This window comes from Cricetulus griseus, chromosome 2 (assembly GCF_003668045.3).
Source record: "Cricetulus griseus strain 17A/GY chromosome 2, alternate assembly CriGri-PICRH-1.0, whole genome shotgun sequence".
NCBI classification, from domain to species: domain Eukaryota; kingdom Metazoa; phylum Chordata; class Mammalia; order Rodentia; family Cricetidae; genus Cricetulus; species Cricetulus griseus.
The window spans coordinates 29837569-29908471 of NC_048595.1; the positions used below are offsets into that span (position 1 = coordinate 29837569).

At 46.3% G+C, this 70903-nt stretch overlaps 3 protein-coding genes across 3 annotated transcripts; 1 reads left to right on the top strand and 2 right to left on the bottom strand.

The window, feature by feature from the left end:
* Positions 1 to 18369: 18369 nt before the first annotated feature.
* Ppie (peptidylprolyl isomerase E) lies at positions 18370 to 31465 on the top strand. The gene is made up of 10 exons (XM_027399180.2): positions 18370 to 18470; positions 19375 to 19473; positions 21283 to 21326; positions 21957 to 21983; positions 22854 to 22935; positions 23551 to 23651; positions 24757 to 24880; positions 27813 to 27998; positions 30825 to 30967; positions 31118 to 31465. The coding sequence occupies exons 1-10, from the start codon at positions 18440 to 18442 to the stop codon at positions 31184 to 31186; spliced, it is 906 nt and encodes a 301-aa protein (XP_027254981.1). The 5' UTR covers positions 18370 to 18439; the 3' UTR covers positions 31187 to 31465.
* Positions 31466 to 33900: 2435 nt separating this feature from the next.
* On the bottom strand, positions 33901 to 50411 carry LOC100773147 (bone morphogenetic protein 8B). Its single transcript, XM_035439646.1, has 7 exons — positions 49911 to 50411; positions 42182 to 42371; positions 41624 to 41772; positions 36707 to 36904; positions 36241 to 36320; positions 35771 to 35881; positions 33901 to 34130 (listed from the first exon to the last, which is right to left on the bottom strand). Exons 1-7 carry the CDS (start codon positions 50233 to 50235, stop codon positions 33981 to 33983), a joined length of 1203 nt encoding a protein of 400 aa, XP_035295537.1. The 5' UTR covers positions 50236 to 50411; the 3' UTR covers positions 33901 to 33980.
* LOC113833845 (succinyl-CoA:3-ketoacid coenzyme A transferase 2A, mitochondrial-like) lies at positions 36936 to 41161 on the bottom strand. The gene has a single exon (XM_027399178.2). The coding sequence runs from the start codon at positions 40555 to 40557 to the stop codon at positions 38983 to 38985; it is 1575 nt and encodes a 524-aa protein (XP_027254979.1). The 5' UTR covers positions 40558 to 41161; the 3' UTR covers positions 36936 to 38982.
* Positions 50412 to 70903: the final 20492 nt, after the last annotated feature.

The window sequence follows — 70903 nt, forward strand, 5'->3', positions numbered from 1 at the left end:
TGTGGTAGCACACACCTTTAATCCTAGCACTCAGGAGGCAGAGGCAGGCAGATGTCCTATGTTCAAAGCCAACCTGATCCATATAGTGAGTTCCAGGCCAGTGATGGCTTCATAGTGAGAACCTGACTCAGAGAGAGAGGTGGGGATGGGGGTGGGGGTTTCACGTCTCTGGTGACAGCCGCTGTCACCTGCCTGGAGAGCCCAAACAGCCTTGGAAGTGTGGTTTGCCTTCCAACTGTCCTCTAAACAGACACTGTTATTTCAAAAGCAAAACCTGCAGCCTTCCCTCTGACCACACCTGGGCCATTTCATATATCTCACAGGACTACATGAATATACTCCAGAGAAACAGAACTGATGGGATGTGTTTGACGTGCGTGGACACACAGCCTTAGGGGAATTGGCTCATGTGATCAGGAGTCAGGAGAGTCTGTGAGACAGCTGGCTGGCAGTTCAGGCAAGAGGAGTTGGTTTGCATTCTTGTGGAGTGGGAAGGCTGGAGAAACAAGTAGGATTTCTGAACTGGGGTCTGGAGGTAGAATTCTTCTTTCCTTGGGAAACCGTAATCTTTGGGTCATCAACTGAATGAGACCAGCCCATGTTATGGAGGGCAATGTGCTTTACTCCAAGTTCACCGCTTTAAATATCCACCAGATCCCAAGTAATACAATAGCAAGAGCTATTGTTGGACCAAACAATAAAACAATAAAATCAACATCACACAGCCTCTTAGCATTCTTGAAGGTTGATAACAAGTCTTATCTCAGGGTATTGCCTTCTCTACCCTAATGCTCTCTGCTTCCTAATATCCACATAGCTGTAAGCTACGAGAAGTTGCTAGATGTCTACATGGCAGCCCTCTCTAACAGCCCCATTGCCAACCTCTTCTAGCCTCCCTACTCCTTGCCTGTCTCTGCTAGCCTTCCTATATACACGATATTCCCAGGTATGGCATGTCTCAGAGATGCATTTTCTGCTCTGCTACATTTGAGTCATAAACAGTTTGCCCCGAACTGTAAGCTCCTTAGTAGTTTGGGTCTTATCTAACTTGAGCACTGTGCCGGTGATTAAGCTGCCATCCCTCTGCTCCATCCCGTCCCCCATAATCTGCTTTTTGAGTCTGGAGTTGAGCTCTGGAAGCCACATTTGTGCTCTGCTAAATGGCTTTGTGTTCGGCTCTGTCAATGGAAGACGCTGCGTGGGACTGTTTAAATCCGGGGTGGTGAGGAAACACAGAAATGACTGTGAGGAAGGGAGAAGTGCCTCACGGGTGCCTGAAACTGGGAGGCACGGGAGGCACGGGAGGCACAGTACTGCAAAGCAGGGGTGGGAACACGTAGAGACGCACGCACGAGATCGGTTGGGGGCAGAGGAGAGCCCGGTAAACATGGGCATGACTCTTGGTTGTGTTTTTCACTAGAAGAACCGAGCAAGGCAGAGTTAGCAGCCTTGAGTTCGGTTGGTTTGAATAATTTCAGCAGGCTTTGGGGTGCGGGGGCTCTCCTTAGGTGTCTGGAATTTTGATCTTCATGGTTAGGGCAGGTAGAGAAGCCTCCACCTCGGGAGTCTAATAGAGCTGGTGGTTAAAGATTACAGACACTGCTTCCTTTCGCTTATTTGCACGTGAAAGGTATGATCTAGGGTGAGTTATCATCTAGGTGGGTACATTAGGGTTCTCTAAAGAAATAGAACCAGCCAGCATGGTGGCCCACGACTTTATTCCCAGCACTTGGGAGGCAGAGGCAGGCAGATCTCTGAGTTTGAGGCCAGCCTGGTCTATGTAGTGAGTTCCAGGACAACCAGTGCTACACAGAGAAACCCTGTCTCAAAAAAAAAAAAAAAAAAAAAAAAAAAAAAAAAAAAAAAAAAAAAAAGAAAAAAAGAAAAAAGAAAAGAAAACACAAAAAACCAGAGTCAGCTTTGATCAGAGAAGCTTCATCTCCCTCTAGGTGGTAACTGCAGACTCAAGCCTGATCCAAGAGCTGAAAATAGAGACTGCACGTGCTGAGCCATAAATGGAGCATCTGTATCAGTCCCTCCAAGGTTCAAGAAACATCCTGAGGCAGGGAGGGAGGGAGGGAAGGAGGGAGGGAGAGAGAGAGAGAGAGAGAGAGAGAGAGAGAGAGAGAGAGAGAGAGAGAGAGAGAGAGAACAGAAGCCTGGAGGAGGAGATGGAGTGTCAAGTAACACTAACTCCTGACATGACGTGGCTGCACAAGATGGAACCCGTCAGTATCCTGTGTGCTGTGAGCATCTCATGAGGCCCCACACCTCCTTGAGGATTTATAGGCATTTGATGGTTACTGGGGAAGGGAGAGGCAATTTCTTCAGTGTTGTAGCCACTACTAAGGTGCCCATGCTCCTGTAAATAACTTCTCACCCATACTGCTGTAAGCAACCCTAGTGAAACTCACTGGGTTCACTGGGTCACTAAATATATACATACATACTGTTAAATTAGGAAGCCATCTGGGAGAGGAAGGGGACCTGTGGGAAGGGGAGAGGGTTAAGAGAGTCAATGTAGGGCTGGAGAGATGGCTCAGAGGTTAAGAGCATTGACTGCTCTTCCAGAGTTCTGCTCTTCCAGAGTTCCTGAGTTCAATTCCCAGCAACCACATGGTGGCTCACAACCATCTATAATGAGATCTGGTGCCCTCTTCTAGTGAACAGGGATACATGCAGACAGAACGCTGTATACATAATAAATAAATCTTAACAAAAAAAGAGTCAATATGATCAAAATACAATATATACTTGTATGAAAATGTCATAATGGAACTCTGCATTAAATATAATTAATGAATGCTAATGAAATGTAAGGCATAAAGTTATACCTATAACAGAGCTATATTAGATTGGCTCACATCACTGGAGCTGGATAGTCGAAATACTGCCTTCTGAAGTTTAGGGACTCTGAGAAGTTGTAGCTGCCCCAAGCTGGAGGTACCAGAGCATAAGCATGGGTGAATCAGCTCTAGTGTGGGGCAGACAACCTGGACCCTAACCCTGAAGAGTTGCTGGTGTGTGCCCACATTGAATGACTGGAGAAGCGGGCATCTGCTGTCTGCCGGCATCGGCACCAGCCAAAAGAGCACTGCTTGGCTGTGTTGGCCTCCTTCCTCTACTAGGTGTGTGCTAACGAATCTTCAAGGTGGCTCTCAGTCTGAGCAGACAGACGATATAGCCCATGATAGTCAGTATGGCCCCAAGAACATCGAACAAGGAAATGAAAAGATAAACATCTCTAGCGTGGTGTAATAGCATACAATGACGGGGGTGGGTTGGCTCACAGGTTAGGAAACAGACCCCTGAACAGCTGCGAGGAGCCCCATGGGTCTGAGCACAAGACCCTGCAGTCTCTTTCCCCTTGGAAGGTCTCTCAAGAGCCAATCCCATCCCCTCTCTCCCTCTTGGGATCCAAACAGACAGAGCTGTCTATTTACATACTAACTAGGCTCCTGATCCAGGAATGCCTTTGGGACCTTTGAAATACCTGCTTCTGCCAGAAAGTGTCATGTCTGTAAGTCAGGGGAGGTCACCCTACCTTAGGGCCATTTCCTGAGAATCCAACACCTTCCCCCTCCCTAACTCCCATAATTAGCTGCTCTCCCTGAGTGGGTGGAAGCCTTCGCTTTGCTTGTGGCTTTGATAGGCTGTTTTTTTTTGTTTGTTTGTTTGTTTGTTTTCTCGAGACAGGGTTTCTCCGTGGTTTTGAAGGCTGTCCTGGAACTAGCTCTTGTAGACCAGGTTGGTCTTGAACTCACAGAGATCCACCTGCCTCTGCCTCCCGAGTGCTGGGACTAAAGGCGTGCACCACCACCACCCGGCCAGGCTGTTCTTCTATTAAGTCCTTTGCCTGAAGGCTGATGTAATTCTGTGATTTTTCTCTTAGACCCCATTCTTCTCCCAGATGAAACACTCCCTCTGCTGTCTCTGTGACCCTCCCATGGGTTCCCTAACAGCTTACAACTTCTTTCCTCTCTCCTCCCAGCTCCCCACAGTTTAAATGGGAATGTTCCTCATAGGCTCTAACATTTAACTACTTGCTCCCCAGTTGGTGGTGCTTTTTGGGGAGGCTTAGGAGGTATGATCCTCCTGGACAAAGTATACTGTAGGGAGATTTTTCTTTGGGCTGGCAGCTCACAAAAAACAACACGGGATTTACTGTTAATTATGAAAGCTTGGCCTATAGCTTAGGCTTGTCCCAGTAGCTCTTGTAATTTAAATTAACCCATTTATATTAATCTATGTTCTATCATGTGACGTTACCTGTCTTCCATCTTGCACCTCCTGTTTCCTCTTTAGGCCCTCTGGCATCTCTTCCATGCCTAAATTCATTTCCCCTTCCTCACTCTCTGCCTGGAAGTCCTGCCTAACCTCTTCCTGCTTAGCTATTGGCCATTCAGCTCTTTATTACGCCAATCTGAAGGCGCCTTGGCAAAGACACATCCTCACGGTGGACATAAGATCATTCCACAACAGTACACCATTCCCAGTTTGCTCCCTCTGCTTCCTGCTTGAATTTCAAGATGTGAGCTCTCAACTGTTCTGCTTATGCCTGATCCCAAGGTGATGGCAATGGACTCCTATCCCTCTGGAACTGTGAGCCCAAATAAACCCTTCCTTCTATAAGTTGCTTTGGTCATGACTTTTTATCACAGCAGCAGAAAGCTGATGAAATCATCTCTTTTTTCTATTTGAGACCGGTTTGTTCTGCAGCCCAAGCCAACCTGGAACTCACTGTGTATCCTAGGCTGGCTTGAAACTCATGGAATCCTGCTGCCTCAGCCTGCTGAAGAACAGGATTACAGGTATAATCCAGCAGGCCCAGCCATGCTCATGGTTCCCATGGTCACCTCTCAAAGTGCTTCCAAATCACTCTGTGACATCAAAGTGTCTTCCTTCAGCAGCAACTGAAGCCAGTTTGCCATTCCCCCCACACGTGCTAAGACAAGCCCATCACAGTTTTTTCAGAGACACCATCATTACCGGTGTCATTCTTCCTCCCCAGCAATCTCAGTCCCATGCAACCCAAACCTTTTGGGGGTTCTGCAATATAATTAATAATTATTTATGTTGAATTCTCACTGTTCAAGATGAAGAAAACAGACGCTGGAAGAGGGGACTTGAGGGAGGGGACATTGATTTGATTTTATTCTTGCCTGAGACTCAGTGATGAGCTCCTTGCACATAGAAAATTGGATGCTAGCAATCTGTAACATCCCAATCAAATGATCACCTGTGGTTGACTGGATGATGTGACTAATCAAAGTTTTCTGGAGACAAAGTGTTGTCCCACTGAATCATTATAATAGTAATAATTACTGTGGTGTGGAACATATTCTTTTGAATGGGATAGAGTGCTTGTAGGAAGAAAAAAGAAGGCTGGGAGTGTAGCTTCACTGACAGAGTGGTTGCCTGCTATGAAATGCTGGGTTCAATCCCTAACATCAAATAAACTGGACACAGTGGCCCAAGTCTGTAATCCTAGCACTGGGGAATTGGCGATAGAAGCAAGATCAGAAGTCCAAGGTCATTTGGGGCTATATATGAAAGTTGCCTGGTATACAGGAGCCTTGCCAGAGAGTGGGGAGGGGCTGTTTTTTGGGATTATGACCACATTTGATAGATAATTGTCTTATCTAGGGTTCCTATTGCTGTGAGAAGACACCATGACCAAAAAGCAAGTTGGGGAGGAAAGGGTTTATTGGGCTTCTACTTCCACATTGTCGTCTATCACCCAAGAAAGCCAGGACAGGAACTCAAGCAGGGCAGGAACCTGATGCAGGAGCTGATGCAGAGGACATGGAGGGTGCTGCTTACTGGATTGATCCCCATGGATTGCTCAGCCTGCTTTCTTACAGAGCCCAGGGCCACAAGCCCAGGGATGGCACCACCCACAATGGTCTGAGCTCTCCATCAATAGCTAATTAAGAAAATGCCTTACAGCCAGATCTTATAGAGGCATTTTCTCAATTATCTTTTCAGATAACTCGAGTGTGTCAAGTGTACATAGACTAGCCAGCACAATTAACATGCCAGAGAAGAGGGTGATATGAATGTCTCCCAAAGGTAGATATTAAAATGAGTGTTAAAACTTTGTATCTCCACATTTAAGGTGAGGATTCAATGCTCTTCTTTGAAGGAGTGAATGATAGTTCTTTTTCATTAGGCAGATAGCAAGATAGATGGCAAGATACCCTAAGAGATCCTAAAATATCCCAAAGATAGCAAGAACATCCAAGAACATTCTGAAAACAAGAACAAATCACTGTGGTCTGGGAGAATGCTGGTGTTGAAGGCTTGGTCCCCAACACAACCGCACTCAAAAATGAGGCCTTTGGGAGGCGACTGGACCTTGCATGGCTTCATCCCATGACTAGAGTGATGTGTTTATGGACTCTTGGTTAATGGGTTTGAGAGGAGGGGCTTTTTCTACTTCCTGGCCTGCATAATGTAAGCTGTTTCTTTCGACCATGTGTTCCCTGCCACCATGTTCCGCCTCACCGTAGACCTGAGTTGGTGAGGCCAGGTGACCATGGACTGAAACCCCTGATGCTGTGAGTCAAATATTTTCTCTTTAAATTGGTTTTCTCAGGTCTTTTGTAACAGCAGCAAAAAGCAGCCCGGTATCTTAGTTCTTTTTTTTTTTTTTTTTTTCCAGAATCATCTTGGATATTCCTGGACATGTCTTAGTCTTCCTTATGAATTTTAGATTCTCTGAGTTGCATATTAAATCTTAGTAAATTTAGGGTATTTTTTTGGTTTTGCTTTTTGGGGTTTTTTGGGGGGAGTTGTTTTCGAGACAGGGTTTCTCTATGACTTTGGAGGCTGTCCTGAAACTAGCTCTTGTAGACCAGGCTGGTCTCGAACTCACAGAGATCCACCTGCCTCTGCCTCCCAAGTGCTGGGATTAAAGGCGTGAGCCACCACCGCCTGGCTAAGTTTAGGTTTCTTAAATTAACGTTTATTTTTCTTTTATGTGTATGGGTGTTCTGCATGCATGTATGTCTGCACCATTTGCATGTAGTGCCTGCAGAGACCAGAAGAGGACGTCAGATCCTTCAGAATTGGAGTTACAGATGGTTTCTGAGCTGCTCTGTGGGTTCTGGGAATGAACCTGGGTCCTCTGGAAGAGCAACCACTGCTCTTAACTAGCCAATCCTAGTAAATTTTTATTGCAATGAATTTAATTTCAGCCTGGGGTAGTGGCACACACCTTTAATCCCAGCACTGGCAAGTTGGAAGCAGGCAAATCCCTGTGAATCTGAGGCCAGCCTGGTCTACAGAGTGAGCTCCAGGACATCCAGGGCTATGTAGAGAGAGCCTGTCTCAAAAAAAAAAAAAACAAAAAAAAAACAAAAACAAAAAAACAAAAAAAAACTTGAATTTGAAGGTTTATCTGGGGGGGGGGAATGACAAGTGACAACATTAGTTTTTATTTACTTTAGGACTTTAAATAAGTGAAGAGAAGTGTAAGTGGACACTTGAGTATCTAAAGCCACAGGCTGTGTTAATAATTATTTAGCTGCCACCTATCAGCTTCAAACCACCCTTTTCTACTCTGCAGAGGTAGGGACTCTGCAAGTCACACTCCTGCTTTGCCAAAGCAGGCTCCCCATTAGTGAGCAGGTAGGCAGGGACTGGAGAGGAGGAGGGAGCCGTCTCTTTTCTTTGAGTCTTCTGAGCTTGTGAACATCACCGGCAATTCTTCTTCACCCTGACCACAGCAGTTGCTTCCTGTGGGCTGTCTGAAGGCAGGTGGCAGCCCTCCCACTCTTGAAGACCAATCCCATCCTGCTTTAGTTAAAAATGACAGTAACAGCTAGCTGAGGAACAACTCTCCTTGGAGATTTGAGCTTCACTCTGCAGGGCCCTTCAGCTAAGCTTGAGTTTTGTTTTGTTTTGTTTTTGTTTTTGTGGCTTTGGAGGCTGTCCTGAAACTAGCTCTTGTAGACCATGTTGGTCTCAAACTCACAGAGATCCGCCTGCCTCTGCCTTCTGAGTGCTGGGTAAGCTTGAGTTTTGATCATTTAAACACCTCCCCTTGGTTCTCCCATCCCAAGGGGTGGCTGGGTGCTCCTGGAATCTGTTTCCAAGATAATCTGATATCCTTTTCATGCCTGCATTTTATCACCTACCCAGGCTCAAAGCCAGGCAAGTGTTAATTACATCTGTCTGCATATGCTCAAGGCTTAGCCAACATCTCTGTCATTTCATTGAGACAGATGAGGAACCAGGCACACAGAACAATTAAGTCACATTCCTTTGGTTTCATAACTGGCAATAGTCAGACTTTGGTAGGTATAATAGGCAATCTATTCCTCATATGATTCAATTTCCTGTTGTAGTCATACCCTGCAGATACCTGTATGGAGCCTTTAGTCAAACAGGTCATGTCAGAGGCAGTGCATCCAACATTGTGGTAGCCTGCTTCTGGAAGAAAGGAAGAAAGGAAGGAGGAACAGAGTGGAAAAGAGGGAGAGATTTGTATATTGTTAAAGACAGTGGACTCTGGTGGCAAATAGATCTTGGTTAATATCTCAGAATTAACTTTACTACTTAAAACTTATATCAATCAAGTAGATCACTCAGCTTTTGTTAGACTCCATTTATTCACCTGATACAAGAGATTAAAAAAAAAAAAGTACATCAACTTATGGTCTATGACTGCCCCCTAGAGGTAAAATTTAAACACTGCCTCCATAACTACATTAAATATAACCTCAGAACTGTCAGGCTCCAAAGTCAGTAGTTTCTGCAAGTCAAACAGCCCGTTGATAATTATCAGTGACTTGAAACTCTTTGAATTGTAAATCCATGCTTCTTCATGGGAATTAAGAAACCATGCTTAAACCGGATGTTGGTGGTGCATGCCTTTAGTCCCAGCACTCGGGAGGCAGAGGCAGGTAGATGTCTGTGAGTTAGAGGCCAGCCTGGTCTACAGAGTGAGTGCCAGGACAGGGTCCAAAGCAATACAGAGAAATGCTGTCTCAAAAAGCAAAAACAAACAAACAAAAAAGAAACCATGCTTAACAAAAACAACAGGTATGCCTTTAATCCCAGCACTTGGGAGGCAGAGGCAGGTGGATCTCTGAGTTTGAGGCTAGCCTGGTTTACAGAGTGAGTACCAGGAGAGACTCCAGAGCTATACAGAGAAACCCTGTCTCAAAAACCCAAAAGCAAATAAATAAATAAGATAAAATAAATGGATAAATAGAATAAAATACCCATACAAATTTTATAGCTGGGTGGTGGTGGTGGTGGTGGTGCATTCCTTTAATGCCAGCAATTGTGGGGCAGAGGCAGGGAAATCTCTGAGTTCAAGACCAGCCTGGTCTACAGAGGGAGTTCCAGGACAGCCAGGGCTACAGAGACAAACCCTATCTCAAAGGCCAGCTAGCCCAGCTGAGTCAGCCAGCTCCAGGTTCAGTGACAGACCTGCCATCAACCTCTGGCTTCTACATGCATGTGAGCATGTGTGCATTTACACCCACACACATGTACTCATAGATAGATCATGTACACACAGACAAATATACAAAAATCCCCACATGCGCCCACACACATTCTGATTGTTGGAATGGGTGTGCAATGCCACACTGTCATCACAGCTTCAAATTGACCACAGGCCCCATGAGACATGGGAGACAATGCACTGTCTCACCGACAGGCCTAGTAGCTGTCCAGCACCCAAGTCCTGCTGTCACTCATCCACAGGGAACATGCAGCGGCCATGGAACGCAAGGCATGGGGGGATCGCTCATAGTGTTAGCATGTGTTTCTCTCTAATGTTTCCTATAGTTCTAGTTGTAAGAGCAGATGGCATGCACGCCCACAAGTGACACATCCAAACCCACACAACAAAGGCTGCATACACGGCACCCCATTTATCTTTAGCTCTGCAGTTTCCAAGAAAAGAGTAGAGTTGAAGGCCAATGCCAGTGCCATTCTGGCTTGCATGGGCCTCAGACTGATATTAATTTTTCCCTTTACTCACAAATGGACAATTTAATGTCTGGAAATCGGAAATTTGGCATTCTGGATGTCAGTTAAATGGGAAAGGTGGGAAAATGACATGAGCTTTTCAAAGATCAGAAATAGCATTAAGAAAAACTAAACTGTTTGACTGTTGGCAGGGGTGGGAGAAATGGCTCAATGCTTAAGAGTATTTGCTACTCTTGCAGAGGACCTGGGTTTGGTTCCCAGCACTGGTATGGCTTACAACCACTTGTAACTGCAGGTTTGGTGCCCACTTCTGGCCTCCATGAGCACTGTATGCACACAGTATAATTACATGCACTCAAACAAACATACTTATGCTCATAAAATATGAATAAATAAATATATTTTAAATTTGATGGCAAATAAAAAATGGAAGGGAGGGGCCAGATGTGTTAGCACATCCTTTAATCCCAGCAGATCTCTGTGAGTTTAAGGGCAGCGTGGTCTAAATAGTGAGTTCCAAGGGCTACACAGTGAAACTCTGTATAAAAAAGAAGCTGCTAAGAGTAGAAGAGAGTGTTTTCAATCTATTAAAGGGTATCTACCCCAAACCTAAACTTTACGCTTAAGATGAAAATTTAGAGTTGAAAGCCGGGCGTTGGTGGCGCACGCCTTTAATCCCAGCACTCGGGAGGCAGAGGCAGGCGGATCTCTGTGAGTTCGAGGCCAGCCTGGTCTCCAGAGTGAATGCCGGGATAGGCTCACTTGCTCACAACCATACGTTATGAGAGCTGGTGCCCTCTTCTGGTGTACAGATATACATGGAAGCAGAAAGTTGTATACATAATAAATAAAATCTTTTTAAAAAATGAGAATGATCCAGGTGTGGTGGCACATGACTTTAATTCAAGCAGTTGGGAGGCAGAAGCAAGTGGATACCTGTGATTTCAAGGCCAGCCTGGTCTACATAGTGAGATCCAGGACAGCCAGAGCTGCATGGTGAGACCCTATCTCAAAACAAAACAAGAATGAGAATGACTGGCTGGGCATTGGTGGCACACACCTTTATTTAATTCCAGTCCTTGGGAGGCAGAGGCAGGCAGATCTCTGTGAGCTCGAGGCCAGCATGGTCTACAGAGTGAGTTCCAGGACAGCCTCCAAAACATTACAGAGAAACCCTGTCTCGAAAACAAAACAAAACAAAACAAAACAAAAAAACCAAAAACCAAAAAAGAATGAGAATGACTCAGCACTATCCCTACATGCAGGTGATACTCCTGTCAACTCAGAAAATCCAGAGAAAAACTATTTGAATTATTATGAGAGTTCAGCAGAACTGCTAGATATGGGATCACCAACAGTCAAACCCAGTATATTCTGCTTAAAGGAATAAGAAACTAGGTTACTGGAGAGATGGCTCAGTGGTTAAGAACATTGACTGTTCTTCCAGAGGACAAGGTTCAATTCCCAGCCCCCACATGCACAAGTACAGCTTACAGCTGTCTGTAACTCCAATTCCAGGGGATCTGACACCTTCAAACAGACATACATGCAGGTAGACCAATGCATATAAAATGAAAATAAGTTATTAATAAAGAAGAAACTAGGGCTGGAGAGATGGCTCAGAGGTTAAGAGCACTGACTGCTCTTTTAAGGGTCCTGAGTTCAATTCCCAGCAACCACATGGTGGCTCACAACCATCTGTAATGAGATCCGGTGCCCTCTTCTGGTGTGCAGATATACATGGAAGCAGAATGTTGTATCCATAATAAATAAATAAAATCTTTTAAAAAAATAAGAAACTAGAAAGTGTGATGGGTGAAAGGATTCTGGCCCAGAACTCACCAACTGGACTAGTCTGGTGGTCCAGCCTGCCCCAGCGATCCACCTCTGTCACTTCCCAGTGCTGGGACTGCAAGTGTGCACCACATGCCTAGCATTTTTCACAGCCTCAGTCCTCATGTGCATGTGCCATGACTTACCTCATGCTTTGCTGCCTGAGCTGCCCCAGGCAGGCCCGACAGGTTTCTTAACATTGCTTTATTTATTTGAGTGTGCACACATGCACAAGACAACACACATGTGAAAGTCAGAGAACACCTTCTGGGACTTGGTTCTCTCCTTCCACCATGATCGTGGGTACCAGGGATCCAACTCATGTTGTCAGGCTTGGAGGTAATTGCCCTTACCCACTGAGTCATCCTGATTTTGTATGTGGGAGGGGGTGTAAAATTCATATTTTATTTTTTAAAATATTTTATTTATTTATTATGGATACAACATTCTGCTTCCATGTATATCTGCACACCAGGAGAGGGCACCAGATCTCATAACGGATGGTTGTGAGCCACAATGTGGTTGCTGGGAATTGAACTCAGGACCTCTGGAAGAGCAGTCGGTGCTCTTAACCTCTGAGCCATCTCTCCAGCCCCCATATTTTATTTTTATGGTGGTTAACAATCAGTCTTACATGTTTCCTATCCCAGAACTTCCATCTAGCTGCATGCAACCAAGATACCTGCTAGCACTGCTGTCTGAGGCTATGGGACCTTCCACATATGGCCATAGAAGCCTAGGGTATCAGTGAACCCAGTGCAGTGAGATGGCTGTGTAAGCCAGACCATTGCAGACTTGAACATTACTTCCTCCTGCTCATACAGTAATGTGTTCCTGGCTCACAGATACATTGTTTTAGCTTCTAGTCCCTCAAATAGTCTCCAGGCTACAAACACTGATTCAGTCAAAGGACTCCTGGTAACTGTGGCTGCCAAGAGCAGTGAGCTTTGATTCGGTTTGTTGTTTCCTTTTTCTCTCCTGCGCTGAAGATGGACCCCACAGCCTTGCACATGCTAGGCAGATGGTCTACACTTGCGTTACATCCCCAGCCTCAGGTTCATTCTTCTCTCTAGGAGCCTGCTGCAGTGTGGCCCTTAGGACCCGGTCCACTACATTCATGTTTGCTGCTCCTGCTAAGGCTGTTGCTCCACATAAATACACCTCCAGTGCTGGCAACCCATTGCCTGTGATTCAGCCTCTGTGGGAGAGACCCAGACACCCAGTGCACTAAGAATAAACTTTTCTATTTCAACTTTATTGAAAAGACACTTTTCTCTGCTTCATTCATCTTCTACTAAAACCCGACTAAATGCCAAAGAATTGTGCAACGGGCCGGGGCTGCAGTGGTAAAAAAAAATACTGATAAGATCATTGCAGCCAGAGTGCACTTTCTCCGGCAGGAGACACAGGGATGGAGAGAACAAACACAATACAACTCCAGCCAAGTGTGATTGTGACACACAGCCTCCCCTTTGTAACCTAGAAAGGGATGCTTCCCACTCTTCCACTCACTTCCTGACCCAGAGTGCTATAAAGATGGTTAACTTTAAAATGCAACACCGTGTGAAAAGCTTAGTCGTCTCTACTGTCGTCAGATCTTGTGCTCGTCACTGACATCACAGGCTAATGTTTCCAGAACATTTAATGAGAGAAACAGGTATGGTTCTCTTGGGTGGTCAGAGTGGAGCAGGGGGGCTTGCTGTTGGTGCTCTTCACTCCTGGGCGGAACAACTGCACAAAGGCAGCTGGATCAGCAGTGGCATCTAACCTCTTCTGTATTAGTGAGTGTTTACCCCTATTTTATACCTAAATAAGTTCTTCAGACCTTTTAACAGACTCATGGGTTCACACTACAGATCTCTGTGAGTTTGAGGCCAACCTGGTCTGCAGGGTGAGTTCCGGGAACAGCTAGGACTGTTACACAGAGAAACCCTGTCTCAAAAACCAAACAAACAAAAAGATCCAGCTGTAGGCATTTTCTTAATTAGGGAGTTGGGATTAAAGGTGTGTGCCACTATTTCCTGGCATTTCTCAGTTGAGGCTCCCTCCTCTCTGATGACTCTAGCTTGTGTCAAGTTGACATAAACTAGCCAGAACATGGTCTTTAGCAAAAAAGAGAGAGAGAGAGAGAGAGAGAGAGAGAGAGAGAGAGAGAGAAAGAAAAAGAAAGAAAGAAAAAAGAAAAAGCAAAAAAAGAAAAAAGAAAACCCCAGCTGTCTTGTTAAAAATGGTTACTGTGGTACTACACATTCCATAAACAAACTGAATGGTTATTTTGCTAATGTGAGCAAATTGGTTGAGCTTACTGAGTGTCTAGGTAAATAAGATGATCTGGACCTCAGAGGCTTGTGTGGGGGTCCCGGCAGGGTGGAGCTGCCTTTAATCCCAACACTTAGGAAGCAGAAGCATATGGCTATGTGAGTTTGACATCAGCCTGGTTTACTTAGCTCTTTATGGGCTGGCCAAGGCTAAATAGGAAGACTCTGTCTAAAAATAAAGGCATCTGTGGCCTTGGGAAGATAGCTCAGTTGATATACTGCTTGTTGAGCAAGCATAAGGACCAGAGTTCAACTCCTAGAACCCACGAAAAAAAGCCAAGGATGGTGGTGCATACTTGTGGTCCCAGTGCCACAGATGTGGAGACCTCACCACATACACTTTGGCATGCATGCACACTCACACCTCACATAAACATATGTACCACACACACACACACACACACACACACACACACACACACACGCACACTAAAAAGTTTTAAGTTTATGTGGCACCAAGCAGAGGTACACATCTGTAGTTCCAGCTTCTCAGAAGACTAGGCTATAAGGGTCTCTGGATCCCAGGAGTTTGAGGACAGTTTGGACAGCATAGCAAGACCCTCTTTCAACAACAGAAAGCTTGTGAGAAGTAAGTGCCTGAAAACATCTCTTTGGTACAGGGTCTGGCACAGAATGAGTGTCCTGTATGACTTAAGTTCCCTTGCTCACTGTGCTGCATTTTTTTTTTTTTTTTTTGCCTGTGTGTGAGAATCTATACGGTTGTTACGTTACCCATCCCCAATGTGGACTGAATTCAGCCAGGAGCCGCTACCTCTTCATCCTTTCCCCTGGTTTCCTGAAACCAGCATTCCAGTGTCAATGGTTAGACTACCCTGATCTTAGCCACTGCCATATCCTTTCTGAAGTGCTAACTTGCTGTCTTCCAGAAATCCATGGAGCTGGAAAAGGAGCTCATAGCTACCTCTATGGTAGCATTGGAAACACTCTTTGTGGGGAGCCGAGGAAGCCCTCAGTGAAGGTGTATTGTTTGGCATGAGATGGCCATGTCAAGCTTGGACCAAGGTCTTGAAGCCATAGGATATTGCTAAACCCTTCGCACAGGTCAGGCCTAGATAGGCAAAGCCTTCTTCCTCTGGTCCAAGTAAGAATATTTACAAATCATTGACAATGAGTGTAAAGACTAGCAACTGCAGCTTCTCCTCCCAGATGTTTACAGCTGGAGACTGCTCACTGGAAGAGACTTCCTTCTGATACTCAAGAACTCCCCACTGTGCCGTACCTATTAAACAAGTTGAGGGTTCACGCTGTTATGGTATTGGTGTGGCTCCATCACCTGACCTAGCTTTTCTATACACCTGTCCGGGTATCTGTCCTTTCTTCATTCTCTCAGTGTCCCTAGAAAGGTTTCCAGGACTCAGCCATGCTGGATATGGCGACTCATCTCAGAAACAAAAGTAGGTACCCCAAATGTTTACAGGAAAACAGGAGCCAGAACTTGATACCCACCACAGAGGAATCCACTCTTCATTGGGAATTTTTTGATGAACTGTCCTGCCCATAGGGAAATGTTTGTTTTCCATTGTCCAAATAAAGCATTCAAACCTTTCTAAAAAGATTTGTGGAATGCTGCTGGAGGTAGGCAGCTCCCAGCTGAAGCACATGCTGCAGTCACTATTCTCACTACAATTTTTAATGAGCTATTTCTTAGACCCCTAGACTTCAGTCCTCTGTTCAAAAGGATAGGGGATATGTCCTTGTACATCCAGGCACAGCAAAGAAAAGAGTGGTCTTTGTGTCTTACCTGTTACTATTATGTGAAGTTAGTAAGGAGAAAGGTCATGCACTGTGAATTACAAGGGGAAACAACAACTTCCCACTGCTTGGCTGTTTGTTTTGTTCCTAACATAGGGTCTCCTGTAGCACAAGCCTGGTCTTAAACATAGATTGGCCCTGAACTCTTGATCCTCCTTCATCTACCTCCAGAAGCTGGGGTTACAGATGTGTGCTTACCCACAGAGAAGTGTAGTTGTCATCCCTCATCAAGGAAACTTCTGTTTGTAACAGATGGAGACCACTACAGAAAACCACAACCAATCAATAGGAATAGTTGGGGAGCCCAGCCCCAGTGCATACATCTACAAAACACTCCCACACCTATGGCCCAGGAAACACTGCAGAAGTGGGGGTGAAAAGGTTGTAAGAGCCATAGGATCAGGGACTTCACTTCACTTCAGGTTGTGTCTCCCAGAACATCAGAGCTGTACCCAGAAAGTCTCAACAACATGACCACCCAAAAGTGAGCTGAATAGGAGGACAACAATGAACACACCAAACTGGACAGGAAAAAGCCCACAAGGCCCTAACCCTACACAAAGAACTACAGGCAATTAGGTAAAGCTGGGAGCATGAAAGATGGTCCTCCCCCAGAGAAGAGCACATCAACTGGTTGTCCAGTGCCAAATGGTCAGCATACATGCATACAAGTAACATTATATGGACACAACAGGCTGTATTTAGGAATATATATGCATATACTGAAAGACCCCCCCCCCCGGGCCGTAGCTTTTCTACTCTGGTCGGCAGCTGGCGGGGTGCGCGAATACATCCTTCCCTCCTTAGCACTCTCCCCGACCTTTTGATCTCTGCAGCTGCTGGCCCTCACTCCCCGCCCCACGCAAGGCCAACCCCCGCCGGATCGCTCCGTCCGAAGGCCAGCCATCTGGACCGGCAGAAGATAAGGCCATTTCGCCTGGCTATTAAACCTTGAGAAAATGCTGATTTGATGCTTTTCGCTTCTGTACTGTGCCTGTTTTCCCTTATAAAAAGGACCCTCCTTCCGGGGCTCGGGGCTTGACAAAACAGAAGCTAAGCCCCGGATATCCGTGTTATTAATAAACCCTCTTGCTCTTGCATCCAAAGTTCGTGGTTTCACTGATTCCTGGGTGTGGGTCTCCTTCTACGAAAGTACCTCTGCGGGGGTCTTTCAATACAAATACATATAGTTATGCAATAACAGAAGAGGCCATGAATTTGAAGGAGAGTGGGAGGGGCTTAGAGAGGGCTTGTAGGGAGAAATGTTGTAATTAAAATATAGTATCAAAATTTAAAAAAGGAAAAGGATTACTATAAATGTGACCATGTAACTTTCATGTTATAACCCCACAGTAGCTTCTCAAAACCAAGTTTTCCACAGAGCCTACAGGCTCTGGCATGGTATGGCCTCTGTCCACCTTTCCTGCCTGATTTTACGTGCTCCATTTCCAAGTCACTGTGCTCCTGCCTCTCAGTTCAGAGTTTCCCTTAAGTCTCCTCAAAGGACAGTGAGATGGCTCAGCTGGTAAAGACACTTGCCTTGCAAAGCTAGAGACATGAGTCAGTGGAAGGAGAAAACCAACTCCATCAAATTGTCTTCTGGCTTCCAGATACATGTATGTGCCGCCCTATGCGCACCTGTGCGTTAGCAGACGCACAGACACAAAAGTTACCTCAGGAAAGTCTAAATGCTCTATCCAAAACAGGTGAGGGTATGGATCATTGGTGGAACATTTGCCTAGCAATGGGCTACGGCTCCAGCACCATAATAACTAAAGTAAAGCCTGGTGTGATGGTTTACACCGTTAGCCCTACCAGATATAAGCTAGCCTGGTCTACATAGTGAGTTCCAGGACAGTCAGGGGTACTTATGGATCCTGTCTCTAAATAAATAAATGAAATGAAACTAATTAAACTTCTGTTTGAGGTAGCGTGGAGATGCATAACTGAAACTGAGGTACTCTAACAAGCAAACAAACGTGGTCTTACTATTTTCCTCTGTTAATGAAAACCTGTAATGTAAATATTATTTAATTTAGAACAGGAACATAGCAAATAGTATTCCTCAAGGGTCAGACAGTAAAATATCGTAGGCTTTGGGTGGAACAGGTCTCTTCCCCTTGTAACATGAAAGCAGCCAGAGAATAAAGAAACGAATGGTGCTCTACCTAATAAAACTTCGTGATACTGAAATTTTAATTTCATAGATTTTTTCCATCGGTTATGAAATACTGTCTTGCTCTTCCCCGCCCCTTCAAAATGTAAAAACCATTGTTAGCTTCCGAATTGGCCAAATTGGCTGGGCAGGCCGGTCGGTAGTGTGTTGGTGGAGGGGCATAACTGCCGATAATTCCCCGTTAATCGAACCAAGGTTTGTTTCCTCCACACCGCCAGCACCGGGAGCATCCGAACCTCACTCCCCCGTGGGTACCGGACTCCAGCGGAAGACGGGAAGGGGCGGAGCCTGCGGTGGCGGCGCACAAGAGACCCGCCAGGACCTAAGGGGAGGGGCCACGGCAAGGGGGCGTACCGAGCGACGGCTTCCGGCGGAAACGGGAGTGAGCAAGATGGCTACCACCAAGCGTGTGCTGTACGTGGGTGAGCAGGCTTGGGAGCTAGGCGGAGTCTGGGGGATGTGAGGAAGGCGGCGAGCAGTCCGGCTCTGTGGAGGGCTTGCTGGGCTGAGAGTGTGAGCCGAGATGGGAAGAACCATTCCGGCGACCTTGCTAGTCCACTAAGCGCACAGGAACCCCGACCAGTGACAGGAGTTATGGGCTTCCAAATCCTCCCGCCCATTCTTTTTATTTAGTGCGGAAATGTCTGGGTCTCTGCCCTAAAGGAAGGAGTTACCAGACTAGTCAGGAGAAAGTGGGAATTAGCCTAAACACCACAGTTTGATAAGCGCTGTAGTAGGGGCGAACGATGACGACAGGGACTTGGGTGCGTGCAAACTTTCTCTTGCCGGGAACGCAGAAGTTGAGCAGGAGTTAGGCAAAAGTGTTAGCTGCACGGGAGCCGAAGCCCGAAGGTGTAAAATAGCCTGATGCCTGGGGGCGGGTAGGTTATTATTTTTTTTTTCGAGAAACCCAGGGGAACTTGAGTGGGAGCTAGTAAGGCTCAGGTGATAACCTGTGTACGCTGCTATTTAAGGAGCTCTCAGGTCTTCTTGAGGACCGTGACGTGTAAGACTTTGAAGTCTAAGAGAACCGATGGGTTTGTTTCCGTTTTCACAAAATATTCCTACTGGTTTTGGGAGGGGGTTTGACGCAGGGAATGGAGGCCCCCTGGTGACTTGTGAAGCTGTTGTGGAACCTTGGAGATAGATTCAGATCTGTTTGAAAAAAGGTTGGAGAAAGGAACATAGCGTGGGTGGGCAATAGAAAGAGAGGTGTTTGTGTAGATGAAGGACTGGATGGAACGATCCCTCTGTCCTGGCTTGCCCATGGGCTGCAGAGATTTTTGAGTGCGCACAGGGGTGCAGAATGTCCTTGGCTATTTGCAGGTGGGCTGGCAGAAGAGGTGGACGACAAGGTTCTTCATGCTGCTTTTATCCCTTTTGGAGACATCACAGATATTCAGATTCCTCTGGATTATGAAACAGGTGGGTCCTTTGGGTGTCTCTAATATTCATTACCCTCCTATAGGAAAAGAATTTTAAAAGATTAAAGTCACATGGGCAGTGGTGGCACATGTCTTTAATTCCAGCACTCAGGAGGCAGAGGCAGGTGGATCTCTGTGAGTTCCAGGACAGCTAGGGTTACACAGAAAAACATCATCTTGAAAAACCACCTAAACAAACAAGCAAGCAAACAAACAAAAAAAGTCACATTCCAACTCTAAATTTGCATTCTTAGACTGAAGTTATAGCACAGTAGAGCTCTTGTCCAACATGTGAGGCCATGGTTCAGTTCCTTGAGCGCACACACACACACACACACACACACACACACACACACACACGGGGGGGGGGTAGCATTAAATTCTCTGAGTCTGAGTCTAGGGAATCTTTTGCCGGTAGTTGCTGGGCATGGTAGCACATGCCTGTAATCCCAGCATTTCAGAGGCAGGAGGATAGAGTTTAAGGTCAGTCTAGGCTTCATAGTGAGACACTGTCTGCAAAAATACATGCAAAGAAAAAGTTCTGTTTACTTTTTGGGGGTTATGGGTGGAAGATTGAGATAGGGTTTCTCTGTGTAGCTCTAGCTGTCCTGGAACTCACTCTGTAGACCAGGCTGGCCTTGAACTCACAGATCTGCCTGCCTCTGCCTCATGAGTACTAGGTTTATAGACTGCACCATCACCACTGGCTGACTTTCTATTGGACTGTGTAACTAAGTTGACTTTATTGTGTGTGGGCTTTCCACTTAGATCAGAATTTGTGTGGGGGTAAAGGCTGAGTATCCTTACCAGATTTTAGGATTTATGTGTAGTTGTTGATAAAACTGTATATTTGGTTGGTGGCTTTTTCCTGTTTTAGTTTTGTTTTGTTTCTGCTTCAAAACAGTCTCACTGTTTTGTCCAGGCTGGCCTCTTTAATTGGTAATCATTCTGCCTTAGTTTCCCAAGTAGTTGACATTACAGCTATATACTCTGGCATCTACATTGAAATTGTATATTTGGATAAATAGTTGATAAGGCTAAATAACTTATCTTGCTAGTTGCACTGCATGAAAGGTTAAGGTTTATGTTTGACTTTCATAGATGAATAGAATGCCTTTTAAAATATTTTCCCCCTTTATTTCTGTGTGGTACAGCAGGCAGAGGACAGTCCATAGGAATTGGTTCTTCTACCATGTGGATCCTGGGATTGAACTCAGGTTATCAGACTTGATGGCAAGCTCCTTTACCCACTGAGCCATCTCACCAGCCCTCGGTGCTCATTGTAAAGATTTCAGAGCCAGGCTGTAGTGACACACGCCTTTAATCTCAGCACTCAGGAGGCAGAGGCAGGTAGATCTCTTAAGAGTTCAAAGCCAGCCTGGTCTACAAAGTGAGTTCCAGGACAGCAAAGGCTACACAGAGAAACCCTGTCTCAAGAAAAACAAAAAACAAAACAAACAAAAATCAGTTCAGGGCTGGAGGGATGGCTCAGTGATAAGAACACTGGCTGTTCTTCCAGAGGACCCAGATTCAAGATTAAATTTCCAGCACTCATATTGTGGCTCCCAATCATCTGTAACTCCAGTCCAAGGGGGGATCCAGTCAGGTACTTTATCCATAGAAATGTTTATTATTGCTTTAAATATTCCTTAATAGGGATTAAAGAATGAGATTCTGTCTTTCTAAATAGTGAATGGGTAGGATTTCTGGTGTCTGGACATGGCATGTGACCGATTTCTTTGCAACTGTTCTCTTTTCTTCCATTGCCTCACATGGTAATTACTTATATTGTGCTTTTTCCTTTTTGCAGAAAAGCACCGAGGATTTGCTTTTGTTGAATTTGAGTTGGCAGAGGTGAGACTTCTGTACTGCCATTGGTTAGTCTTTGGTTGTTATAGAGCAGTGGTTCTCAACTGTGGTTGTGACCCCTTTGGGGATGCATATCAGATGTTTATATTATGATTCATATCAGTAGCAAAATTATAATTATGAAGTATCAACGAAATAATTTTATGGTTGGGGGTCACCACAACATGAGGAACTGTATTAAGGGTGCATCGTTAGGGAGGTTGAGAACCACTGCCGTGGAGGAAGCTATTTCCCATTTACTTAAGTTTTGAGTCTTAGGCTGATGCTTTTGGAAGTGCTGTTTGAAGGAAAGCCTCTTATCAGACTGTGATCTGTTGGTAACAGCTCAGACTGACTGTCAGACCCTGTCATGCTCTGCAAAGCTCTTACAGCTCTGTTCATAGAACGTTCTTGCCTGGCTATGCTGGTGTTTATCTCTTGTGCCTTCAGCTAGAAGCAGATTATGCCACTACAAGCTCGAAAATTGCCCAAGAAGTGTTGTTAGTTTCACACACAAACTAGGCAGGAAGTACAGAGATGACTTTTTCCAGTTTATTTTGCTGCCTGTTGTGCATTTAGACATGCAAGAAACATTCAGATACAAGCCTAAACTTACACCTTGCATTTCCTTGGCAGGATGCTGCAGCAGCTATCGACAACATGGTATGGCTGGGATCCCTCATTCTAACTGAAGTTGCCTTTGCTGCTACAGGGGTCCTTGTTCAAATACTGGTGGTGTTCTGAATCTCTGAAGTGTCACGATTGGGTGGGGAGGTAAAAGTTGCCATCAAATAAAGCTATTCACTGTGAACTGATTGCTGGTAAAATTAGTTCGTGCTCGGACACCTCTCCACTTAGCAGTGTACTTCCTGCTCATCCTTCTTGGCTGGTCTCTCACTTGCAACCCCACATGATGGTGAATGGTGAACCCAGTGCCAACTGATTGCTCACTGAAACTGCATATTTGCAAAAAGGGAAGGGTTTCATAAAATGTTAGACTAGTTAACAATTGAGAAGAAAAATTCAGTAAGAGTAACTGAAGGCTGTGCTACTGATGCAGACGACTAGAACAGCCTGGAAAAGTCCTTGAAAATGATGACACTCTTAAGATTTGTGGCTGGCCTAAGACACTTACGTGTCATTTCATGTCAGATATGAAGTGCAAAGTTATCGTATCCTGTTGCTAGAATTTTCTGAAAAAAATCTTTAAAACTAATCATCTCAGCCAGGCGGTGGCAGAGGCAGGCAGATCTCTGTAAGTTTGAGGTCAGTCTGGTCTACAGAGTGAGTTCCAGGGCAGCCAGGGCTGTTAAACAGAAACCCTGTCTCAAAAAACAAAGCCGTTTGCAGCGGCTCCAGGGGTAAAGTTTCCTGTAATTTCCTTCTTTGGTACTGTCTGTGATGAGGGCATAGCTTTTGTTGCCAAGGGATCTGGATTTAAAAAAGAGACGGATCAGATCTCAGAAGTACATGAAAAGCTGCTGGAGATTTTTAATCTGACAGTTTAAGCAACTGGATTTACAATCATTTCAGAATGAATCTGAACTCTTTGGACGGACAATTCGTGTCAATTTGGCCAAACCAATGAGAATTAAAGAGGGCTCTTCCAGACCAGGTGAGTGGGGCGCCTCATGGAGTACTTGCCAGGTCCTATGGCTTGGCCTCCTTTATGTGTATTCTCAGTGCTGCTTCTGGTTTAACAGAAGTGGAGGGGACAAGAGGGTGGTTCACATTGGCCAAGGGAATGAGCTACCTGTATCGACGAACAGCCACAAAGCCAAAGTAATTGTTCCTCTTGAGAACCCTGCCTGGTCTGTTTTTTCTTTCTGGTTTTTTGAGACAGACTTTGGAGGCTGTCCTAGAACTAGCTGTTGTAGACCAGGCTGGTCTGGAACTCACAGAGATCCGCCTGCCTCTGCCTTCCAAGTTCTGGGAATAAAGGCGTGTGCCACCACCCCCCAGCCCCTGCCTGGTCTCTTATCACCCAGTTTTCTTGGTACTCCATTCCTGGGAAAGGCCTGAAGCCAGCATAGCCTGTCTTTGCCTTTGGCACAGCTTTTTCCCTTAGTTCTGCTAAGTGCTGGACCTCCGGGGAGTCCTAGTGGGAGCATGGTCTTGAACAGTTTCAAAGGGAACTTCTGGCCAAGAAGACCACAGAGATGACCAAAGCATCTGCCTGGCAGGTAAGGGACAGTCTGATTTCTTCATGTGTGTGTCTTTTTCCTTCTAGTTTGGTCAGATGATGACTGGTTGAAGAAGTTTTCTGGGAAGACTCTAGAAGAGAATAAAGAAGAAGAAGGGCCCGAACCTCCCAAAGCAGAAACCCAAGAGGTGAGAGGGAAGGTGGTGCCTCTCCCAGAATACAGACTTTGCTTTCCATCGTTATGGGCACTTGCAGATGCATGTATTTACAAAAGTGCAGAGTGAGTGAGGATCGTATCTGTGCTCCTCCACACCAGTCAGGCAGCCCCCCTGTGTTGAGGTCCTTGGTGCCTTGCTCTGTCCTATTCTTGGCTGCATATAGAAGTGATAGGGCAGGTAGTGTACTTCCCTTCCCTAGTATGTGGTTTCTGGGTTTGCCTAAGATAGTTCTGGCTCTCAGCACACTCACTTCCTCTGTGTACCCTGTGAGGTTGACATTCTTCTATGCTTTGTTCATGGCACATGGCTTTTCTGTCCTTTTTCAGCTGAAACAGTACCAGTCACTCTTGGCTTCTGCAGACCTCTTGTGTAAGGATAACTCTTTCTGCCAGGCCGCCCGAACTGCCCCCCCCACATGGGTGCCCAAAATAACACACAGAGACTTATATTAGGTACAATGCTGCTGGCCAATGACTAGTATTTCTTACTTGCTAGCTCAGTCTTAGTTATCAACCATAACTACTAATCTATATATTTTTTAAGAACTTATCTTATTGGACACCAGCGGCAGGCATCTTCTCTTGCCAGGATCACATGGTGGCTCCACAGAGAAGAGAGGAGGAGGAAGAGAGTAATTTCCTGCTTGTTCCTGCTTATATTCTGAGTTGCCTGCTATGTCACTTCCTTCCTGTATCACAAGACTTCTCTTTACTACATTTCCCAGAATCCACCTTGACTTCTAGTCCCACCTGTCTTGCTTCCCTATTGGCCAACAGTGTTTTATTTATCAACCAATAAGACAAACATACACACAGAAGGACCTCCTCCATCACTCCAAAGATTACTTGTGCATCTACTTAGGAGCACTAGCATTTATATTTTTCTTGTTCTTTTTTCCCTTTTTTTTGAGACAGGGTTTCTTCATGTAGCCTTGACAACCCTGGAATGCCTGCTCTGTAGATCAGGCTGGCCTAGAACTCACAGAGATCCACCTGCCTCCACTAGGATTAATGGTGTGCATCACCATTGCCCAGCCACTAGCATTTCTGACTAGTATTTTTTTTCCTGCACCTAGGGAGAGCCCACTACAAAAAAAGCACGGTCAAATCCTCAGGTGTACATGGACATCAAGATTGGGAACAAGCCAGCTGGCCGCATCCAAATGCTCCTACGATCTGATGTTGTACCCATGACAGCAGGTAATCAGATTCTCTATGGTCAGATTGGCAGAAAACTGGTTGCTGAGCAGTCTTCCCAAGGTTCTCACTGCCTCTGCTCTTATTCCCCTGGCGTTGTTTCTAACGTAAATAAATGAATTTGTGGCATCTGAGGTCTTGGGATCTAGAAACAGATCAGAGCTGACATTGAAGCTTCATAATGCTGTTTTACTATTTTTTAATAATAGAGAGGTTTTTTTAAAATAACACAAGTAATATATTATTGCAAATACATTGCGAATAATATATTCATTGTTTAAAAGAAAGTATCACACACACATATTCTAACAATATTACATCCAGCTCTATGCCCTAGAAGTAACTGGTACCAATTTCTAGTTTATTAAAATATTGACTTATTTTTTAATATAAGTTTTACTATATATACATATAACTTAAGTTATCACAAAAGTTGGTTTGTAAAATCATTAGTTGCTTTATAATAATAGGGAGCTAGTTTCATTTCTTAGCTAATTATTTTGGTTTTGACTTCCACATTAGAAGATAATAGATATATATTTACCCCTCCCTTTTGTGTGTGTGTGTGTGTGTGTGTGTGTGTGTGTGTGTGTGTGTGTGTGTGTGTGTGTGTTTTCAGTTTAAGCCTTTCTTTTGATTTACTGCCCCTGAAAAGGAATTAGCTGTTTCCCCCTTCCACACCTCCTTATCTGTCTTGGTAGTTACTATAAGTTTGGTTAGGCAGCTCACAGATACCTGTCACCCTAGCTCCAAGGAATCTGATGCCTCTTCTTGCACCCACTTTCACATGTACATACTAGCATACAGACACATTACATGAACAGGATTTTTAAAAAAGAAATCTCAGAAAAAATTAGCGTTGCCGGGTGTGGTGGCATACCCCTTTATTCCCAGCATTTGGGAGGCAGATCTCTTGAGTTCCAGGCCAGCCTGGACTACATAGAAGGGTTCCAGACTAGCCAGAGCTACATAGTGAGACCTTGTATCAAAAACAAATTATTGTGTATGTGCATGTGTGTGACACATATGGAGGTTAGAAGACAACCTTTAAGAGTTCCAGGAAAGACATGAACAAATGTCTACTCAACAAAGAAAAAAAAATACCATAAAGTTCAGCTTGGTGAGCCAGTGACTTTATGGTTCTTACAGGAGTATGAGTAAGTAGTTACTTACAGGAACAGAAATTGACCCAAAGTAAGCTGCATTACCAAAGGCTCATAGTGGCTTGTAAAAGCTAGGAACCTGGTGCTAACTGTACAGCTTCCAGCCGATTGACAGATTAGAGAGTGGTTTTCCAGGCTACTCTGGTGGTTTGAGACTACAGGGAGCTCCATTTGTCTGACAGTGTCTCTCAGCAGTTCTTCCTGCTTAGGGAAGAAAGGATCCCATTGAATGTGGTCAGTTTCAGGGACTTCCTGAATTGACAAGGAGCTTGAAGGATAAACATCCTGAGTTTTTTTGGAACACCCTAAGTCTTAACAAGCTTTCCTCCAGCCTGGGAAGCTTTATCTTGGAGGAAAGTACCACTTAACAGTCAATTCTGTCCTTTCACTTTCACCTGGATTCTGTGGTTCAAACTTGGGTCTCTAGGCTTGCACAGTAAGTGCCTGCCTTTACTTACTGAGCTGTCCGACTGGCCCTGGTTTTTTCTTTTTTTCTCTCCTTTTTTTTTTTTTTTTTTTTTTTTTTAAAAAAATCACTTTCAGGGCTGGAGAGATGGCTCAGGGGTTAAGAGCACTGCCTGTTCTTCCAGAGGTCCTGAGTTCAATTCCCAGCAACCATACGGTGGCTCACAACCATCTATAATGTAGTCTGGTGCCCTCTTCTGGCCTACAGGGATACATACATACATACATAATAAATAAACAAATCTCAAAAAAAAAATTACTTCATGAGACTGGAGAGGTGGCTCAGCAGTTACAAACACTGGCTGCTCTTCCTAAGGTCATGAGTTCAATTCCTAGCACCCACCTGGCTCAAGGCCATCTATGATGGGATCTGATGCCCTCTTCTGGCATGCAGGTATATATGCAGATAGAGCACCGTGTGCATAAAATAAATCTTAAAAAAAAAAAAAATCAATCAGGCTGGAAAGATAGCTCGGTGGTTAAGAGCACTGTCTGCTCTTCCAGAGGACCCAGATTCAATTGCCAGCACCTACATGACAGCTCACAACTATCCATAACTCCTCCTACTCCAGGGTATCTGACACCGTCACACAGACATACATGCAGGCAAAATGCCAATGTACATAAAATACAAATAAATTATTGAAAAAAATCATTTCTTTATCTATTTAGTATGGTTTGGGGATACAGCAGAGGTAGAATGCACATATTCTGTCCTATTTAATCGGAGTGGCATGTGTTATGCAGTAGTTCAGTATTGTAAAGGCTTATAAGCAACATAAGATGAGAATACAGTTAGCCCTCTCCATCCGTGGGATCCACATCTGTGAATTTAGTGAACCACAGCAGAAATACGTGATGGGCCAGTGAGATGGCTCAGCAGGTTAAAGTGTCTGCTACCAAGTCTGGTAACCTGAGTTCAAGCCCTATAAGTTGTCCTCAGACCTATACACACATGTACAATAGATATACAATAAATGAATGCAATAAAGAATTTTAAATATATTTGAGGGGAACATTGCATTTCTACTAAGCATGCTTGTATTGCCCCCTTTATATATCCTAGATAATGTAGATAACAACCATTTATGGAGCGTTTATATTGTATTGTGTATCATAGATAATGTAGAGTCCTGGGAACCTTCCACATGTGGATACTCAGGAGCAGCTGTGCAAAAGTAAATGAGTAAAACATGTTTTATTTCCCCCACTTTCATAACCCCTCATCTTTCTGGGTAGGTACCTTAATTTTTGTCAGGAATCTAGGTTGTTGTCAACCTCAGCACCTTTTCCTTTCTCAACATCAGAGAATTTCCGTTGCCTGTGCACCCACGAAAAGGGTTTTGGCTTCAAGGGAAGCAGCTTCCACCGCATCATCCCCCAGTTCATGTGCCAGGGCGGTGATTTCACAAACCACAACGGCACAGGGGGCAAGTCCATTTATGGAAAGAAGTTCGATGATGAAAACTTCATTCTCAAACACACAGGACCAGGTAAGTGCTATGTCTGGTGTGGTGGGTAAGGTAGGGCCAGGGCAGACTGTGGCTGTCAGGACGGGCTGCAGTTGGCCAGCCCACATGCTGGGATGAGCTGCTTTCCTCCCATCTTGTTCTCTTCACATCCCACCTTCATGCCACAAGTTGCTATTCTTTGCTAGCCTAGAGTTTGTGGTTATCATTGCAAACTTCCTTGTGCTCTCAACCTCTCTGCACCCCCGTACGCACACCTTCAGTCCCATGCCTGTTTTTCTTCCTGACACCTCCTGCTTACATGCTCTGACTTCCCTCCTGTTATAGAGGCCATCCCTCCTCATGAGGGAGTCTGTCCCTCTGCCCTACTTAGGAAGTTGGCATCTTCTGCTGGCTCCCTTTGACCTATATAATGTGTTTCTCTTGCTTAGCCAGTTTGGTCTATCAGTGTCCAGGCATGCAATCTCAATCTTTTAAAAAAAAATTACCTTTGGACTCTTGTTCCTCTCACCATCTGTCATCTTGACTCTAGTCTACTTTTCAGCAAGATTTAGGAAAAAATGTGTAGACTCACTGCCTTTTTGTTCTAAGTCCTGTTATCTAGACTTAGCCCCAGCTGGCCCCTCAGACCTTTCTTGTTATAGATGCCAACCATCGCCAGCTTTAGGCCTTGCTGTATTCTGCCCCCAGCGGCATCTTGTATTGTCAGCCCTGTGCTCCTGTTTCTTGCTTGCTCTGGTGGCCGGCTCCTCCATCTTACAGTTGCTTTGCCTGCTTCACTACCTTTTCGTCTTAGTGCTTCCTCCTTTCTTGATTCCTCAACATGGCGGTGGCTCAGGGATCAGTTGATTTCTCCATAGAAACGTGTTCACTGTGCCTTGTGTTCTTCCTCCAACCTTGTGCTGAGCTGAAGTACAGGGACAATAAGTTCTTTCTGTCTACATTATTTTAAGAGTAAGAGTGCTTTAGTAGGTGCGATTACACCAGAAGACACAAGAGTTATTCCGCTGTGTGCCACACTCAGATGCAGCAGTTAAAAATAGAGAGATGTGCCTGCTTCCAGTTCAAACACTACAGACAATATTGCTGGTGCTGACTCTATTTTGTGAAATGATGACTGAGATTCCATTGATTTATATTGTAGTTGTAATTCCTGGATTGTTTCTTTGTTTTGATCTTGATTTTTTTTTTTTTTGTTTTGTTTTTGAGATAGGGTGTCACACTGTGTAGCCCTGGCTCACCTGGAACTTGTCATATAGACCAGGTTGGCCTGCTTCAGACTTCCAAGTCTGGGGATTAAAGGCATATACCACTATACCTGGTTTGATTTTTGTTTTTTGAGACAGGGTCTTAGTGTGTGGCTCAAGGTAGCACTGAACTCTGGATCCTCCTGAGCGCTAGGTATAGGCATGTGCTACCACATCTAGCTCGTCACTGGGAAAGCCCTTAAAACTTGGGGTTTGTGTAATGTAATATATGTAGTTCTTAAGGGACTGGAGAGATGGCTCAGTGGTTAAGAGCACTTGCTGTTCTTGCAGAGGACCCTTAGACTTCACAGATTGAAATCATTCTTCCCTCCAACTCCCTTCTTGTCTCCTGTTTTAGTAGATGTGCCTGGCCAAAATTAGGGCTCAAGGGCTGGAGAGATGGCTTGGTGGTTAAGAGCACTGGTTACTTTTCCAGAGGACCCAGGTTCTACTGCCAGCACCCACTTGGTGGCTTACAACTGTCTGTAACTCCGGTCTCAGGGTAGCCTCTTATGGCCTCCTCTGGCACCAGGCACACATGTGAGCCATAGATAAACATGCAGGCAAAAACCCATACACATAAGCATAATTAAATTCAAAACAACAACAACAACAACAAAAACAAACAGAATGGTAGTGGTGCATGCCTTTAATCCCAGCACTCAGGAGGCAGAGGCAGGTGGATCTCTGAGAGTTCAAGGCCAGCCTTGTCTACAAAGCTACATAGAGAAACCTTGTTTTGAAAAATTGAAAAAAAGAAAAAGAAAGAAAGAAATGGTGGTGTACACCTTTTGCTGGGTGGAGGTGGCATATACCTTTAATCCCAGCACTGAGAGGCAGAGGTAGGCATATCTCTGTGAGTTTAAGGTCATCCTGGTCTACAGAGAGAGTTCCAGAACAGGTTCCAAAGCTACAGAGAAACCCCATCTTGAAACCATGCCCCCCCCCATAAAAGAAAAAAAGAATTAGGAATCCACCTCCCCTGTCACCCTGTCTCCAGCTCCTTTCCTGGCCCAGCATCTCCCCCTCCTCCATGTGACTGCCTTAAGCTTCTCTTCCCAGCACAGATGACCCTGCCTCTTAGTTGTCATAACACAATAACCTTTAAAATATGTGTATGTGTTTATCGTTTGTGTGTATTGTGCATGTGTTTGAGTGCTGGTTATGTGCATTATAGTTTGTGCGTGGAGATGAGAGGACAACTTTCAGGAGACCTTCCCTTTTACTATAGGTTCTGGAGATGAAATTCAGATTGTCAGGCTTCTTCAGCAAGCACTTCTATCTACAGAACCATTTCCCAGACCCGTACAATTCCATTTTAAACGAATGTTTTGCTTGTTGGTGTTCCAGGACTTAATGGGTCTGGTTACAGAGTAAACAGCAAGTCATTGTTCTAAATGAAAAGACAAATGAACAAAACATGAACAAATTTGAAACAACCCATGCATTCTTTCTCTGTGGGGAGGAAGACAGGGTGCAGCACCTTGGGGTCCCTGTCCTGGAGCCCGAGCCAGTGCACAGAAGCACTGCCAACAGTCAGCATGGGTGTGCACTTTGGGCTGGGAGCATTATGGAGGGAGCTGAGGAGTTTATTTTCTCCCAGGCCTTCTCTCCATGGCCAATTCTGGCCCAAACACCAATGGCTCCCAGTTCTTCCTGACCTGTGACAAGACAGATTGGCTGGATGGCAAGCATGTGGTATTTGGGGAGATCACCGAAGGCCTGGATGTCCTACGGCAGATTGAGGTGGGTGGTTGCAAATAGCTTTCTACCTGGACCTTGGGTGGGTACCTCAGTGGGAGACCTGTAGGGGTTCCCTATCTGGGAGAGGGTGACCCCTGAGCAGCTAGCTCTCAACCCCGTGCTTCTCCTGATTTCTCTGTTCTGTTCACAAAGGCTCAGGGCAGCAAGGATGGGAAGCCCAAGCAGAAGGTGATCATCGCTGACTGTGGAGAGTACATGTGATGCTTCGCTCGGCTCCCACCTCTGTAAGACAAGAACGGAGCTACCTGGCCTCTAGGGACCTGGTGCCGAGTGCGTCCTGTGAAGCAGTTGTGTGTCACCCAAGCCCTTCTACGGGTCAACTTCCTTAGTTGCCCCTCTGCAATGCCCAGGCTCTTACTCTAGATGTGGCTGGGCCTTAAAGCCAGCATAGGCTATGTGCTGCCACAGCCTGTCCTGGGGTCTTTAGCCACTGGGTGGCTTCTTTGCTAAAATAAACTGTTTTTTGTACTGTTGCCTCCAGCAAGTTCCTGCGAGTTATCCATTAGCGATCACATCCACGGCTAAACTGTCCCCTGGATGGGATGGCAAGTTTGTGAAGGTGTAATACCTTCCCATGCCTTCTGTTCCTTCCTGGGGCTAATTTCCTTACATGCCAGGTAGTGTATCTTTATGCCAGATGTCACTGTCAGATCCTGTCAGGACAGCAGGAATCAGAGCTACCTGTCCCTCTTGCCTGTGTCTGGAATTCATGCTGGTGTCGACCTCAGTAGCTCCAGTGTCTAACATTCACAGTAAGTTCTCAGGTTTTTAAATGGTATATTATGACTCAGAGAGGCAACTCTGCCAGGGACTGGGCTTCTTGTCAGGAGACAGAAGGTTGGCATGCTACCTGGGTTTTGGGCAGCCCACTGCTGATTTCTGTGAATGAGGTTGTATTGAGACACAGCCATATCCATTTATATTGGAATACTGCCTGTGGCTGCTTTCTCATTACAGCGGCAGAAGCAAATAGTTGGTGACTGACCATGTTATTTGTGTATTCTCGGGGTGTGTGTGTCTGGGGGGGTGTATATACATATATATGTGTATATGTGCGTGTGTACATATGTACTGACTGGGGAATTGGCTCATGTTTATGAGGAATAACAGGCCATGTGTACACAGCAGGCAACAGACTGGAGACACATGAGAAAACCAATGCTGAAACTTCGAGTCTTTGGGTAGCCTGAATGTCGAATTCCTCGATGACTTTATTCCTCTCAGGGCTCTAGCTTGATTCAGTGAGGCCCACCTACCTTCTGCCTTCACTGAATTAAATACTAATCTATCTAAAACATTACGCACAAGAACATCTAGAATTGGCCCCAGCAGATTGACCCTATCTTCTTTATTTAGAGGTCAGCCTCTGAATGAGCAGGAACCAGTCTTAGGACAGTACTTAGGACTTATTCTAGAACCAGGAGAGGCCATATGTAAAGAACTTAGCAGAGAGTGCCAAGAGATAATGAGTTACTGTAACAGTGACCTTCACAGATAGCTTGAAGAGTTGATGCCAGGAGATGGTTGAGGACAGAGAGACATATTAGAACCCTGTTCTGTTTTGGCTTCTGTTGCTGTGATAAAACACCATGACCAGAAGCAGCTTGAGGAAAGGTTTTGCTTATTTGGTTTCTACTTCTACACCATAGTTCATCATTGATGGAAGTCAGAGTAAGAACTGAAAGAGAAACCATGGCAGAACACTGCTTCCTTATACAACCTGCTCAGTGATGGTCTTGCCCACATTTGTTTGGGCTTTTCTCCATCAAGAAAATGTCCCACAGGTGTGCCCATGTGCCAATCTGATGGAGGCAATTCCTCATTGGACAGTCCCTCTTCCCAGGTGTCAAAAACCCTATACAGATAAACCAAACCTCCAACTGGTGCAGTGGAGGTAGGGTGGAGCTTGTCTTGCCTTGGCTAGTGGCAGTAGAGCATCACGCCTCAGCGCGCTGGGGTTTTCAGGGAAGACAGCTCTGGAAGGATAGCTGAAGCCCTTGACAGGAGATGGTCGTGGTGCTCTGTCGGGCAGAAGTCAAGCGCGGCTCTGGAGCCTGGGCAAGGGTGCCCAGTGCCATATCTGTGCTGCTTCCCTTCTTCTCCATGCAATCCCTGCCCTGCCGCCCGCTGCAGCATGGACGATGAGCACCCGAAGGGTAATGCCTCTTTCCTTGGGCATTGGCTTCTGTTCTGTGATCATCTTGCCTATGATACCTTTGCTGCAGCACCAAGACACAGTACAGCTTTGTTTTTCTGGCTGATGCCGAGTTGTTTGCCTTCCTGTGAAGGCTGCACCAAGGCAGAAATGGGAACTATGGATCAGGAAACTGCTGGCATTTCCTTTAATGGCAATGGCTGAATCCAGATGTCAAATTCATAACAGATTTTTCATCAGCTGATTTATGCCTGTCTGTGGCCAGAAGTTTTGTGACTGAGATCCATAAACACACTAGGGTTTTGTTTGGTTGCTTTTTTGTTCTTTTGAAAGGTTTTGATATACATCTTGGGCTGGCCTTGAACTCATGATAATTCTGCTTCAGTCTCCCAACTCTTCCAGAAATCTCTGGAGGGAGTTGGTCATGTCTGTACATACCTAAGCCTTCTGGTGGCTACTAAAGAGCCCGAGGTCCATCTAGTGATCCAGATTCAAGTCAGGCTGGGCCAGTAGTCATCATGAATAGGTGGACAAATTGGATTTCTGTACCAATCCCAAAGGACATTCACTAGATGCCCCTGGGGGAGGGGTAGAGGTGGGCTGCTGCCTTGAGGGCTCAGGTCACCAGGGTTGTAACCAGGTCTATCTTACCACCCTTGGGCAGAGGTACCAGGAGACAGAGGGACCAGGAGAGGACCACGCCTGTGAAAGAGGGGAGAACATGGACGTAAAAGTTGAAAATCCTACCTTCCACCTTAGCCTTGGATCTGATAGGGTTTATTTGTTTCCTGGTCAGAGGGGCTGACCAGATAAATGGGGCGATGGCAGCAGGCTGATTACTCAGTGGCAGCCACAGGCCTGGACTACCATGTTACGCTCCTTGCGCAGGATGACATTGTTGCTTCTGTCATAGTAGAGCACAGAAATGGGACTCAGCTCGGTTGGCACACAGCATACCTTGGGAACGACATCTGGCTTCATCACGTGTATCTGGTAGAGAGGGGATGCAAATAGGACATGAGCCTGATGGTCCCTGTTCCCACCCCTACCCTTCTAGAAGATTTTAACCCCTTTGACCAGCCCAAGACCATTCTCTGCTGCAGCACATTTGCCCTGCCCAGTGCCCTTAAAACAGCCCAGGCACATGGCTTGGAGGGACTGATACATAAGCGCTTTGGCACTCTCAGCCCCTGGTCCATGGTCACATCCACTTCTGCCGAGACTCAAACTTACTGCGGGGGCACCGGGTGCCATGGGGCACCCTGCGGGGCCTCACTGCCCAGAATTGCTCTGTGCTTTACCACATCCCAACCAGGTAGGCATAAGCTGCGGAAGGGGCAATCTCTTTCTGCAGACTGAACTAGAAATGTTTATGGAACGTGTGTAGTAAGTTCAAGGGCTCTTTCCCTTTCTTGATGTAGCTCAACCCAACTTGTGAGGCAAGGCTATTTTTGCAGGTGAGAAACAGACTATGTGGAGTCCCCATGGCTGTTTTGACGGTGTCACTGAGCTTGAAACAAGTGCCAATCCGATCCTTCTCCCCTCTTTAAAGTATGCACATGCCTCCATCAGGCCGCGATTCTCCCCAGACAGTGGCTCTAGACATCCAGCAAACACCAGTGCCCTTTGAGAAAGGCCACCTTAATAATGGCTCAAAGCAGCTCTTGTGAAGTCATGATGCTCACGCTAGCACAGCGGTTCTCAGCCTTCCTAATGCTGTGACCCTTTAATACAGTTCCTCATGATGTGATGGCCCAACCATACAGTTATTTTGTCGCTCCTTTATACTGTAATTTTGTTACTGTTAGAAATTGTGAATATCTGATACACAGGGTATCTGATATTGAAACCCTGAGGGGCTGTGACCCACAGGTTAAGAATCACTGCTCTAGGTGGGGGGTGGGCTGGGGGTGGGGGAGGAAGTTTGGGGGTGAGGGGAGGGAGAGGGAGAAGGGACTTGAAATAAGCTTGTTCCCTAACTAGAACTAATAATAATAAAAAAAAAAAGAATCACTGCTCTAGTGCATCTATTAGGTAAACACAAGGCCAAGGCCACTGGGTGCTAAGATTCCAGACAAAATGTTCTCGAAAGAATCAGGCTCAACACCAGGCTCTACAAGCACAAATATATGGCAGTAGGCAGTTGCAGCTGCCTTCCTGCTCGCAACTTCTTCCATCACTGAGTGTCCCAGTCTGTGGCTCATTAGTACTACAACCTGAGAGAACAGACAGCCAGGGAAGAAGTGGGGAGCAGGCCCAGGAGGAGCCAAGGCCACTAAGTTGAGGGTTCATGAGTCACCCTGCTGGGCAGGATGGTTGAGAACATCACGGAGGCCAGATCTACCAGGAAACACGGGTCATGAAGGCCCCCAGTGGGCCCCTGTCTATATGTGCACGCCTCAGTCTGACTTCAGAGGCTGCAATATGTTGGTCCACAGGTTCCCACCTGTGCATGTGTAATGTCTGTGTGCTCAGGTGTCTGTCTGTCTGACACCCATGTGAGCAACAGTGTTACTAAGGGACTGAAAACAATGGCAGAGTCTGCAGGGAAAGTTCCTTTTGCCATTGTTCTTTCCACCCCCAGGCCTGACCAGTCCCTCAGGTCCCAAGAAGGCCACTGTGATACTGACCAGGGCCTGCATGTTGGCATGATTGGTAGAGTTCATGGAGTAGTCCATCGGGTAGTTGCACTCTCCAGCACAGTAATAGGCTGGGTAGCCCTGGGGGGCAATGACCGAGTCCTGTGGGTGGGAAAAGGAGTCACAGCAGTGTCCTTCCATAGACACAGGATAACCTGGGGCTGTGAACCCTCATCCCCTCAGCCACCCTCAGCAGGCAGGGCTAGACCCCAGCTCAGTCCTCCACACCTCATCCTCTGCTGTCTCCTCCACAGCTGCCCCCGTTCCTTCTGCAGCTGTAGCAGGAAGAGCCCAAAGGCCCTGCCCACCCAGCCTCAGTTTCCCTGTTGACAGTTTACTGGGCAGAGGGCTCAGGTTGCCTCCACAGTTTTTATGCGCAGTTAAAGGCACAGTATCTCCACCCCCACCCTGGAGACACCAGGCTCTGCAGGTGGCATTCAGGGAGGAGAGGCAGAAATTACCAGCCAGCCGAGGTCCCGGAAGCTGACATAGAGCTCATGCCTACGGCAAACATCTCTTCCTCGGGAGCCGTGACCTTCATCTGTGGGGGACAAAAAGGTGCAAAGTCTGCTCAGGGGTCCTGCTCTATGGAGTTGCCGTGGGTACTCCCAGTGTGGGGGAGATATGACAGGCACATTTACAAACGAAGGACAACAGGAAACTAAACCATTGGAATCACAAGTTCTACTTCTGGATCCCAGCTCAGCAGTCCTCAGTGGCTCCCCATGACCACAGGGTGCGGCTGTGTTCAGCAGGTGGCTTTGGGCATACATGGCTTCTGCTTTCCTCTGCAGACTCTTGACTGCAGCCCCCCCCCCCCCGCCTGCCAGGAACAGCCAAAGGTCAAGGGGCTCTAAAAGGACCTGGCTGACAGACTAGAAGAATTGAACATGTAAGGGAAGCCTCAGATCCCACCCAGGCCCTCACCAAAGATTCCTGCATGTTTGCTGGCATGCTGCATCTGGATGGTTTTATTTAGCTGCCTCTTCTTCTTCAGTGGCCTCACTGACTGAGGGGTCCGAACAGGTCTCTGGCTAGCCCTGAAGAAGCCAACCATGAAAGGCTGTCTAGATCGTGGTGCCTGTTGTCCCAGCAGACCAGCCAGGCCAGGATCCATGCTGTGCCCTGGGAGAGACAGAGAAGAGGGGGCGGGGAGGGAGGGAGGGGAGGGAGAGAGAGACTTGGTGGTGGTGGCAAGGCACCATGAACCTCAGTTTCCTCCTCTGGTGGCCATCCCAAGCACTTTGGCCAGCAGGTCTGCCGTGGCAGGGACAGGCACCTCAGTAGCCACAGGCATTCCTACTGGTGATAACCTGACAGATGGAAAACATTAATCTGGGCAGTCATTAATTTCCTTAGTTGGTCCTCACTGTAACCCAAGCCGTGGTGACTCAGCCTGTAAACATTCAGAAGGTAGAGGTGGGAAGAAGAGGGGTTCAAAATTATCTTCTGTTACACAACGAGCTGGTGGCCTGCGTGGGCTATATGAAAACCTGTCCTTCAAAAAACAAACAAATGAGAAAACACCAAAACCCCGAAGGTCTGTCTGCCGGGAGGTTGCCTGCACTGTAGAGGATGCCCCCCCACTCACCCCCACAATCCATGTGTGTGTGGATGGGCAGCAGGAACAGGACCTGGGTTATTAACAACAACAACAACAAAGGAGACCATAAAGTTGGGAAACAGACAGGAAATTGAAGCAGGAAGTCACTGGGAGGATGGAGCAGCTGGCAGCAGGAAGGGCAGTGAAAGCCACAGTGTCAGGCCCTACAAGTGACACAAGGGGCAGGCTTGGACCCAGAACAGGCCCTGTGTCCCTGCTACTTACTGTGGAGTCCCAGAGCCCTGGCTTCTGAGAAATGCAAAGGCCCAGGTCCAGCCACATTTGTTTTTCTGTCATGTCACTGGTCTTGTGTAATGAAGAGCATTGTAGAGTGCAAAGCCAGCCTGCATGGGTGCTGGGGACCTCTGGAGGCTCTCAGGGCAAGGTGAGCTGGACTGAGAGCCCATGGATGCAGCTAAACCAAGGTTCCCATTTTACAGGCGCACAAGCTAAGACCCAGAGATGGCATCAACTGTTCAAGGCCTGGACCAAGCAGCTGCAGAGCCAAACAACTGCCCTGCCCAGACAAGGCAGAGACTGGGTGAGGTGGGCAGAAGCCCATGGGGATTGAAGCTGCTCTTTCACAGTCCTGTATCTGATAGACCCAGAGAAGCTGCTCATGTCCAAACCGAGTGCACCTTCCCTCCCAGCTCTGCTCCTTGTCACTATCATCACATAGGACCCTATCTGGTGGAAGGCCACCAGGCTTTCCAGCTCTGACAGAAAAGCATGGTAGGGGTGCTTTCTCAGGGCACGAACACACACACACACATATACACACTCACATAAACATGCACACATGATGAACACACACACACACACACACACACACACACACACACCTCTTAACTTTTTTCACTTTTCACCCTGAGACTCAGAATGACAGACCCCAGAGCTGCCACATTGGGGTTAGGAAGGGAGGCCAGCTGGACTTCCAGAACAGAATGTCAGTACTGTAGGGACAACAGGAGACACTGCAGTTTACTAGGTGAGAATCCATCCATGGCAATGATTAGATTCTAGACCACCCATGCTGAGCCCAGGCCTCTGTGGACACATGCCGGAACTGCTAAAGTACAGCGGGTTTTCCAGGTGGAGTACCAGCACCAACCATCTTCCCTCAGTCCCATCCTAAAGGCGACAGGCCTGCCTGCCTGCCTCCCTTCTCGGAACACCTATGCAGCTTCCCGGAGGAAGTCGGGTGGGGGCAGATTCGGAGAAACAAAATTAGGAGCAGAAACCAGGGCCCAGGAAGAGAAGCCAGAGTTCCTCCTGCTCACAGACCCACAGGTCTGCATCTTGTGCAGCAGTAAATGGCACCAGGTGAACTCTGGATTTGTTCCTGCCCCCCGCCCCTTGTCTTCAGGCCTCATGATTCAGTTAGGAGCAGCAGCACTGGTGTTGACACCTGTCAGGGGATGATCTGGAGCCACGGAACCAGTGTCCTTGATTGTTTTAGTGCAGGGCTTTAGTTAGGCACCAGACACACAGGCTCAGCTTGGGGTTTTTAATTAAAATCACTCGGCTCTTGAGAAGATACCATCTGGCAGCTGGAAGCCAATGGTCACAAATCAGCCCTGGAGGGAGGGGTCAGAACTCCTCAAGCATCAGGTTTGATCTGCTGCATGGGCTTAAGGTCGGGGGACACTTTAAAGGCACAGCCTGTGGTGGCCTTGACCTCATCCAGTGACGAGCCCTCCCACAGCTCCACCAGCGTCAGCCCCTTCTTCGGGTCCACGTCAAACACGGCCTTTTCGGTGATGATGAGGTTCACGCAGCGCTTGCCGGTCAGCGGCATGGTGCATTTCTCCAAGATTTTGGGCTGCTTTTTCTTGGTGCAATGCTCCATGGTGACCACCACTTTGGTCTTGTCACCCGACACCAAGTCCATGGCCCCGCCCATGCCCTTCACCTTCTGGCCTGGCACCATCCAGTTGGCCAGGTCACCGTATTTGGAAACCTGCATGGCACCGAGCATGGTCAGTTGGATGTGTCCCCCGCGGATCATGGCAAAAGAGTCATCGCTGGCGAAGAAACAGCCCCCGGGAATCACGGTCACCGTCTGCTTGCCCGCGTTGATGATGTCGGCGTCCACTTCATTTTTCGAGGGGAACGGGCCCAAGCCCAGGATCCCATTTTCACTGTGCAGGTATACCTTCATCTTGGGGCTGATGAAGTTGCTGGCCAGGAGAGGGATCCCGATGCCCAGGTTGGCATACATGCCGTCCTCAAACTCGAGAGCTGCGCGCTTGATGATGCGCGTCCTGGAGGATTCCTGTTGCTTGCTCATAGTCGCTGGTGTACTGTCGCGCGTAGTCAGGCGCTCAATGCGCTTCTCGAACTTCGGCCCCTTGATCACGCGGTCCACGTAGATGTTGGGGACGTGGATGTCCTCCGGGCGGAAAGAGCCCACGTCCACGATCTCCTCCACCTCCACCACCGAGATGTCCGCGGCCTTGCACATGGGCACGTTGAAGTTGAACGCGCTGCCCCGGAATATCACGTTGCCTGAGCGGTCGGCCTTCCAGCCCTTGATCAGGGCGAAGTCGGCGCGGATGGCATGCTCCAGCAGGTAGTGGCGGCCCTGGAACTCGCGCACCTCCCGCGGCTGGCTCAGGGTGACCAGGTGGCCATTGGGCGAGTACCGGATCGGGGCGCCCCCTTCCTGCACCAGCGTGCCGTAGCCCGTAGGCGTGTAGAAGGCGGGCACGCCGGCGCCACCTGCGCGGATGCGCTCGGCCAGGGTGCCCTGCGGAGTCATCTCCAGGTCCAGCTCGCCCGCCAGGTAAAGCTGCTCGCACAGCTGGTTCTCCCCCAGATACGAGCACACCACGCGCTTGACCTGCTTGGAGGCCAGCAAGATGCCCAGGCCGAAGTCATCCACGCCCACATTGCTGCTGACGATCTTCAGGTCCTTGACGCCCTTGGTCTTCAGCGCAGCGATCAGGTTCTCGGGGATGCCACACAGCCCAAAACCCCCGAGCATGACGGTCGACCCATCCTTGACGCCCTCCAGCGCCTTCACCGGATCGGTGTAGAAGTAGACCCGTCCACTGCGGTGGCTGCAGCGGTCGCTAGCAAAGCGGAGGGCAAGGTAGTGCGGCAATGCGGGCCGTGGGCTGCGAGCAGAGACCCTGCGCGGGAGCGCCCACGCCAGAAGCCTCAGCGCTGCCATCTTCCATGGGCCACAGGGCTCCCAGGACCCGGACAGAGAGGTGCACCCTGTAAGACTGCAGCATGCCACCTCTGCGTTGCGTCACAGAGCAGGGAGGACACCGACCAGCATTGCTATGGGTCTCACCCTGAGGACAGGCACTGGAAACCCTTGGTAATGCTGCTGACAACTGGCTGCCAGCGCTTTGCCCTGTGGTACCCAGGAGAGTGCACTTGGGGCCAGGGTTAGGATCCCCCTCCTTGGGGGCCTGAAGTTAGCTAGGTCTTTTAAAGCCACAGTCACTTCTGTCACCCACTGCTCTAAACTCTCCAAGTACCTTGCCAGTTTTCCCTAACTCAGAGTGACCCTTGACACCTTTCTGCCCTTCTCCTTCCAAGCTATCCTTCCAGCCTTTTGCTGGACCCCAGACAGGCCTCTCTTCCGCCCTGCTGCCCTTTCAGTCCTCACTACCCGACATAAAGGAAATGTCCCACAAAAACCCTGTGAGTGAATCAGTGACTATAAACCTGTGTAGACCAGGAAACTGAGACTCAGATACTGAGTTACAACACTCAGAACGTGGGGTGCAGATCCCCCACCCCTCCTTCCTAGTACAGAACCTCTCAGAGTGGAGCCTGCTGCCCATGGAGAAGTCCCCCCCACCTCACTCCCCGCGGCCCCCCCACCTCACTCCCGCGGCCCCCGCACCTCACTCCCCGCGGCCCCCCACCTCATCCCCGCGGCCCCCCACCTCACTCCCCGCGCCCCCCCACCTCACTCCCGCGCCCCCCACCTCACTCCCGCCCCCCCACTCCCCGCGGCCCCCCCTCCCCTCCGCCCCCGGACCCCACCTCCCGCAAAGGATACCAGAGCTGGCTCTCAGGAGGTCAGTTGCTATTAGAAGGAGCAGGAAGGCAGCCTTGCTGGGGCCTCCCCAATCCAGGGCCTCACCACTCTACCAACCAAGTTCTCAAGAAAGGCCAAACATGGCCCAGGGAGAGGGCTCTGTGTACTAGGCAGGCAGCCTCTGCTGGAACCACCTCCCAAGACCCCCAGGGCAGCTCCCTGCTAAGGCCTGGAGCCTCACCATCCTCGGTTTCCACATAGAGGCGGAGTCCCAGGTCCTTGTTATGGTTCAGCAACCAGTGGTCACTGGCTGCAGTGATGTCCAGCACCAGCCAGCCCTCGTCCCCAGATCGGAGCGTCTGAAGATCCAAAAAGAACAAGTCAGACTCCCTGTGGACATGAAAGAACAATTAACCAAGGCTGAGGTTGGCACACCTGCCTGTATCTTGTGCCTGCCCTGGGGATCAGTTTCAGAGCCCCTTCCCTGCCTGGCTCTGGACTGACCTCCTTAGGTCACACAGAGCCTCCACATTCCATAGATAACCAACCCCTGACATTTTACTGTGTCCGTGTGCTGGTGGGGACACTGGCTCCATGGCTCAGTGCTGTGACCTATTGATGGCTCCACAGTCACTGGCAGGGCAGGGAGTTCAAGCCAAGCACCATTCTCATGTCTGAGGTGCCTCTCCCAGCAGGTGCCCCTTTCTTTTCTTGGAAATGCACCCTCTGGACAGGCCCTGCCAGAGCCTAGATCATGAGAGCATGAGGTGGGGTGGGCACCCTGGCAGAGAGAAGGTACCTGTTGGAGTGCTCCTGAACCACCTCGAACATGCTGACATGGAGGGTTGTGTTGAGTGGGTGGGTGCTGGGCTCTTTATATATCCGGAACTCAGCAGCTGTGACAGCCTCCCCAGCAGGGATCTGGGTCAGGTCAAAGAGAAATTCCTTCCAGTGTGGCTCCTGGTAGTCCAGGGTATGGTCATGCTCCACTGGAAGACAGAGTAGGAGTGGGGTGGTTACCAGGAACCAACATGGCTTGTGCTCAGAGTAAGAGCTGCCTGGGTGGAGCCTGCTCCTGCTCTACACACAGCTTGTGGTCTGCTCTGGGCAGACTCCAGGCCCCAGGAGGTGTGTAGTGGGAAACTCAGCAAGTGCTCTGCAGCTCCTGGACCCAGCAATGAATCACAGTGCCTCCTCTCAGAGCTCCGAGGTCAACAGTGAGATGGACATTGGTCCCAAGGCAGAAAATCACCATAGTTCCAGGGGAAAACTCTGACTACAGGGACATAATTGTCTGAATTCCAGTGGGACAGAGGACTCCAGAGCCTGTCCTTAATGAGAGGGTTGGTGGGGGAGTCAGATCTGTCAGCTGATCTGGGCTGTTCTGTGTGAGTTTTCCTCAGTGTCCTGGGAGAGAGATGTGCAGAGCGCAGGCCACATTACAAGATCAGCAACAGAAGGACCTTAGGAAAGGGAGGGAGGGGCCAACCAGTGCTGGCACTGAGGGGTTTAAGGGCCCACATTTCCTCTTGGGTACAGAAGGAAAGTGGAAGAACAGAAGGAAGAAGGAATACCAAAAGTAGGATGACAAACTCCTGGACAGGCCATCAAGTGCTGAAGAGTGTCCCACTATGTTTTGGGATCTAAACAGGCTTCGTGGAGAAGGTGAGCTTTCAGCAGTCTTTGGAGGATGGGATGTAGTCTCAACAGGTACTCTAGGAGATGGTGTACACTGGAGGGTTTGTTGCCTACAGACCATCAGTGTGTGTGTAGCAATGGGTTAAGTGGGGACAGTTCTGCAGTAAGCTGGAGCCCAGGGACAATGGTGTGCCCTGACCAGTGAAGGCCACATATTCTTAGAGCCCAACTACCAGACCCCATGAATGAGAGGGGAGGATAGGATGGGGGTGACATCTGAGGTGAGACCCAGGGTGGGTACAGCAATCAGGGTGAAGGCCAGACCTGAAGAACAAACCCAACATTTGCTCAGATGCACAGAATTGCCCAGAGAAGAATAGAGGGACCTTTCACTTTCTTTTATTTATTTGGTTTTTATGTTTGTTTGTTTTGGGTTTTTTGTTTGTTTGTTTGTTTTCAGTTTTGGTTTCTTCGAGACAGGGTTTCTCTGTATTGCTTTGGAGCCTGTCCTGGAACTCGCTCTGGAGACCAGGCTGGGCAGAACCAAGATCCGCCTGCCTCTGCCTCCCGAGTGCTGGGATTAAAGATGTGTGCCACCAACACCCAGTTTGGTTTTTTTTGTTGTTGTTGTTGTTTTTAAGGACAGGCTTTCCCCATGTAGTCCTTTCTGTCTACCAGGCTCTGGTCTCTGTAGACCAGGCTGGCCTCAAATTCACAGAGATCTGCCTGCCTGTGCCTCCTGAGTGCTGAGATTAAGAGTGTGCTACCCCTACCCAACCCCTCCTATCAATTTCAAATGCCAAAAATCCAGCAAGCAGGGATTGAAGCAGCCCAGTGTCTTCCCCAAACCTAACAGAGATTTTAATTATGCATCTTCAATTCTTTAAAATTCCCTCTGTGGCTACTGGACCTGCTAACCACAAGCCAGGTTCTAGAAAGCACCAGAGCAAACCCAAAGACAACTTCCTGTCTTTCTGTGCGGACCTCATCCAGCAATGACTGGCACACAGCAGGGCTGGGGTGGACTGGGTAATCGGTTTGCCTCTATAGAGGTAAGAAGGAGGCGCCAGCCCCAGACCAGGGTAGGAAGGATAGAGTCCCACTACACCTCAGCGTGTCTTTGAAGTTTTACAATCAGAGCCAGGTTTGCACTGTCTTTCTCTAACAGACGTAGTTCTTTGCTCATTTCTGCACAGCTGTCATAGGTGGTGGGAACACCGAAGTGAACAAGACAGTTAAGCTCAGCTCTATGGGGTTTAAAAAACAAGAAGGGCCAGGCGGTGGTGGTTCATGCCTTTCATCCCAGCACTCAAGAAGCAGAGGCAGACAGATGTCTGTGAGTTCAAGCCAGCCTAGTTTACATAGTGAATTTCAGGGCTGCCAGGGCTACATACTGAGACCCTGTCCAAAAAGAAAAAAGAAAAGAAGAAGAAAGAAGAGAAGAGGAGGAGGAGGAGATAGAATGTGATGATTTAAAAAATCTTGTAAATGTGTGGGGTATAAGGTTTGATCCCACACCATCACCACCCACTGCTCCCCCCAAAAGCCAACTAGGAATTGTCATTTCTTCGTAGGTGGTATTAAGAAATAGAAGAATAGAAGGGGTCCTGGGTTCAAGAATGATGGACATCGGTTGGATGTGTTCCATAGGGTCAATAGGGCCTTTGAAAAAGTAACAGGTAAGATCAGACAGGTAACTGTCAACAGGTAAGACATGCAGAACGGGCCGGGCATTGGTGGTGCACGCCTTTAATCCCAGCACTTGGGAGGCAGAGGCAGGCAGATCTCTATGAGTTTGAGACCAGCCTGGTCTACAGAGCAAGTTCTAAGACAACCTCGAAATCAATATAGAGAAACCCTGTCTCAAAAAAAAAAAAAAAAAAAAAAAAAAAAAAAAAAAAAAAAAAAAAAAAAAAAAACAACCAGACAGCAATGCTTGTAAAGGCATTTTGCAAAATGGATGGAATTGACTATTCTGTGCAAGAATCCCAGATATGATGGGCAAAACCATGGAAGACATGCAAAACGCAATGCCCTGGGCGCAGAGAAAGCTATGCTTGGTTCCACAAGCAACTGTGCTGGCTAGTTTTGTGTCATTCTGACACAAGCTGTGGTTATCTGAGAAGAGAGAAGCATAACTGAGACAATGCCACCATAAGACTGAAGTGTAGGAAACCCTGTAGCGTACTGTATGGATTCATGATTGATAAGGAAGGACCCAGCCCACTGTGTATGGTGCCACCCCTCAGCAGGCAGTCCTGAGTTGTATAAGAAAGCAGGCTGAGCAAGCCACCATGAGCAAGCCAGTAAGCAGCTTGTTGCAGGTTCCTACCCTGCTTGAGTTCCTTCCCCAGTGGTGGAGTATGACAAGGCTGTGGTCTGCCCCCCTGTGTCAGTGTGTTGTGTCCCCTCTAGATCGTGAGTTCTTCAGGGCAGTAACTGAACGTGGCAGATTGATGGATGGCTTGCGGCAGCCTGCTCATCAAGTCACTGTGTTCTGGGGACAGAGAGAGTGAATGTCTGTTCTTCCCCATGGCTTAGTTTCCATCACTCACACGGGGGGGGGGAATGGCTGGGGGCGGCTGAGGGACTGGTCTGTTTGACAACCATGTCACAGTGAGTTTCCACCAGAGGCTACTAATGTCTGCACTTACTGTGGGATTTGCTTCTTTTCCTGGTGGGGACTTTGAGGGTGGGGACAGGACCCCAGACCCTGAGGAAGAGGGGCTGGGCATGACTGTCCTATACTGCTAGTACCAATGGCTGAGGGTCCCATACCAGACTTAGAAGATGCTAGGCTCCTGGGCTCGTGCCGGACCTCAGAGGAGGGTGGGGCTCTGGGGTTGGTGACCTGTGCATTCTACACCGGAAGGAATTTCTCCCACCAGAAGCCTCGGCGCTGTGGTGAGACCCAGGCTCACTCCTGGAGTATTTTCAGCTGAGTCTCCGCACTGACTTTCTTCACAGGCCATTTACATAAGCATCTCTGCAACATAATTACTGGTCCAGTCCTCAGCTGGCTCCAGACCACAAATTAAAAGGGAACACCCGCACAGGCCACCACATCAAGCCTGCGATTCCTCCAGAAGAAACTCAAGAACGTGCTCCCTCTTGCCTGAGGGAGGGGAGGAGGCTTCTGGGAGAAGGTGGCCTGAATGTGTCTCTCCATCCTATGACTCATCCCTGGAGGAATCCCCCTCAGCAGGAAAGGTGAGCACAGTTTGGGTCAGAACTGGGGTCTTCAGAGTTGGAGTTCAGAGAGGGGAAACTGAGGCCCAGAAAGAGTTCTATGCCAAGGTCACACATGAACTCAAGATCCATTAACATGGACTTTCAGACTCACAGCCATGAAAATGAGTGGACCTGCAGTTCAACAGGTGGCATATTGGGGTGCATGTTCTGTCCACAAGGACCCTAGAATGCCTGCCTGTTGAAGCCACCTTCCTCCTGATGGGTCTCATGGAACCGGGGGTGTCAGGAGACACTCAGAGATGTGCTCACTGCTGGTGTCACAGAGATGGGGACGGCTGGCTTCCATCCCGCCTGATGCAGCTCAATGCTCCCTGACTCCTACTGGGCTGTTTCCTTCCCCTCTGCCAGCCTGCCTGAGCACCTGCCCACAGGGGCTGTGGCACATGGTGGGGTGTAGTTCAGAGGTAGAGGTGCTTGCCCAGGAAGGGCAAGGTCCCAGGAGAGAGGGGCTAGTTTCAGAAATGGTTTTGCTTTTTTTTTTTTTTTTTTTTTTTTTGGTACTAAAGTTTGAACTCAAAGTCTCAGTAAAGTTCCCAGGCAAACCTTAAACTAGAGACACATTTTCCTTAGTGTCCAAGTGACTGGATCTATAAGTGCACATTCCACCAGGCCCAGGTCAGAGCAATTTTCTTCAAGTAACCCAAAACTGGAAAGAACCAAGTATCCATTAATAATAAACTAATATGGATACATTGTGGGCTATTCATTCAATAGAATTCAAGCAAAAAAAAAAAAAATAAGAACAGAAACTAAGGCTGGGGAGTTGCTCCGTGGTAAAGGATTTGCTGTGGAAGCATGAGGATGAAGTTCAGATCCCCCCCCCAAGGTAAAAGCTGGGCAGGTAAGGTGGTAGTCTGCTTTCCCAGCACTCCGGTAGCAGAGACGGGATCTTCAGGACAAGCTGGCTAGCCAACCCCGGTAGAAGCAGTGCACTCTGGGTAATGAAACACACCCTATCTCAATAAATAAAGTGATGGCAATTGAGGAAGGCACCGAACATCAGCTTTGCCCTCCCAAGCATGTGCACCTGTGTACACATGTGTGCTCACGCATGAATGTGCAGCACACATAGTGCATACATAATTAAATAAAAAATGATTTTTAATAAAACAGGCCTGTTTTATTACACAAAGCCCTGGGTGGCTGGCTAGTAAAATTGGGATTCCCATAGAAGCCCCTGACTTTGGATGGCTTGAATTTTATGGGATGAGCATGTGAAAATTCTGTGAACTTAGGAACAGTTTATGAACAGAATCCTCGGCTTACAGCATCCATTCACATTTAGTCTACTAGAGTTGCTCTTACTGCTCCTAGGGACAGACAGGCCCCCAGCTGAGGATGGAGGCAGCCTTATGGAGGGCAAAAGCACAGGGTGCCGATGAACTGCTGTGTGCCCTTGAGGATATCACCAGCCTTCTCTGAGCCTCACTCTCCTGAGGCAGCACTGTGGATGCAAATGCAGCTCTGATGGGTCGTCCACAGAACAAAGTCTGCTTGTTAATTCCACAGATCCTGTCAGGACATTCGGTAATGTGGAGGGAAACAAGACAAGGTAGGAAACACACTTTGGAATCCATAGCTATGGATGTGGCCTTAGATGCCTTGTGTGGGCCTGGGCTAGCCATAAAGCTAGCTACTTAACCTGAGTCCATAGAGCAGCGGCTCCCACATAATTAATACACTGTTGCTAGGAGTCGAGAACGAATGGAAGAATGTGAAAGGCCAAAGATCTTCTGGACTGGAAGAAAATTCTAAGCACAGGACACACAGCTTTTGGTTAGCTTTTAGAATCCATTTCTGGGTTTAAATGCACAGAAGACACAGACATATGGGAATATCTGCCTTATGCCCTCTTTCTGTGTTTATACGTGTGTTACAGGGCCTTATTTTGATGCCGACAGGCCTTGAAGCTGTAGCATTCCTATCTCAGCCTCCTGAGTGCTGGAATTACAAGCACAAGTCACCATGACCAGCTCACTTGAGAAATTTTTTGTCATATATGCAAAGCTAAGCTGCAGGCATCAGGGATAGGGATCAGCAGGGATTGGACCTGGTTTACCCTCCACTGGCTTTCTGCTCATCCATTTGTCATCTCTCGTGATTTACTAGGAGTCCCAGAAGGAAGCAAGGTGTGGCTTGGCGAGAGCAAAGGATGTCTCTACTGGTTCATTGTGGTATTGGATCCTGCTCCGTTCACAGCAACAGTTCCCACCAGGGCTGTTCATGACTCGACCCAGAGAGAAAGTTGGGGGAGGGGAGTAAGGCATGGGGTGGGTAGTGACTCATTTTGATCAGAGGCTCCCCTGGGGACATTCTTGGGCAACTCTAGCCTCAGTTTTTCTATTCTTGTACCCAAGGTCAGCCTTCTTGAGGATGGAGAGCCAGTCTCAGTCCACATGTGGTCTGTCTTAAGTACCCAACCTCCTGGCTGTGGGCTTTCAGTGCTAGCAAAGGACTGCCTTGTCTTCCAATGTGCTCTCCCTCACTTAAGCCACCAGCAGCTATGGATCGGAGACTAGAGGTTCAGCTGTCCCCCTTTCCTAATTTCAGGCAGGAAACAAGTGGCCGATGACACCATAAACCTGCTGCCCTTTACACTCTGGAAAGTTCCTCTTACCCTGGAAGGAATGCCAAAAACTGAGCACTGGATACAGAGCCATGCAGCCTGGGCCTTTATCAGGTGGTTTCCAGGCTGCCACTGTCTCCCTGCCCTTGCCTAGGAAATAGGAGTGAACACTGTGGCTGTTCCCCATGCCTTTGGTAGGATGAGCAACAAACACAGTGGATACAAGGGACTGATGGTGATGGCAAGGTCCTTTGTCTTCCTGCTCTGAGCTCAAGGCCTGGCACCAGACCCATCTTAGTGTCTGCTGCAGCCCAGGCTGTCTGTCACAGACAGAAAGAAGCAAAGCAGGTAGGGATCTGACCAAAAGAAATTCTTGTGATTGCAGATAAAAGGCTTTGGGGTGCCTTTAAGACTAGTAGGAGAAAGTGGCAAGAGATAGCTGGAGAAAGAAGCCATACTTTGGGAGACTGAAGAGTGTCACAACCTCTCCTTAGGTCATTCACTGGCCTGGACACTCACTCTATGCCAAGCCAAGGTCCATCTGCTGGGGCCCAGACCCACAAGACTACAGTCATGGTCTGAGTCTGTTCACTCCATCACCTGACAGTGCACCCCACCCACCCGCTTCCTGCTGCACGGAAAGAACCTGCCGTCAGGGCACGTGGTCGGCTCTGGTCACTTCGGTGATATGACCACAGGTTTCTACACTGAACTTTGTCCCTCTCTTTAGGGCTGCGTTTATCACAATGACAGCATCACAGCCTCTGTTTACTCATCAGTCTTCCTAAGAAGGTCTGTTTTCCCGGGGACCTGGGCTAGGGGACCTGGGCATCACCAGATTCCCATTCCTGGGTGCCATGGTGAGCGAAGGCCCAGAGAACATGCGATAGCTCTCAGACCTTCCAGTTCTGACCCCGTAGTCACCATTACTCAGTGGTGTGTTTGCTGCATGTGTTTCCCTGTCCCAGGGACCTAACACTCCTAGAGGACTGATCCTCACACAGGGAACATCATTCCCAGATAGGCGGCCATGTGCTCTCCACATGGAGACTGCGGCCACCCGGAGACTCACCCATGTTGACGAAGCTCATAACCAGGTCGGAGCGCCCCAGGTGAGGTGGAGGGGGGCCCCCGTTGTCATCATCAGCCATAGCGTGGTACAGGTCCAACATGAAAAGGGGCGCGGATGCTGGCTGCCGGGAGGCAGCGGGGGGCGCACGAGGTCGGGGCAGCTCAGGCAGCCCGAGCACCGCCAAGATCTCTCGCTGCATGTCTCGGCGCTCGTGTACTCCCAAGCGACGCTGGGGAAAGACGTACGGGGGGCGGAGGCCGTGGCTACTGCCTAGAGAGCACAGAGCCAGGCCCAGCAGCCAGAGGAGCCCAGGACGCATGGCCATCTCGGACGCTCAGCGGACTCGCATCCAGAGACTCCCCGACGGCGAGGACCGGATGGCGCCGAGGATGCCCTGAGTTCGCACCTGTAGCTGGCAGCTCCGCAGTGACTGCACACCACGCGCTCAGCAGGCGATCGCCGCGCATGCAGGATGGCAGAGCAACCGTGGGCTCCCGGGGATCCCGGGGCGCCCAGTGGCAGGAGCATGACTTAGGTGCTCTTCCTCTGCCCTGCCCCTGCCTGGGCCAACCAATGAGGGCTCGGGGGCGGCCCCAAGAGCGGACACAGGTCCGCCGGTCGTACCGCTGCTGCAGCGCTGGGTGGTGGTAGCAACCGGTGCGACCCCGAGGTGGGTATGGGGGTGGGCGTCGAGGAGAGGCCAGCAAGGGTGTCCTGGGTCCCCCTCCACTTTCAAGGGCACTCGCCGGGCTCCGCGCGGAGATGTCGGGGTCTCTGAACACCTGCGCCCTGGGACGGGTCGTTCCGCGTTGAGGAGTCCGGGAGCTGTGGTGGTCTCCGCACGCGCCATAGTTCCGGCCATCGGGGCCAGGCAGATGCCATCTGTGCCGCGAGAATGGGGCACATTCCGTCCCCAGAAGCAGCCATGACCCGGCCTCTGCAGTTCCTAGCTTGCCAGCGCCTTCCCCGCTGTCCTGGGAGCGCAGCCTGAAGATGCTTCCCTCCGAGATGCACTTGCCCAGATGTGCTAAGAAAAAAACAAACAAACAAACAAACAAACAAACAAACACCCAGAATTTTACTACATGTTGAAGTTTCTTGTTTTTGTTTGTGAGTTTCCCTATGAGATGAGTTTGGTGGATCCTCTGCATACACCCCTTGGGAGAGTCCAAATGTTTCTGGCACCTAGCTTTAAGCCCCACAGGAAAAGGACATGTTTAGTTTGGGTAGAGTTGCTGTTTAGTTTTGTTTTTCTTGTTGGTGAATTTGTTACATGTTTCTTATTAGTATATATTAATAATTGTTGTTTCATTTTGTAATTTTGAGACTGACTCTCACTACATAGCCTTGGCTGGTCTGGCACTCACAGAGAACTACCTGCCTCAGCCTTATGTGCCACCATGCTCAGAGTTGTTTAGCCTTGACTCAGCATCTTCCAAATTCATTGGATCATTTCCTGCCCCCCCCACCTCGGGGTCAGGCAGGCACAGTGTGATCAGGTGCCCAGCACTTGTTGGTCTGACATCCATCACTTGGTCCCAGGTGCCAACCTCCTCCACTGTTCTAGCTGGCCACTTATCTCATACACTCTGCTGCTGTCACATGGGACTACTTGTGTTTCCCCAAACACCCCAGGTGACATTCCTGTTCCTGTGAATGTGTGGCTTCACGGACTGAGAGTGGCTATCTAGTCATATCTGTCTAGGACACATCAGAGCATCACCAACTGTCCTGAGTTCCTTTCTACCTGCATGGCACGTCCCTCTTCCCCAACTGTTTCCACCAACATAGTCACTGTGTCATCGGAAGGGCGCATAGACCTTGCCCCCTGAGCTGCAGGGGGTGGGGAAAAGCATTTTATGACCCAGGGCCCTGCTCAATCCTATCACAGTCACTGCAATGACTCTTTGGATGACCACTGAGGGTCCAAAGGGTACCTCACTTGCCTCCATGGCTGGTGCCTACAAAATTGCTGAGAAAATCCAGTTTATCCTATTCCCAGGGTGTAGTTACACCATAATGACCCAGCAAGGCTCATGCTTCAACCCCTCCCCCCCATAACAATAATATTTAAGTAAAAACCTATAAGCGCGTTGTCTGCCTACCTGGGATGTTACCAGACATCTGGACTACAGACTACAGTCTGTCACTAACAAATAACAGCAAAACAACAAACAGTGGAGCTTACAGTCTGTATCACGGGTGAGGGTGGGGCTGGGGCTCAATGGTCCAGGCCCTGGCTGGCATACAGGGACTCTGGGTTCAGTCCCCAGCACTACAAGAACCCATATCTGTAAAGCAGGACATGGTTCCACAGAACAAGCTCAAGACGTGATAAATATTGTAGTGTCTGACTCAGAAGTTCAAACTCTTGTGTTTACTTTTTACTTTGAGAGTCAGTGAATGTCCTTGAAGGTTCCTTCAGAAATTAAATTCACATTGTGACTGCAGGGAGAGATATCAATGGATGAACGGGCCAGCTTTGCTTAGTGAGACAGAAAGGACAGAGGCTGGGGGGTGGGGAACCTCTCATTATGAACTTTACAAACTGTTGAATCTAAACCAAACCAGTTTTTGCAAATTCCTTGTGGCTGATGCAGAATTTGTAGAAAACAGCTCGAGCAGGGAACCACCTCTCTGACAAATGTTGTGCTGTCAAGCTGGGCATCTCCAGATGGTTAACCTAGAGTGCAAGCAATCAAACAGCCTTCCCATCAGCTCTTGCCCCTTGCCTCATGGGTATCCATGAGCTTCACACCTAGGTGGAGGTTTCCGTGCACAGGCTGGCCTGGGCACCACCTCACATACCCAATTGAGGAAAATCAATTTGATGACAAATCATTCAAAAGCTATCCTGAAAATAGCAGGGATCCCCCTACCTGTGCTGTCTGAGAGAAGCATATAAGCTCCACCATTTGGGGTGGGGGGGTTGCATTTCAATGAATAGCTCAGTGGAAGGGCAAGGTTGTTTGAATTCCATACAGAAAAGGACCTTGCTGCAGAATTTAGTGAGTCATGATTTTGCATATTCCTGCTGCTTTAGGACTGCAACCTGGGGCCATATTTTAAACATATATATATATATATATATATATATATATATATATATATATAATCCTAGTTCATTATAGGTATTTAATAAGTTAAATAAATATGTATGTACGTAAAACAAATAGTGTCTGCCTTCCTGCTTTATTTATGTATTTTTTAGTTGAGATAAAATTGGACAGGTTTTCCAGGGTGGTAGCACTGACCTGTAATCCCAGTGGACATGAGGCAAGAGGATCATGATTTTGAGGCTGGTCCAGGCTATGTACATTGCCTCAAAAAAAAATAAAATAAAATTGAACAGGTTTTATGGGTGGTGAGTAAACTAATTCTAAGAGCAGTGTGAGAAAGTGTATGAGCCTTCGGTGATTGAAAGACTATGAGACCCACTTGGGACTTCAACCAGGTGAGGGGATAAGTTACCTAGTAGGAATCAGGTAGAACAAACACATACTATCATTAAATACTGTTTCTGTTTTACAAACCACTGTCTCCTGGCCTTCACTGGAGTAAGTATCTCAAGACTGGGACTGGGTAGTTCTTAAAAATATGGGTGGTCTTCTGAAAAGCCAGTGATAGACAGTGCCTATACTTGTTGACGAAAGAGGAAACAGGAAGCATAGCCTTCAGCAGAGCTAGGGAAAGAGTGCTTAGCCTAGGGCTTAAACCCTCAGCTTCATGAAGAAAGGCAACTCCAGACCCCCATGGAAATAAAAGCCCTCTCATGGTGAATGCAGAGCATAGAGCAGCACCAGATTACCCCTCTCAGAAGCAAGCTGTATTAGACGGGGAGTCAGGGAGGAGTGTGTGCCCACAGTGCTGGTGACTTGACCAAGCCATACTCCTCCATGCTACGTGTTAGAGCTTCTTCCTGGCTATGTAACTGTTAAGACCACCAGTCCTCTGGTGTAGCTTTTATTGGAAACTTCCTCAGTAAAACAGTACAAGAATGGTTATTTTTATGGACAGTGTAAGAGTCACTGGGAGCTGCTTTGTGTGTGCGCTGCAACAGGGTGAACTATGCCCCAGCCAAGATTTGTTATAAAAACTGCACAGAGAGTTCTGTAAGAATCTATTTATAGTAAGAAACGCACTCCAACATGTCGTCTGGCTGGATGGCATTTGGATTTTACAGGTCCCGGTAAACTATCTTGTATCCTTTTGTGATTTGTTTGGGGGCAGGGGCCTTTATTCCTTTTGAGTATTTTTGTTTATATAAATAAATTATTTCAAATGTGCAATTAAAAAATGTCATCTCAAAATAAATGCAGCTTTGACAAAAAAAATGCAAAAAAGAAAAAAGAAAGAAAGAAAGAAAGAAAGAAAGAAAGAAAGAAAGAAAAGGACCTTGCCAGACTTGGTGGCACACCACTTTAATCCCAGCACTCAGAAGTTAGAGACAAGCATATCTCTGTGAGTTTAAGGCCAGCCTGGTCTACATAATGAGTTCCAGGACAGCCAGGGTTACATAGAAAGAAAGGATCTCTGTGTTGGAATAGTTAGAAATGGAAATCAGACTGACCAAGATGATACCCAGAGCAAAGACAACCAAGGAAACAAAGCAGATGGATTGGACTTTTAGACATCATCAGAATTTAAAATGCCACCAAATGTGATGGTACATCTGTAAGAGTGTGATCCAGCCAGCCCTGGATCACACAGACAGCTTGAGTCTAGCTTTGGCTATATAGTTAGACCTTTTCTCAAAAATAAACAAAACACTTCCTTTGTGTGTCAAAGGACAATATCAAGAGAATAAAAGGCACCCAGGCTGAACATGGTGGCTCACACCTGCAATCCCACCACTCAAGAAGCTGAGGCAGGCAAATTGCCCTGAGTTCTAGCTCAGCCTGGTCTACACAGCCAGTTCTGGGCCAGCTTGAACTACAGTGAAAGTGTTTCAACAAACAAAAGAGGTACTTCACAGAGTGAGGAAAATGTTTTATTTATTTTGGATAAATGAAAGTATATATTTATTACATTTGTTTCGTGTGTGTGTGTGTGTGTGTGTGTGTGTGTGTGTGTGAGAGAGAGAGAGAGAGAGAGAGAGAGAGAGAGAGGTGTGTGTGTGTGTGTGTGTGTGTGTGTGTGTGTGTGTGCACGCACAGTACACACATTATAGTAAGAGGAGAACTATCAGGAATATTCTTTCCTTCACCACACAGGAACTGGGGCTTGAACTTGGTCACCAGGCTTGTGTAGCAAGCCCCTTTGCCCATTGAGTCATCTTGTTGGCCTCTGTTTTGTTTTGGGTTTGCTTTAAAAAAAAACATACTTTATTTTATGTACAACAATACAGTTTAAACTATAACACTAAAATAGAAGTATTAATGTAGTTTTAAACAGAAGAAAAACAGGAAATTATTCAGGATACAAAACTCCTCTCCTTAACACAACTTTAAAAAAAATTTTTTTCCTAAGTGGATTAGGGTGACAAATATATTGAGTGACTAGTGTGTCTAATTCTCATTACACCAGTGGTCAATGAATTAGAACGAAAGCCCAACATTCATAGCCACTGCCTCAGAAGAATAACACACACTGGATTTTTTTTTTTTGATGCAAAAATTGACCTGGGTATTTCAATACCCAGGAAGGTGAATCACAAAACCCACCACACAAAAAGAAAAAAACTGTGATGGAGTTGACACTAGAAAAAAATTAGCTCAATATCCTCTTTCATGACTGTGTCCTGTTGCCTACCCTGCATCCTTCCTCCTCACCTGTTAGCAGCCTTCCCCTGTGCTATTCCTAAGTCTTGGACTATAGCCACACTTATTCCTGATTACATGGATGTGTGCATCATAGGCTGGGATCTGCATAGAAGGCAGGGCACGGAGTGGGTTCTGTTTCCTTTCTGAGTTTGGGTCACCTCCCTTACCATTGTATTTTCAGGTCCATCTATTTTCCCACAGATTTCATTTTTCTTTACGGCTGAATAATATTCCATTTTATATATGTATCACTTTTCATTATCTTCCATCTGTTGATGGACATTCTGTTGGTTCTAATTCCTTGCTGTGTCTGGGACTGCTATAGCTGGGCCATATGCCAGTGCTAGGGGTTTTTCTGTTTTTGTTTCTTTGTTTTTGAAGAGTGTCTAAATTGATTTCCATGTATTAATTTGCACTCCTGCCAGCAGTGAATAAGGGTTCCTCTTTCCACACCTCCTTTCCAGTGTTGTCAGATTTCTTGATACAGCTGTCCTGACTGGAGGGAGGTAGTCTCTCCAAGTAGTTTTAGTTTGTATTTTTCTGATGACTAGGGCTGCTGATCACTTTTCAGAATAATTATTGGACATTTATATTCCTAGGAGTAAAGTTTGTAGTTATGTGTTCATATTTAAAAAAAAAAAAAAAAGGCCCAGCGGTGGTGGTGTACACCTTTAGTCCCAGCACTCGGGAGGCAGAGGCAGGCAGATCTCTGTGAGTTTGAGACCAGCCTGGTCTACAAGAGCTAGTTCCAGGATGGCCTCCAAAGCCACAGAGAAACCCTGTCTTGAAAAACCAAAAAAAAAAAAAAAAAAAAAAAAAAAAAAAAAAAAAAAAAGAAATCTCAACCAGGCTTGGTGGTATATTCCATTAGACCCAGCACTTGAGAGGCAGGAACAGATGGATCTCTGTGAGTTCAAGACCAGCATAGCCTACATACTGAGTTCTAGAACAGCCAGGGCTACACAGAGAAACTCTGTCTTGAAATAAATTAAAAACAAAGCAAAAAGCCTTCAGAGGTCTCAAATAAACAACCTAATGGTGTACGTCAGTGCCTTGAAAAACAAGAAGAAGCCCATCCTAAACCCAGATAGCAAGGAATCATAAAGATTATGGAAAAATTAACTAAATTGATAGATACTAAGAGAACAATACACAAAATTAAAGACTTGGTTCTTTGAAAAGGTTAATAAGATTGACAAGCCCTTAGCCAAGCTCCCAAAAAGAAAGCAGGGAAAGACCCAAAATAGCAACATTAGAGATGAAGGGATATTGCTACCATAGACTCTAATGAAATCCAAAACAAAGAAGACTTTGAAAACTTACACCCCCAAAAGCCGGAGAACCTAGAAGAAATTGGTGGATTTTTTAACACATGTGCCCTACCAAATTTAGAGCCTGAAGATATAAAAATGCTCACACTTGGGGCAGGGTGATATGATCACTTCTCAGGTTCCTACATCAGCAATCCACTGCAGTGCCTGAGCTCCTGCCGGTCTAACATGACAGGAGCTGTTGGCAACTGTCTGTGCTCCTCCCTGTTCATCAAGAATGTAGGAGAAAACCATGTTTGCCGAGTTTTGTTTTGCTTGTTTGGTCTGGTGCTGTTTTTAAGACAGGGGCTCACTAGCTTCGAATTTGTAATCCCCCTGATTCAGTCTCGAGGACTGGGATTACAGATTTGTGTTTCCAGGTCCGTAAAACCAGACTAGCATCCATCATCACAGTCTTGCAGGAATGCAGCCTGACCTGCCAATTAGGACTTACACCATCTCCCAGGCTGTGATAACTAAAGGAAAGGGTGGATTTCTCAGCCCTATCTCTGGACTGGAGTCTGGTGAGAACAGGAGTTACTGCTGTATGGAACTGGGGTTCAGTGTATGCTTCCAGCAGGACTGCCTATCTCTAATTCTTTGTTGATTGTTGATTTTTGAGACAGTCTCTTACTCTGTAACCCAGGCTGGCTTCATACTCATGGCACTTCTTCTTCAGCCTCCCGGGTGCTAGGATTACAGACACATACCTCTACCCTCAGCAGAGCACTGATCTTTATCCAGGAACCTAGCAAGGGAAACATGATCCAAGGGGCAGAGTAATTATCAACTATTCCAGAAGACTGTAAGTGACCCAGATGAGAACCTTCATTCCTAATGGAAAGACATTCCATGGCCATTTCTTCCCTATCTTCAAGCCCTGTGGGTGATATAGTAGGCCTATATTCAGGCCATACAGGCGGGGGTGGGGCGGGGGGATGGGATGGGGGTGCACCCTTGCTGAACTCAGAGGCAAAGGCCCATTATCCTTTCAGCATGCAGCATACACACCGGTTTCCACTCCCCCCCCAAGGATGTGCCATGGTCCAGAATTACACACTGGGTGCCCCCAGTCTACTCATTTGCCCCTATGACTAGCTTGGCAAGGCTTATCATTCTCAGCAAGGACACGCAGGACCACCCAAGGCTCAGGTAGACTTTCCCATCAGTGATGAGAGTCTGTGAGAAGGTCTAAGTCACAAAGACAGCTATGAAATCAGGACAAAGTGGCTGAAAACCCTAAATCTCCAGAACAATGAATGAAAAGGCTCTTGTGTTAGAGGCTTGACCCTCAACTGTTGATGCTACTGAGTGGTGATTGAATCATGAGGATGCTAGCCTCATCGAAGGACTCACCCTTTGGTCAGTTCATAGCTGAATGGACTTGGGGCCAGATTGAAGAAACTATTAATAGGTCAGTGGGGATGTGCCGGTGGCCATGTCAAAGGAACAGCAGATAGCAGTTGACTTCAGGGTGTCAGTCCACCAAGAGGCAAACCTCTGGGTGAATCTCTGACAAGCAAGGCCTGGAGACTACAGACTCCAGAGCATCTTTTGCTTCTGCTGTGACTTTACATGTTTGCTGCTGCCATCTTTTTCTGGTACCTGGCATGGTGTCAATGGGTGTTGGGAGATCCCCACTGCCTGTAATGTAGTGTGCTTATCTCAAGGAGATATCCTATTCTACTGTGCATTTTTACATGTGGATTACTATGAAGATGATTTCTTCTTATGCTGTGCTGTCTAATTGATAGCAATGTTAGTTTAAATAGGATTTTGATGATAAAAAAATAAAACAAGGAAGTACCACACAGCTAGAACACATGAGTTTCTATTGAGGGGCTGTATAGACTGTGGCTTAGGTTAATGATTAAGAAAAACAATTTCAGTCCAGTGGTAGTGGTGCATGCCTTTAGTCCCAGCACTTGGGAGGCAGAGGCAGGTAGATCTCTGTGGAGGTTAGCCTAGTCTACGGGGTGAGTTCCAGGACAGGTTCTAAAGCTACAGAGAAACCCATCTGGGGGGGGGGGGCAGGAATAATAAAAAAGAAAAGAAAAACAACTGAGTCCCAGTAACTAGTTTAAGTTATTTTAACCTTAATGTTGGGATATGTATTCACAAGTTTAGAGTGTACCATTACAGAAACAAAACTTTGAAAATAACTTAAAGTTAGACTAAGCTGTTTGCTGTTTTTGTCAAATAGCTTTGAGGTAAAAAACCTGAAAAGACAAGGCACATAGTTGAATGAGAAACTCGTTAAGGCCAGGGAACAAGAACAAAGCAGCCCAATTATTAGCTGACATACCTTTCTGTTAGGTTTGGTTGATGACCAAAGGTGATGATTAATTCTTTATACCCATTTCTGCCCTCAATCTCCTGATAAAAACAAAACAAAACCAAAACAAACATTGAGAAGGGCTGGAGAGATGGCTCAGAGGTTAAGAGCACTTATTACTCTTCCAGAGGACCTGAGTTCAACTCCCAGCAACCACATGATGGCTCACAACCATCTATAGTGGGATCTGGTCCCTATGGTGTGCAGGTGTATGTGCAGGAGGAATACTATATACTTCATAAATAAATCTTTAAAAAAATGATGCATAGATTAGATATGCATCCTAAAGATTTAAAGTAGAGCTGACTGATCTTTTTTCTTTTCTTTCTTTCTTTTTATTTTCTTTCTTTTTTTTTTTTTTTTTTTTTGGTTTTTCGAGACAAGGTTTGTCCTGGCACTCTCTCTGTAGACCAGGCTGGCCTCGAACTCACAGAGATCCGACTGCCTCTGCCTCCCAAGTGCTGGGATTAAAGGCGTGTGCCACCAATGCCCCGAATCTTTTTCATATATAAAAGTTTAGGTTTGTGATTCCTTTAAGATTTCCTATAAGGTTACCTTTCAAGATAAATAATAAAATGATTATAAAATATGCAGCCTTCCAACTAAAGAGTTGGCTGTAAAAAAATACTGGTTGCTTACTCATGTTCTGTTAATCTGTAACAAGTTACTTAGGTGTAAATGTATGTGGGTTACTGGGGTGACTTTGCTTTTAATCATGTAAGGGAGATGAAAACCATGTTTTTACCTGTATTCATTATAATCATTCACTTGAAAAATAGAATGTAACCACATTGTAATTCCTATATTGCCTGGAAGATTTTGTTGGGGTATATAAGCTGTAGAAAAAGTATACAGTATAAGAATAAAGAATAAAGACGGAAACCACCAAGGGAGAATGTGTCTTTTTCCCAAACCCCTTCAGATAGAGAAGCTTAGTACAAATCAACTCTGAATTTCCCTTTCAGCCCTGTGCTACTGGAGCCCCCCACCCCCACCCCCAGGCTATAATAGTGATGTTCTCTGAAAGGTGTTTCTATCCTTGACCCTTCCTGTCTCACTCTCCCAGCTTGATGCTTTCCCTTGCCTCAGGCCCACAGTGATAAGAACAAGTGAATATGGTCTGGACCCTCTGAAAGCATGAGCCAAAATGGCTCTTTCCTCCTCCAAGTGGTTTCTGTCAGTTATTTTTACCAAAGCGATACATTAATTCCTGATTAATTAGTAGTACCGACCATACCTAGGTGAGCTTCCTGATTCTACTCTTGGAGGGTTGTGCAGAATAGTGACTTTGTTCTAGGCTCTGAAATACTGAGTAAGCATTAATGGAATTTAATGTCTACAACTTACTCTTCATTGGCTCAGAAAGTTCTATATAATGCATGGACACATGTTTTTCTATAATATATAAGTATATAAAAACCAGATGGAATAATAAGACAAATGGTTGATCTGAGACAAGGATGTATAATCTTTGCACTATTTCATAGCTTTCTGCAATGAATGGATGAAAAATTACAAACTGAAGAAGGCTATTGCAACTATTTTTTTTAATATTTATTTTAAGTATGAATGCTTTGTCTGCATGAATGTATGTGCTCCAGGCACCTGGTGCCCTCAGAAGTCAGAAGAGGGTGTTAGATCCTCTGAAATTGAAGCTTACAGTTGGTTGTGAGTCACCATGCTATGTATAGCTGCTTGGAATTGAACTCAGGTCCTCTGCAAGAGTAGCTATTGCTCTTAACCACTGAGCTACCCCTCCAGACCATGCCATAACTATCTTAATATCAGAATGTTTCTTCTTTGAGACAGGATTTTTCTGTATAGTCCTAGCTGTCCTGGAATTCACTTTGTAGACCAGGCTAGTCTTGAACTCACAGAGATTCACCTGCCTCTGCTTCCCAACTGCTGGGATTAAAGGAGTGCATCACCATTGCTCAGCCAGAAAATTTTATTTTAGGCAAAAAATAAATCATTATTGGGCATAAAGAGAAATATTTTATTTCAAAGTTCAGCCTCCCTGAAAGATAAAATAATTCCAAACTTATATTTGCCAATAACATAGACTCAAAAAACTTAAAGATGCCACGAAGTGTTGCCACAGGAGGCAGAGGCAGGTGTATCTCCGTGAGTTCAAGGCCAGCCTGGTCTACAGAGTAAGTTTCAGGACAGCCAGGGCCACACAGAAACCCTATTCTGAAAAACCAAAGCCAAAAGCAACTTGAAGAGAATCTGGATGGAATTGGCTGCTGTGATGTTAGACCCCTGAAACCCTGGCATTTGGGAAGTAGTGGCAGGGGGATCAGGAGTTCAAAGTCATCCTTGACCAGCCTGGTCATGATACCTGTCTCAAAACAAACAAACACAATCAAACAAACAAACAAACAAAGATAATAAGCAAAACAAAAGGAACTTTTACCACCATATTTATTAGTCCAGCAAAATCTTAAAAAGTTTCAAAATGATGTACAGTATGATTTTAGAAACAGTTATCTACTTGTTAAGAATACATGTCACCTAGGGATGACTATTTTAATGGAGAAGGCATTAGAAGAGCTAAATATTAAATAATGACTCAGACAACAGTTTCACTTAGCTAGTGACAACTGCATTACCCAAATAATATGACAACTTACAAAAACAACATGTGACTTGAAAATCATTGGGAGAATTGGTCGAAGGTATTAATACCTGCAAGGGTATCACTTGCCAGGCAGCCACACAATGTATAGGTTTTGATAAATTCAGCAGTGAAAGGGGGTACAGCTGTGTGCTAAATGAAACTGCCTCAGTCTGTGACATGCTGTGTGACCCACCCTGTGGTGGCAGACTTCCAGACCCACCATGGTCCCCCAAAGACTATAGTGTAACTGGAAGAAAAGCGCATGGGCTGGAGAGGTGAGAGAAAATGAAAACACAGAAGAAAAAAAGAATAACCCCACAAAAACGCAGAGGAGGGCAGAGAAGGCTTTACAGACCTCAGGAAATCCAGTCGTCAAGCTGATCAAGCTGGAAAGGTTTTCATCAATAGGGAGGCATGCCCACAGCATAGCCTCCACTCACAGCAAACCTATGACAGAAAAGCAGCCAAGAAAACTACATGGGGGCATTTATGAAGAGTGACACTTGCTCTGGAAGAGCCTCAGGCAGGTGCTCAGAAGGTTCTAGAAGGCTTTATTACAGGAGGTAACAGTGCCCTGTGTACTCATGCCCCAGAAGATGTTTCTGTGGGACAGAGATAGAGATGGCATACCACAACACCCGTGGCATTTGTATCTTAGTTTTGGTTGGTTTGTGAGGTCCTGGGGAATCAAACTCAGGGTGCTGAATGGCCACTCTGCCCTTGAGCCACACCCCCAGCCCTCGGTTTTATTTTAACAAAAGATTTAAAGGGAGGAAAGAAAATAGAAAAGATGGAAACAGTGAAGACCTTAGTTCTGGTCACTCTGGAGACTGAGCCAGGATGATCACAAGTTCAAGGCTAACCTGAATAATTTAGCAAGCCTATTCCTAGAAATTAAAAAAAAGAAAAGAAAAAGAAAAAAAAGAGGCTGGGACCTGAGTGTGATAACATACATCCATAATCCCAGCATTCTGGAGGCTGAGACATGAAGGTATTTTAGACTTCCAGGAGACCAGCCTGGGCTACATAGTGAGTTTCAGAACAATCTGGACATTAAAACAAGACCCTTTCTAAGATAAAAGAACAAGTCTGTTTCCATCTTTTCTATTTTCTTTCCTCCCTTTATTTTTATTTATGTACATTGGTGTTTTGCCTGCATGTATATCTGTGTGGGTTTGCCAGGAGCAGTTGTGTCTCATTGTCATGAAAAACTCTAATAAACCATTTTAAATGCCATATTCTGTAGGTCTTTGAAAGTTTTGAAGAATACCCATCTATTTGAAATATATCTCTGTATATCTAGAAAACCTAACTAATATAAGTTTTGACTATTATAGGTGACCATCTGTAATCTGTATTTAATCATACATATTTTCAAAAGAGTTCTATATAAGCACAATACCTAAACAAGAGTAGAAATATACATATAACAAATTGACCTTAAATTTGTATCAATGAACCAAAATCCATACCAATGCAAAGTATTCATTTCTATATCATATTCCCTTTTTTTCCTTTGGAAAGAAATTAACTATGATCATTAACCATTTATAACTAGCCCTGTTTAAATGAAAATAAACATTTATACACAATATTTGGGAATGTGGGCATAGTCCTCTCTAAACTGCTTCCTGCTGATTGTGGGCACTGTCAATCCCATGCAGATCTTGAGAAAACCCAGAACCATGGCCAAATCCTGGCTGTAGTGGTCTGTGAGGCTGCATGGTCTCAGCTGTTTTGGATGTTGGATCACCTGGACCACTGCTTCAGGAGGTCTTGTTTGATCAAACCATATTAGTCTGGAAGCAATTCACTGTGTTTCATCTTCTGTGGAAACAAAAGCAGAACCTCTTTTCCAAAGTAACATGTCCTTAGACTTGAATTTTGAAGTCAAGGCATTTTCAAAATATATAGGTTGGCTTAATCCAGCAGCATTTATAATCAAAGGTCTATTAGCAGCTGTTGCTCCTTCCTCAGCAGTCAAACAATTCAAAGACAGCACAATAACACACAGTATCCATACTCTGTGTATTTTCCATCTTTATGTGGCTTTTTTTTACCCTATTTGTTTTTTTTTGAGACAGGGTTTCTTTGTGTATTTTTGGCTGTCCCAGAACTCTCTCTGTATGCCAGGCTGGCCTTGAAATCATAGAGATACAGCTGCCTCTGCCTGCAGAGTGCTAGGATTAAAGGCATGTGCCACCACACCCAGCTACTCTATTTCTTTTAAGGAATTTTTCTATCCTTTTTCTTTTCTCTCCCAAGCCTACATATGTTTTTAAACACACCATATCCAGTTTAGAGGCTTTGTTCCTCTGAATCAGTCTTTACTGTGTATCTCTTTCTTTTTCTGACCATGAGTCTTTCTTTACTCTGCTAAGCAATGTAGTATTAAAGTGGTGGCTGGTTCTGCTCTATTCCTTGGCTTCCTGAGAGCCTAGCTTCATAGCAGAGGTGCTTGTGGGAAACAAGTTTATTGCCAGAACTCTGTAGAGTTTCTTGGTCCATGTCACCACCAAGAAGCATGCTTCTGGCTGTTCATAAGCTCCATGTATGTGTTCGGTAGCAGGCCCTCTTAAAGGAGCCTGGCTGTTTTTGCCACTAACGCTGAGTCAGGAAGCCTCTCTTAAAGGAACTGAGCTTCTGCTTGCCTCTAGCAAACAGAGCCTGTAACACGAATTAATAAAAGACCCAGAGACTGATATTGGGGTTCAAACTTCAGGTTAATATCAGAAAAGCAAAGCAGCTGGCCACTGGCTTCTTATCTCTACCTCAGGCTGAATGGGCTGATCCTGTCTCCACGAGCTCTCAACAAGCCTCAAACAGTAATCTCTCCTCAGTGTGGCTGGAAAATGAATGCCTCACACTGAATATTGAAGACCCTGCTTCTATCTTTTATACCCTTCTAGTGCTGAGATTAAAGGCATGTGATCTATTTCTCTTTTAGAGTGGCTCAATCTCATGCATCCCTAGGTGGCCTTGAACTCAGAGAGATCCATCTACCTCTTAATCCTGAGTTTCAGGATTAAAGGTGTCTACCACCACCTCCTAGCTTCTGGCTGCTGGGATTAAAGGTATATGCCTGGCTTCTATGGCTTGTGACTCACTTTGCTTTCTGAATCCTTAGGCAAGCTTTAATGAATCATAAATTATATATCACAACACCTTTAAAATATGGGAGCAACAACAACTGAGCAATTCTATCACCAGCTTCTATTTGTATAGTCTTTTATATATAAGCCATATATAAATGCAATAAGACAATTTATATAGGATTTTAAGAGGTAACTTTAGGTAATACAGAGCATTTTTATAAAATATTAAAAAGAGGATCCTTTTTTAAAAGCATTATTTTTAGATTTATTTATTTATTATGTATACAGCCAATGCTCTTAACCTCTGAGCCATCACTCTAGCCCAAGAGGATCCTTTTTTATAGGCTCCAAGCAACACTTTAATGCAACTTGCCAATTATTAACAGTGTGGATTAAATAATTTGGCTGCATTTTATTTAATGGAAAAATAATTTTTGTAAGCTCTTAATCAGTAAGAAATTATTCTTTATGAGCTTTTACCTTAATTGCCATGTTATCTATTACCCTAACAACTCAGTCTGTATCAGGTTTACATTTTTATAGAATTTAATCATGAATTTTTAGAAAGCAATTTAAAGAACGGAGCCAAATTTTCAGTAATGATAAACAGACAAGAGCATACCCAAGGGCTGGAGAGATGGTTCAGCGGTTAAAAGCACTGACTGTTCCCCCAGAGGTCCTGAGTTCAATTCCCAGCACCCACATGACAGCTCACAACTGTGACTCCAGTTTCAGGGGACTCAACATCCTCACATAGACATACATGCAAGCACAATACCAATGCACATAAAATAAAAGTAAATTTTTAAAAAAGAGCATATCCAGTAATATAGTTTAAAATCATGAAGTTTACTCTTTTAGTTCATTTACTAGGAAAATCAAACATTTATCTAAACATTAATTAGACAATCAAAAGAGAACATGCTCTATGCAATAAATGATTAATATCTCCGGAAATTCAAACAGCAGTTGAGTTGACACAAACGCCCTTTACCAGAAGCTGGACTTCTTTAAACTCCCTCTTCCTCCCGTGAAGGGACCATTGATAATGAGTTATTCCCATTACTGGAGAGAAAAAAAACACATTTCCCATGAAGGGACCCTAATACTGGGTTATTCCTGCTCTGAGGGACACACAATAACAAAATTTTAACCAAAGTTAAGCCAACAGAAAACAAAATTCTAAGCTCTGGGCTTGCTGCCCTGGCTCAGGCTGCAGCATTGAGGCCGCCTGTGGATTCCGTGTAATTCAGACAGCACTGCCCTGTGCTGACTGACAGTTTTGTGGAAGAGCTGACACACAGGGTGCAGCCAGAGACAGCTCTGAGTTTTAGCTATCCTCAATTTCTTATACAGGAAAGAGCCTTTTTTCTTCCTCTGTTCCTACTAGGAAGAGACTTTTTTCTTTCCTTTGTCTTTCTTTTATGGGGCCTTTTAATTTTTAGACTTGATTCAATATTTTTCCCCTTTTTACTGGGAAAATCTTTTTTCCTTTTTTATTCTTTGTCTCAGGAGCCATTTTATTTCTATCTTTAAAAATTGTGCAGTTAAGGCAGGTTGGTGGTGGCACACACTTTTAATCCCAGCACTTGGGAGGTAGAGGCAGGCATATCCCTGAGAGTTCCAGACCAGCACAGTCTACAAGAGCTAGTTCCAGGACAGCCTCCAAAGCCACAGAGAAACCCTGTCTCAAAAAACCAAAACCAAAGATAAATAAATAAATAAATAAATAAATAAATAAATAAAATTGTGCAGTTAACCTTTCAGACTTTTTAATTTCTTTTTCTTTATAATCTTTATTTCATTTGCATTGGTATTTCGCCTGCATGTATGTCTATGTGAGGGTGTCAGATCTCAGAGTTACAGACACCCAGGTCCTCTGGAAGAGCAGCCAGTGCTCTTAACTGCTGAGCCATCTCTCCAGCCTCTACCTTTTAATTTGTAAATGTGTTTCATCTGGGAAGGAGGAAGGCTATCTCCAGGCCCTGGCTTTCCTCACTTTCACTGCCCTCTGAAGCAGCATTCCTATCCTATGGACTGGGAAGGAACCTTCTCCTCTGCTGCCTGACCATGTCTGAGTGTCTTCCCTTTTACTTTCCTGTTCTGCTTTACACACAGCTTTAAGGACTCCTCACTCTGCAACAGCTCCAGAGCATTTGAAAGTAAATTACACCAAGACCAAATGTTGAATTGTGTGAGCTCTCCTCTCTGATGAGCTGTCCTCAAAGCTCTCATAACCTGCTTCCACGCCTTCAGTTTCAACTGAACATGAGGGGTTGCCTGAAACCCATGGCAATGCCGTTTAATTAATATTAAAAGCTCTGTGAGCTGTTTTTCCTTCACTTTCACTCCATTTCCTTTTAACAGGCATTTTAATAACTGCATATACTGTTGCTCCAGAGATGAGAATTTTCCCATGCCTGTCCTGGAGTCCCCTTACCCCGAGTGCGCTTTTCCTCCAGTTCTTCAGCCAATCCTTTGTCCTTCTTCAAGCCACACACTGGGCAACAAATATCTCAGATGTCGTGGCCCAGGTGTGGGTTCATGCGGGTCCACGGAAAGAAAACTCAGAGACGCTTTAAGAATGAATTTGGTCTTTCTGCAACTGCAGGGGACCCTAGCCTCGATGGACTGAAGTTCGTTCCCTGCACCCAGGGCATTTTTATTTTTCTCAGTGTTTACACTTTAACCAGTTGATTACAATATGCTCAGAACAACTTGAATGAGGCTTCCAAAAATACAATGCCAAGTGCAAAGTCTGGATTCATAGGTACCACAGTTTTCCGGGTTTCCTGAACCAAGTTTTGCATAGGCCTTTGTATTCTTGGGAAAGTCCCAAACAAAGTTCACAAAGGGGGACAAAAGTTTATCTCCAGATAGTCCAGTTGTCACCTAGCAGGGGGTTAGGACTAGTTGTTATCACTCCCGGCGCCAGGCCAGCAGGATACTGCTACAAAAGGAGATGGCTAGCCAGGTTCATATAGAGTTTTGGTAGGTACACACTTTGGGGAGTGGGAAGACCAGGGAGCTCAGGGTGTTTGCCAGGAAATGATTGAAATAATGAAGGTGACACTTAGGTTGGCTAACAGGAAATGAAGTGGTCCTCACAGACATTTGTTTCATCCCACTGCTGCAGAATGCACCTCACCACCAAGAACTCCCTTCAGGATATACCCCACGCGAGGCCACAGAGTGTCCACACACTCAAAAACAGAAAAAGTACAGCAAATATCTTCTTTGGCTACAGTAATGAAACTAGAAATCAACAATGACATTCTCCTCCAGTAGCCAGGTGAATAAACAAACAACCAAACTACATAACAAAGTAATCAAAAGAAATATTTTATAAAGACTTTAAGCAGGGTGTGGTGGCACAGGCCTTTAATCCCAGCACTCAGGAGGCAAAGGCCTGTGGATCTCTGTGAGTTCTAGGCCAGCCTGGTCTGCACAGTAAGTTTCAGGATAGCCAGGGATACAAAGGGAAGGAGGGAGAGAGAGACCCGTATCTTTTAGTGTCTAAGGGCCTACTGGATACAGCAAATGCAGTAGTAACAGGGAAGGTCACAGAAATAGGTGTCTGCAACAATAGCAATCACATTGAAACGACACAAATAATGCTACAACTCAAGGAAGAGAGAGCAAAACAAAACATTAACAAACAAACAAACACAACACTACCAACAACAAAAACAAAAGCCACCAAAAACTGTGGAAGGAAAGATCAGAGCAGAAACAAATGAATAGAGACTAAAAAGTAAACACCAAAAGACTGGTTTGAAGAGAAAAGCAAGCGGCTGGAGAGATGGCTTAGCAGTTAAGGGCACCTATTGTGGGGGCTAGAGAGATGAGCACCTCTTTCAGAGGACCCAGGGTTGGTTCCAGCACCCACATGGAGACTCACAACATATGTTATTCCAGTTCCAGGGCATCCAACACTGTCCCCTTGCCTCATTGCACACACATACAAACAGGCAAGACACATAAGGGAAAGTAAATAAAATTGAGAAAAAATTAGCAAATTGACCAACTCTTTGCTGAGCTGGCTGTGGAAAAAGAGATAACCCAAACAAACAAGACATGAGATAAAAAAGGCAGATTATAATTCATACCACAGAAATGCAAGCCAGGTGTGGTGATTAAGTGTGGTGGTCAAGCCAGCTGTGGTGGTCAAGCCTGTTGGAACCCAGGCATTATGCTGACCCCACTGCCTGACAATGGGGGGCATTCAGGCAGGACTCGGTACATAAGTGCAAGCTTCCCCTTTTAAGCAAACACACACACCCTTTGTTCCCTTCCCCAATAAACTCCTCGTGGGTTTGTGAGTCTCGTGGTTGTGTTTCATTGTGAGCACAACTGAAACAGAAGAACAACAAAACCAGGTGTGGTGGTCAGGCCAGGTGTGGTGGTCAGGCCAGGTGTGGTGGTCAGGCCAGGTGTGGTGGTCAGGCCAGGTGTGGTGGTCAAGCCAGGTGTGGTGGTCAGGCCAGGTGTGGTGGCACATGTCTCATCAAAGAGATTAAGTGGTAGAGACAGGTTTTTCTGTGAGTTGGAATCCAGCCTGGTCTACATAGAGAGCTCCAAGTCTAGATAGAGAGATCTTGTCTCAAAAAAAAAAAAAAAAAAAACAGAAAGGGAGATTCAAGGATCATTATTGTGATTATTATTAGTTTATTCTGAAAAGCTTTGTGGCAGCAAAGTGTAAAAAATGCGCAGATTTCTGGGCACATAAACTGCAAGGAAACAGAACACCTGCAAAGATGAGTGAAGAGGAATGAGATAAAAAGTCTTTCTACAAAGAAAACCCTCAGTCTGGGTAGAGTCGATGCTGAATTTTATCAAATCTTTATAGCGCTGATCCCAAGAACTGGCCTGAGTTACCTGAATATCAAAACCAGAGAAGGTGCCCAGCAATACGGCTCAGCTGGTAATGGCACTTCCTGGAGCCACATGGTGGATACTATACTCCAGCAGGTTATCCTCTGACCTCTACATTTGAGACACACACGTACATGAAAACAGGTGTTTTTACACACACACACACACACACACAGAGAGAGAGAGAGAGAGAGAGAGAGAGAGAGAGAAACAGCCAAGCGGTGGTGGTGCACCCCTTTAACCCCAGCACTCAGGAGACAGAGGCAGGAGGATCTCTGTGAGTTCTAGGACAGCCAGGGATACACAGAGAAACCCTGTCTACAAACAAATAAACAACCCCAAAGAAACAGTAACAACAACAACAAAACCCATTTTGACTAACTAACAATATTTGACGAACATGGATGCAAAATTTCTCAAGCAAAACCTAACAGTATATACACAGGGATCCAACAAAAGAAAATCAATAAATACAGTAAATCAGCTGGGAGTGGCTCACCCCTATAATTCCAGAACTCAGGAAGCTGAGGCTGGAGAACTGCCATCGGTGTAAGGCCAGCCTGAACAGCATAGTTCCAGGCCAGCCTTAGCAACACACTGAGATCTCCATCTCAAAAACAAAACAAAATAAGAACAACAACAAAACACAGGGCTGGAAAGATGGCTGGCGGAGTGTGTGTGTGTGTGTGTGTGTGTGTGTGTGTGTGTGTTTTGTATGACATTTGCCTTACAGGGCTGATGAGCTGAGTTCAGTCCCCAGAGCCCACGTAAAGGTGGAAGAAAGAGAAAAGACTCCACAAGGCTGTCCTCTGACCCCCACGTGTATGCCATGTCACCTATATGCTCACACATAATCCATAAAAATTTAGTAAATTAAAAAAAACTCCCAAAATACACATCAACGGAATGAAAAACAAAAACTGTATAATCACACAGCATGATGATCACTTGTGAGGCTGAGGTTTGAGAATCTCTATGGGTTCCAGGCCAACATGC

Coding starts and splice junctions, on each gene's coding strand:
- Ppie (XM_027399180.2), top strand. CDS start 18,440: ATGGCTACCACCAAGCGTGTGCTGTACGTGG. Junction 18,471..19,374: donor CAAGCGTGTGCTGTACGTGG/GTGAGCAGGCTT, acceptor GGCTATTTGCAG/GTGGGCTGGCAGAAGAGGTG. Junction 21,327..21,956: donor TTGAATTTGAGTTGGCAGAG/GTGAGACTTCTG, acceptor TTTCCTTGGCAG/GATGCTGCAGCAGCTATCGA.
- LOC113833845 (XM_027399178.2), bottom strand. CDS start 40,557: ATGGCAGCGCTGAGGCTTCTGGCGTGGGCGCTCCCGCGCAGGGTCTCT.
- LOC100773147 (XM_035439646.1), bottom strand. CDS start 50,235: ATGGCCATGCGTCCTGGGCTCCTCTGGCTGCTGGGCCTGGCTCTGTGC. Junction 41,773..42,181: donor GTTCAGGAGCACTCCAACAG/GTACCTTCTCTC, acceptor TCATGTCCACAG/GGAGTCTGACTTGTTCTTTT. Junction 36,321..36,706: donor CAAACATGCAGGAATCTTTG/GTGAGGGCCTGG, acceptor TGTCCCCCACAG/ATGAAGGTCACGGCTCCCGA.